The 72,089-nt window shown below is 38.8% G+C and overlaps 1 protein-coding gene across 2 annotated transcripts; it reads left to right on the top strand.

Moving 5' to 3' along the window:
* The first annotated feature begins 21,607 nt into the window (after positions 1-21,607).
* LOC124168286 (flavin-containing monooxygenase FMO GS-OX-like 2) lies at positions 21,608-61,039 on the top strand. 2 transcript variants are annotated; one of them, XM_046546436.1, is made up of 8 exons: positions 21,608-21,828; positions 30,125-30,334; positions 43,270-43,417; positions 47,075-47,214; positions 49,244-49,427; positions 54,133-54,283; positions 58,162-58,328; positions 60,604-61,039. In XM_046546436.1, the coding sequence occupies exons 2-8, from the start codon at positions 30,135-30,137 to the stop codon at positions 60,901-60,903; spliced, it is 1,290 nt and encodes a 429-aa protein (XP_046402392.1). In that variant the 5' UTR covers positions 21,608-21,828; positions 30,125-30,134; the 3' UTR covers positions 60,904-61,039. The 2 variants fall into 2 exon arrangements, with proteins under 2 accessions (XP_046402392.1, XP_046402391.1); XM_046546435.1 differs by having other exon boundaries at positions 30,112-30,334.
* The last annotated feature ends 11,050 nt before the right edge of the window (positions 61,040-72,089 follow it).

Below are 72,089 nucleotides of genomic sequence, written 5' to 3'. Positions count from 1 at the left end.
ATCAAATTCTTTTTATTTCGTTATTATAAAAAAAACATTGTAATAATCTTTCATGTCTACATGTATCGATTTAATGTAATCATTTTAATTCATAGCCCTCAAGAAGATATAAAAAATATATCAAAACGTTGGCTAAAGATTTTGCATATCATTCTTAGACCTATACTCCAACACAGTAATTAACATTGAAACTAGCAGTGTCAAGTCGTACATTCCACAGCCAAGTTGACTCTGCTGCACCTCGGTTCATTACCTTGTCGCCAATCGGTGTGGCGCTGTTGCCTGTCATATTGTTGCACCTGTATTAGGTTGTTAGATGCCTGGTGTGGAATACCCCATGCCACACACCCTGGTGGTGGCTTGCACGGTATCTTGTATATTTGCTACAGTTCAGAAATCATTGACTGCTGTTGCCTCTAAACTGTGGAACAATTTGCCGAAACAGGTAAAAGACAGTCCATCACAGGAAATATTTAAGAAAAGGATTGTCTCCCACTTACTTTCTTGTTACCCATGAACACTGATCATGTAATTTAATAATCATTTATCTGCTCATTGATGTGATTAACACCTATTGTTGTGTCAGAAGTAGTAATCTAGTTCTTGTTTCATTTGTTAAGCTAAATTTCTTTTTTTAAGGTTGTGTTATTTATTTCTTGGTATGTTTAATGCTCGTTTTTCTGTTAGAAAAAGAAATTATTCTTTTCCAGTTTTGCTATGTTAATTGCAGTTTACTCTGTCAATTGTACTGCTCACCTCTTTAACAATTTCTATGTTCCAAAGGAGTTAAAACTCCTAGAGCAATAAATGAGTTAATTATTAATTATTATTATTATATTTAGATGTACAAAATTCAAAAGTCGTATATATTAGAAGTGAAACTTTTTTGGTAAAAAAAATAACTCGTAAATATGGATTTTTCTCGGTTATACTTTAAACGTTAAACATCGGGAAATCACGAATTATTAGCATTATTTTACTTGGCGCAAAGGCTACTTAATTCGGTCGAAAGTCGCAGAGTGTGAAAATTAATTAGAACGATGAATAAGATAACACTAGCGAAAGATACGGATGTGTACTGAACTCTAGTAAATCCTCGCCCGAGGGTAAAATTCTTGTGCGCCAATCCCGTTCAACGGAAATAGCATCCTTCTAACCCAATTCCCAGAGCCGAAGGCCGCGTAATCCGTCGCGGCATGGCTTGCAAGCTAAGCGAATCATAATCTAAAATAATAAGTGATATCATGAGCAAGCAGAGGCTGAAATGAAATATTAAAATGCACATTACTAGATAAGATCGAGTAATTCTTTCCAAGAGATAATAAACTTGGCCAACACGACGTTGCGCAAGAAATTAATGCTTCGTTTTTAACATCGTACAAAAGAATGGTACACATATAAAAAGATCAGCTAAGTTTATCAAACATTGTACCGGCTAAATGTTAAAATTCCCTAGCGGAATGGTCTACGGGTGTAGATAGGGATGTCGACTTACAAAAAATATTGGGGGGGGGGGGGGCAAACCGGGGATCTTACCCTAGGGAATTTTATAAATAGTGAGTTTTAAGTTTTTTAAGCATTTTAGAAGAGTCAAATGATCAACATTAGAACCCTGATTACTCGAATCTCGATATCTGGGCACTCCGGGGAAAATCGACAAGCCTGACACTTTTTTTCCTCACACCCATCACGAATTTTTGATGGGGCTCGGGCCTCCTCAGGCCCAATTGAGTCGGCGCTACTGGGTGTAGATAGTTTTCGCAGCGCTTAAGCTGAAAATTTTCAATCACTTTTAAAGAAATCTTAAAATAAATATGAATATATAGTGTTCATTATAAAGGGTGTCAAACGAATAAGTATGAAGTGTAACACTTTGTAATATCAAAGCGTAATTATAGAATATTTTTTTTATTATGCTCTAGGCAAAACCTATGAGAGCAAAAAATAGAAAATACAGGTAATGTTCTACTCTTAATGAAAGGCATTTTGACAAAAATAAGGCATTATGGAGATTATTTCTAGGCTAACAAGTAGTAGATGTTCATACAAAAAATGTAAAATATATAATGCTAATAACACAAAAATATAAGTTTTAACTTAGACAGTATTGAACACACACATACATATACACATTTATGTAGAGATTTTTGATAACATCACAACTTTAAGATGATAACTCTAATAAGTTGAGGAGACTGAATTAAGCCCCAGACTTCAAATAGGAGTACAGCCTTCTTTTAAACGACTGAAGTGATTGTGACGTCTTTATGTTTGGCGGAAGAGAGTTCCAGAATCTAGACGGTATGTACGGGAAACGTCTCACAGAGGGTATTTAGGACATCTCGTCCCCTAAAACGTGCCAGATACGTGCAGCTGAATTATTATAAAGTTGCACTAATATCAAGATGAAATGTAATTCCTCAATAGGGATAAGGGATTAAAGTCCTTAAAATCGAAGCATTAGCGCTCACACAATAACAACCTTTCGCACCAAAGTCCACCTCGAGAATTTAAAATGCTAGATTGTATATGCTATAATTGTTTCTTAAATGGTGGAACGAAAATATGAATTAACTCTCCAACCGATTTCTCCGAACATAATTAAAAATTAAATTCACTGGATTATCAGCGCTAGGTCCATATATGTTGTGGGCTCTATGCGAACCGTAAAGATAGGGAAATCCCTACCCTCTAATTTCTCTAGCGATATATTTTCATCATTTTTTCCCTTCCATTTATGTAAAGAATTTATGCTGCGCTTGCTGGGTATGATATACGAGGTTTTATACTTTGAATTGTATACATGAAATACTTTATATACTCTGATTTTTGGGGACGTACAATGAAACTTTGTCATTCGAATACTCCCTAACTGTGCAAGAAATCACAAAATTGACGTCTAGTAAGCTGTAGGTATCAGGCACCAACTTCCCCTCTTCTGGCGGCGACTACCTGCGATACATTTGCTGAGAATATCAATTGCCAAGGAGCACCCATTCTACAGCACCACATTTTTCGATATAGTAACACTTCACAATTTACGCCAATAGCCAACACTTCATTAACTTTCAGCTCTATGTAAACGAAAGATATGACTGGTTTTTTGATATGCTTTTATGATGTCTCCGAAAAGACAATATGTGGGTGTAGGCAACCCGCATATCACCCTAGCTAACACCCCGCCCTCCCCGAAGCAAATTTCTGTCTACATACCTAGTAGGTACACTTTTTGACAGCGATTTAAATAATGCAGCTGTCATTTAAAAGTCACAGGGATTTCAACCTATAACTTTCTCATACCCATCTCAGCATTTGCAGTTGAAGCACCTAAACAAACATCATAGGTTACCAAGACAATTACAAAGACAAAAGACCCATGCAAAAAAATCTGTGCTGTGACTGCACTAAATCTGCAATGTAACTGGACTAAACTCTGCGTTTAGCACAGTCACAGTATACTTTTCTGTGCTAGACAGTAGGTACTATGGCAACTGGAATTAGAGAAAATCTGAACTGTAACAGCATTGAATCACTGTGCTGGAACTGTGCTAGAGCTATGACAACTGCACTGCGACTGTGCTATGGCAACTGCACTCAGTGGCGGCTTGCCCATAAGGACTCTCGGACGCCGCCCCTCCCAAATATTTGAAAAAGTAAAAAAAAAAAAATATCCATTAATTTATAATTATACATCTAATTAATCAGAGTGTTTTTTCAGTCGCATACATCGAAAGTGTATGAAAAATACGAAAAGAAATAGCGCGAGAAGTTCGTATTTGTAGCCGTGGGGCGCTGGCCAGAACGTCCCAATCCATCCCCATGCAGTTATATGGAGAATGGTAGTGGTGGGGGTCGCTGGTGCTATGACGCGTCTAACGTTGTGTCTTATGGAAGTCTTGGGACGTCGTCCGAAAATGCGCAGAGCGACGAGTGAGTTGACATCGCTGCGCCGCCCGGCGGGCGTATAATCTGGCGTCTACTTGGTGCTGCCACAGAAAAGGGACCTACGGAATCAGAATGGTCACTGTACTGGGTGTAGTTATACGATTTTAATTTTTAATTACTGGTAGGTATTGCTACAGAAAATAAATTATCTCATTATGCTTGCGCTTTTGGGTGTTTGAATTCCGGAACACATAAAATCCAACTAGTTAAAGGCCGTATTGACGTAGGAAAACTATTCTCGAGTACTTTCCACAGGTCTGTTATGATTACGAATTTCAAGAACCTTGGGGAAACTAATATTATAATATTTAGGCCTTAACAATGTATTCATATCTTCCCGATGATTAGAAATGCGGAACCTATTTTTCAGATAAATTTATCAAAAGACCTGCAGTATTGGGAAAAATCAGTTAACATTTCCCACTGATTTATAATTTAAGAAATAGGTGCGTGCGTGATAGGGTGAAGGATTGAACATGATTTAACCCCTTAAACGTGACTTTAAATAGAGTCATTCAATGAATGTCAAGAAGTGCCGCGTACAATGCACCATTTGTGTGTAGGTTCATCATTTTTCTAGCCGTCCTTGTTCTATTAGTTCATGTTCACCTAATTCCTCAGCGGCAGAGCGGTAGCTGTCTGACGGAAAATGTCCACTTGGGTCTGATTTAAGTGGCTTCGAAGAGTTCATAGCATGGTGCGGAGATCCTTACAGCTCCCATTTGTGGCTCAGAGTCGTCTTCTTTTACGATCTAGAATTTATTTTCTATTATATCATGGCAATGATTTCGAAGACATGGTTATTCCAAGTGCGACCCGTTGTTGGCGTTTCGTGTGTTTACCACATATATGAATCTTAGACTCAAGGAGATGGTCCGTGACGTCTTTTGTTTGCTTGAATGCCTTTGCTGACCTTAAATTCGTCCCTCAGCTGAATCAGCATTAGTGGACCACGACTTCTATCTCCCTTGAGTCGTCCTTATAGTAACGGCAAGACTCTCGGAAAGAACGGAGTGAAATGAGTTCAGACATCATTTTCGAGGAGTTAACTGTGCGTAATTGCCGATTTCTTAGTGCTGTGTGTACATTCAAGAAGACAATTTTAATTAATCAACAGTGCTCGTTTTTGTTTTAGGGAAATTAGGGAAAAATTGTCCCAATTCTGTGTCCAGGCACCTTGTTCTTTTTGGTCGTATTTTTCGTCGGCCTATTTTGTGTTGTCCCCTGTTTATTATAGACTAGTACCCTTGCCATGTGTTCAATCAGAAAGAAATTGTTGTCCGGCGCTGATTTCAACGAACGTGTAATTGATCACTTTGCTGGACAAAAGGAATGAAGGATGGACTTCTGCAATATAACTAAAGGAATGTGAGCATTTCAGATTTTGTTAAAAATGTGTGAGATATGTTTAATTATTGATTTTAAATCATATTGTATTCAAGAAGCAACGCGAACACCGCAATCAAAGTTTACATCTGCCATAGCAAAGCGCGTGCATTCTAGTAGTGTTTGTTGCCTAGTGGAAGTCAGTGACACTCCCCTCCCTCCTCAGGTGTTACAAGTGTCATTGCTACCCAAGTCATTGCAAATATTGTATAGATTTGACAAATAACGCATTATGATTGCGAAACGAACAACAGAAGTGTATTACGGGCATATCCGCACGAAGAATGTAGGCGCTAAAACCTAAAGTTACGTATTTTCGTTTGTATTTGCAAAATAACGCAGCAAATATATTTTTATTCTTCAAGATCATTGATCAGTATAATCTAGAGTCCGGACTAAGCCGATCCGTATGACCGAGAGTCTACTGCATTAAGTATTTATTAATCAAGCTTTATTAGGAAAACTAGGTATTTTTGTTGAAAAAAACGGAACATATGGCATCACAAAATTTAATTCCTTGATTGCCGTAAAAACTTAATAAAATACACGAAATATTAAAAAATTATGACCCCCCGGTGGAGTGCGCCCCCCCCCCCCAGCATTTGACTCACGAGCCGCCACTGACTGCACTACGGCTGTGCTACAATTGTACTGTGATGTTTCAATTTAAGTGCAGTCTAAGTAGAGTCACAGTACACCCTTTAGCACAGTCACAGTGCAGCTTTAGTACAGTCTCAGCACAGATTGTTTTTGTATGGGAATACACCATTACAGATTTTGGGGTAAAATAAATTATTTTAGCATCATAAATGCAAAAAGTATGGAAAATATTATCGTGAACAAAAATAAATTGCTGCAATACAAAACACTATTTATTTATCCACCTGACTGAGACAATAGCGACTGTACACAGTATGTAAAAATAATTTAAAAGAGCTAATTAAGTAACCCCACCATTAACTCTTAAGAGTTGGCTTTAAAATTGCTATCCACTAATAAAATCATAGGAGTATATGAATCGCCACCCCTTGAAATAAGGGTTGCTAGCACAAAAAAATTCTTACAAAAGTTTTCGCGACATCTTCGGCAATTCCATTTAACACTAAATAGATATTGTGCTGCAATTACAAAGGGAGTAACAATTATTGTTTCCAACCGCAAATTTTTACACCTACTTTGCCCCTCCTTGTAATAAGGGTGGTTTACACAAAAAATTATCCAATCAAAAGTTGTAGCTATTGAATGGCTTCAGGTTTTCTGAAGGGGAGAATTAGGCATTAAATTTGGGGGGTCAAGACCTGGGTCTGGGGAGTATGGAGTACCCTTTAGGAGAGAGGGGTGCTCTTCTGTGTAATTTTTTAAAATTACTATTTTTCACTCATTTCGGAGCATAACATTTCATTTTCATTCTTAACAACAGACGGCATTGAATAATTTAAAAATTTTTAAAAATTTTAACAATGGAAAAAAATATATAGCCTTAGAAACTACATAACTAAAATAAAACAAATTTTTAAAAATTTGACAAAATTTTGGGGGGTCATGACCTCTGTGGCCCCCTCCTTAACCCTTTTAGTGCCAGCCTATTTTGCCCGGTATATTTAAGAATGCCACGGATTTTATTTGCGAATTTGTTGGTTTGCGCTTAAAAATGTACATAAAAGCATATATGTATATGCATTTTCAGAAACTATTTTTTTTATTTGCTCCCAAAACATATGGGTATGTTAAAGCATGACAGATACTAAAAATAGTTACCAAAGCTGCATGAGATGCAAAAAATAAAAAGGTGTGAGTGTAAAAAAAAACCTGGCCCATGGCACTCTTTGCACATACCCCCCGGGCCGATGGATTGGCCTGCTGGCACTATAAGGATTAATCCGCCACTAGTTTTCCAGTCAGTAAGTTGGATGAAACACTCTCAGGATTCCAACAGGGCCAGATTTGGCTCTATGCCGACATTTTGACAGCTTACTCCGCTACCGCCATCAGGAAATGATTGCCTTGACAAATTTTTGTTGGTCTTACATAGGTCAGGTTGGGTTAGTTACTAAAATACCAACAGCACCGCCATCCTTCACAGAAAAGAGCTGTCATCTCTACATTGGAATACAAGGCAAAAACCATGTCCGACCCTGAGAAATTAACCCAAGAATCACTGACGAAATTTAAAAAGTTTAACATTGGAGAAAAAATATATATAAATAGCCTAAAAAACTACTAATCTAATAAAAAAATCAAAAATTGACAAAATTTTGGGGGGCCATGACCCTTGTGGCCCCCTCCTTAATTTGCCACTAGTTTTCCAGTCAGTAAGTTGGATGAGACACACTCAGGATTCCAACAGGGTCAGATTAGCAACATGGCAAAATTAGCAGTGCCGGAATGCACTCTCCTTAACTTTTTTCAGAGGAATGTGTTTTTTTTTACAAGTTATTATTTACATTTTATTATAATTTTTTTTGTTCTGACTACAAATGTATATATTAGAAATTTTTCTTCACGAAAATTGATCAAAGTGTTATTTGAATATTACTTATGTCTTTTGTTAACCAGTGCTGGAACAGCATTCCAGCACATTCCGGTACCATGACACCTCTGCCAAGACCTTCAAATACCTAAAGACGACATTCCTCCAGAATATATTTTTGAGACTATCAGTAAACCGCACTATATGCAGAGTACTGGAAGAGATGGCCCTCGATGGACAATGATAAACCAGTAGCCAGGGCATGTAACTCAGGGGCGGTATGGCCAGGTCAGCTGGTCGGCAATAGCCAAGAATCCCAAGCGTAGGGGGTTCCCCACAATGGTCATGTCTATCATGAAGCATATATGAAAGGTGTAATAAAAAAAAGACTTGGATTACTAGAACCAAAGATTTTTTGCATAAAATTCTACATTGTCATTAGTTGCTTTAATCACAACATACTCACTGTCAATTTAAAGAGATTGTAAAAATATTAAATAAAATAATGGTGTACGAATATAAAAGAGGAATTGAAGTTTTTGAAAAAGGTTTTTTTCAGATTTCAGTGCAGTTTTAAGGAACAAAATTCACATAAATAGATAATGGAACCATACAACACTTTAAAATTTCAAAAGCTGTGAAATTCCTACTTTTCATGGTATTTTTTCCCATGAAATTGCTATTTTTTAGTAACTTTTATCTGGCTTTTATGAGCCAAATGGCGTCAAAATATATTTCTGGGCACGCTATTTCCCAAAATTTTCCCCTGGGAGCGTCTTAACATACGCCTCAGCCAAGGCATTGGAGGCCTTTTTTGGAGGCACAATATTACTTATAAACATATAGAGGACTAAGGGAGGAAAATAAGGTTGGGAATCACTGATTTACAACATTATGAGTGCAAAAATATCATATAAAATGGATCAAATAAACGTGTCAGAAGAAAAAAGAAAATGTGATGATTTTTTGAAAAGGTTGCCGTAAACATAGGCTACTTTGGTCCTATGGTCCTTCTTATTTGGCCTAAAAATAAAATAAAACAAAACGTAATCCACAGCAGTATTTGTGGCAATATTTGAAATAATTCCTATTCGTGCCGCTAGGGAGTAGTATTGTTGAAGCTGCCTGATGGTACAAGAGATTCCTCTGTGAGCCCCTAATTAGTACAAGTTGGGTGACTAGTGAAACCACGGGCAATTTTATTCTCCCAAACTTCGTTGTGCACAAGACACATATCTTCTTGAAAGAGCCAGAGCCAGATTCATGTGAGTAAAATTTTTTGAACACTTTTTAATGCTTTAATGTAATTCTGTAGTTAAAACTCAGTGAAAAACAATGAGTCTTATCAGTTTTATATCTATTTAAATAAGTTCTGGTAAGCTATAAAATACAACCTACTTTGGTCCATTTATTATATTTTTATATTGATATTTTTGGGCCAGATATTGTTGGGCAAAAATAGGTCATACTTTTACAAACCCATTTCCTTTAGGCTACAGGTTTCTATAATAGATAGCAAATTCTGTATTGGGTATATTTCTATTAAATTTATTTGTTTTTAGCTTGTTCAGAATACCCTAAAACTACAAACATCTTGTTGGGAGCCGGAAATATGCTGACTACAGTAGCGAACACTTTAAAAGTTGTTTAGAAACCATAAGATTTGGTGAAATGACACAAAAGAAGGCTGCCGATAATTTCAAAAAACCCCTAAGCACTATTAAATACAGGTTGAAGAATGAATTTTCAAGTTCCCCAGGCCACCCTAAATCTTTTTTGCAGGAAGAAGAATTATTAAAGGAAGGAAATTATTAAAAGCATATACAGTGGAACCCCGATTTATCGTTCCCGCATTCATCGTTTTCCCGCATTCATCGTTCGCCGCTCCTGGTCCCAAATTAAGTTCCATAAGGACAATGTAATTTTTTCCCGCATATATCGTTCCCCGAAGTATCGTTTTCCCGCATTTATCGTTTGAAGATCGCGGTCCCGTCGTATAATTTTCCCGCATTTATCGTTTGACGAAAATGAGACGAAGTGTTTACAACGTGTTATTTATGGCTAATAACGACAGACACATAGTTTGAATCTTCCCCTGGAGATTGAAATACGATAGGGAGAAGCTGAGTGCCGTGGGGAAGCTGAGTCACGTTATCGCATTTCCCAAGATCCGGTATCCCCCTCCATTCAGCACTCGCCTCTCCCAGTCTGAAGCTTTCCTCTTCTCCGAAATAAAAAAAAAGGTCCCAGCTCGAGCAGGGATCGTATTACGAAGACCTTAGCTTCGAAAGAAAATATCAAGTTACTCGAGAACAAAAGAAACCTTTTTCACGCTTCCCCCTTTCTCGACGGCTGACTTTTTTTTAGCTGACTCGTTTCAAGGATCCCCACCTCTGGATGTCAACTGCTGCATGAATCACCTATTAGGCGAAAAGGTGTGTAAAAATGAATTTCGGCAATTGGTATTTTACTTCTATTATATTGAGATATTAGTGATGTGCACGTAATTAAAAAAAGAATGATACCAAACACGACGTATTTCTAACGTTATTTAACCATTTTATTCAAGGAAATAGTTGGTATAATAAGATGGTGATTTCTGTCGAATATCGATATCCTCGCAGCTGATAGTGAGCTTCATGGCAGTTGATGCGGATTTTTTTCGAAAACAGGGCGTCTGGTTACAATAAACGAGTTATGCTACAAGTCTCACTTGTCTGAGGTGCTAACGAAGCGATGTCTTCTCAGGATATTTTGTTTCTCCCTACTAGCAATCTGAATTCATCTGCTCATCCAGAGCTACGCTACTTATTGTTAGAAATGAGTGGGTAAGTTGCCTTCTCCATAGAATAAAAAAATTTGCGCAGCCTTACGGTCATGCTTCACCATCTGCAGTAAGCTCTGCTTACGCCGTACGCGATAGCATTAGTGCCGAACGTGCCGAACTTCACCTCGAACGAGTGGTTCCGTACTTTCCAGGATGGGTTGGCTTAAAACCGGCGAGTATTTTCCGTGTGGGTTCAATAGAGTCCGGTTTCATTTTTATTAGTTTTATTCTTATTCGTCTTCGGACCATGGCCCTTCCGAAGGCACAAGTGAGAACTTTAAAAGGCTGAAAATAATTGAAGACGAAGAAAAGAATCCGGGCTACAAATGCGTGAATATTACAGCACGCCTCGGTATGTCCGCTAGTACATGACGGCAGGGGTGGGGGTAGAGCGAGATCCCTGGTGAAAACAAGAAGTGGGATGAAGCCGAGGATCAGGTGGGCGTGCCGCTGACGATTAACGCCACATTGCCTCAATCATATTAAACATTTAATTGCAAGAAAGGAACATTTCAAATAATAAACTATTTTTGGCCTTCTTGATACATCCTATAGCCAATCACTGCGACGGCGAAATCAGTTGTTTGAGGCATAACACGCACATTTCTCTCGTAAATACGTGTACCTGAAATGGCATTTGATGGATAAGAATTTTTACGTCGAACAGAAATGCATAATAGCAGTGAAAATTCCGAGTGGAGTGAAACATTTTTTTAGCAAGGCGGCGTGTTCCTTCAGGATATTTGAAAGAGATATAATACGAATCAACAATATGACCTAAGTATTTCGATAAAGGAATAATATTCCGATAATCAGCTAAAATCTTTTTTGAATCCATTAATGAATGTCATAATTCGCAAAAATCCAGCGTTTCCTGGGGCATAGGCAACCCGGACAACCATTCCCGCATTCATCGTTTTTTTCATCCATCCCCCTGAAAAACGATAAATCGAGGTTCCACTATATAGGGTATTTTCCCATAGGCATTCGAGTTGATATAAAGGAATAAATTTAGAAAAGAAAATATGTATTGATTCAAATTGTTTTTTTCAGAGATACCATCGGAGAGATAGGAATTTTGGGGATTACGCTTGAGTTTCCAACCCTCCTATACCTACAATAAGTTTTCCATAGTCACAAAATTATTTCAATAGTGGAAAATTGAAATCTTCCATACTCTCGAATAAACATTGGTAATTTCACAGCCACACAAGAGACATATTAATCTTATTTGAAAGATAGGTATTATTTCTTGTCTCCTGTCGGGCATAAATGTGTACACCAACTTTGTATAACTTTTTAACAGTAATAAGTTATATAAAATATGTATAGGAATAGAGCAAGGGTTGTTTTCTCCTTATTAAGTAGGGCTAGTACATATTGAAGGTTATGGATTTGCAAAAGGGTGTTAACGTAACCCGGTGTTAAAGAGCATAGACTGATGGAGCACAGTGTTCAACAGCACAAACCTCAAGTTAGGGAAAAGTAGGCTGGCGGGTGGTAAAGGCTGGATAAAAACCTGGTGACTTGTTGCCTTCCCTGAAACACCTTACCCAGTAATAAACAGTATTACAGAACAAATTCAGTAGCCAAACTACTTGAACAACTGTTTACCACCCTCCACCATGCCTATTATCATTCCATGTAAGGCTAGACTCAACCACATGCTCCTTCGCTCTTCTACAGCTCAAAAGTTCAAGACTGATTCTGAATTATCAATGAAGTTGTTTGTGAACCACATGCTTTTTTTTAGTCCACTGTTCCATGGTTCATGGTTCCTAAGTCCTGTTCCCATTATTACCACTCAAAACTATGGTAATCTTTCATTTTCACATACTGTTAATTCATGACATGGAGAAGTAGTTTGAACATTAAATTGCAGTGATGTAGTCACATCTTTGCACCCCCAATAAAGCTAATTTTTTGCTCTTGGTATTCTATGATTTCACTGCATTTACTGTCATAATTATTATTCAGTACTTATTCAAAGTTTGTAAATAGTCTTAATGTGTTTTTATACCACTATATATGAATACAAGTTAAAGGAAGGCTGATGAAAAGGAAGATTTTAAGTGCCTTTCTATTCTTAATAGTAATAAGCTTTTCTTTTGCTCACTTTACAATGGTTTAAGGTGCCATTTCACAATTTCACAATCCCCTGGTTATTACTTGAAAATTATAGCCTAACCCATACCACTGGTATCACTCTCCCTGTCCCTCAATCTCCACCAAAGCATAATCCTAGTTAAGCCACTGGTGAGATCCCTTTGTGCCTGCAGTACACCAACAAACTTGAAGGTGAAAATGGGAAGAATGAACCTTGGAATCAGCAAAATGAAGTGCACTGAAGAAGGAAAATCTGGGGTGGAAGCTACAGAATGATACCCACAGGATTGATAAATAGTAATGCTGGAGTAGGAATGATGCTTAAAAGGTTGTAAGGAGCACAGAAATGAGGGTGAAAAGCTCTCTGAAGTACATATAATGAAAGGATAATTATGCTTAAAACCAAGACCAAAGCTATAGATGCTGTAGTGGTACAGGTTTACACGCCAACTTTGGACTATGAAGATGAAGAGGAAGAAGCCGCACTCAAGGATATTGCAACAATGATCAGAGAGTAAAGAGGGTTAGAAAATCTTATTACTTTTAATTTTTGGGGTAAGCCAAAGCATAAGAATAATCAGAGAACATTGATTAGGCAAACAAAATGTAATAGGAGAAAGATTATAGGAAATCTGCATGAAATACAATTGTGGTGGTGGCTAACACTTCATTTAAAAATAATGACTAAAGAAGATACATGTGGAAAATCCCAGGGTACATGAGAAGATTTGTGATAGGCTATATCATAGTGTAGCAGAAATTAAAAAATCAGGAGAAAGATTTTAAAAGCTTCCCCAAGAAAAATATTGACAGCAACCATAATTAATAGATATGGTGAAATGCCACCTAAAATTCAAATAAATGAGGAAGACAGCAAAGAATGCATGATGAGTAAGAAGAGTACTTAGCTTCAGCCAGAATTTCAAGAAGCATTAACCCTTTTATTGCCACCGGGCCGATATATCAACCCTCGCTGGTTGAGCGAAAATTGCCAGGGGGCAATTTATTGGCCCAAATTATTTCACTTTTTTTTTGTGATTGCGGCCTTTTCAATGGCTGTAATTTATGTAAACCCCCATAATCTATCTATGGTTATATGATGTGAATAATTCTTAAGAATTGGGAAAAAAATCTAGATGCATTAAATAAAATTAAGTAGCTGAAAAATTTTTAAATCTGAAATGTTGCTAATTCCAGAAAATAGCCTATTGGCAGTCTTCGTACATCCCACCTGAAATGGGCTGGCTGTAATAGGGTTAAAGAATAAAAAAAAGAGGATGTTAGCAAGGAGGATCGCAGAAAGATTGCTAGAAAGACGTAAAAAGTGGACTATAGAAGATTTCAACGAAAGTTCTTGGGATAAGAAAAATCCATGGATCGTGAATAAAGTCTTAGAACTCATTGAAGGAAGAACAAGAACAAGAATGCAAAAACTGACGGAGGACAACTCAAGTACAAGAAAAAAGGAACAAGCCAAGTCAAGAAGCAAGGAAAGCTAGAGAAATGTGGATGAAGAAGATCTGCAAAGATATGCAGAACTAATGCTGAAAAGTAGAAGCGTCCTATTGAATAGTAAGGAATCACTTTTTAGGTGCCCGTTAAGTATTAGACACATCATGTTAGATTGTGTTAAGTACCGCGAAGCACAGAGACGGAATAATTTAGGGGGAGACCTAGAAGCCCTTATAGGAGACCACCCTACCAACTTAAATCGTACATTTCGGTTCCTCAGAGAAATAAACATTTTTAATAAAGTCTAACTATGCACACTCTTTGAACGAAGACATCAGATGCAGTGGATTACTTTATACATAACTTTTGTAATAAAATCACACAGTAGTGGTGCAAAATGACCTAGCCGTCGACGCACCCTAAATCCAAACACTACTACTACTAGGAGTCACTTCAAGGATCAATGCACTAGATGCAATACTATTAAAAGCAATAACTAAGATCTTCTGATTGAAAATGAAGAAAAATTTAAGATATGGTAAGAATAACTGGAGGATTTATGTAACGAAAATGATTTCACACAGCAAATAATTGAATATGAAAATGAAACCAAAAAGGATCGTGAGGGAGCTTCTATCTTTTTTTCCTGAATTTGACCAGCAATAGTGAATCTATGGATGAAAAAAGCATCTGGAATTGACGATATTCCTACCAAGCTTGAAGATGAATGATGAAGATCAATTGGAGAGATCATGTGAGTAGTACGGAAGCTCCAAGAAAAGTAGGAGAGACATTATTTCGTAAAACTTGGGTAGAAGACAGAACAATTTAATTGGCCACATCATGAGAAATGACAGAATAGAGATAATTATCGTAGGAAAACAGGTGCAAGGGAAGAATGGCAGAGGTTGACTACAGATGAGATATATAAAGCTGTTGATGAAGGATGTAAAGCAGAAGAATTATGTAGTTGTTAACGCCATATAAAGGAATACATATACCGTATTTATCTGAATACAGTCCCCTCTTTTTTCCAAAAATTTCCATGGCAAAAGTAAAGGGGGACTAAATTTAAACACATTTTTCAATTTTTTCCCAAAACTGAAGCCTCAAAATTAGGTGGGGGGGACTATATTCGGAGAAATACTGTAACCCACGGCAGAGGGTGCCTCCTGAAATTTTCTAGCTTACTGCCAATTGAGTATTATTTCCTATCCACTCCACACAGACTTATAACGTTTTTAAACGTGTTGTATGCTGACTGTAGGAAAGCCGTTCTTCAATGTTTGACCATTGCTCGACTATCTACGTAAGTTTCCCAAAATTTTTACTGCCACCCGGGTAGAGTCCAAGCAACTTTCCCTCACTATAAGGATCGCTAATGCAGCTAAACTCTCCCCCGCCATCCTTTCACAGCAGGGGGTGTCTCCCAGTATTTCCCATCCTTAGAGGCACCGAATATTCGTGAATAAAAATAATGGGTACTGTTTATTTCAACAATATTCGTATGAAAAAGTTTTGATGAAACGTAAAATCTTTGTGTAAATCGTATTTATAACATTTCCATGTGGTCTATATCATATTCACCTGAGGATAATCGTTCAACTGAACTCGGAGATATTGCTATTCGCGAAAATTGGGTGCCTCTAGGGTCGTACTGCCCATTTCACATTGTTTCCTTTCCGCTTTACATTCTTAATGTGCCGACGACAAGCTCCAAAACGTAGGATCATCCCTCGGTACGAAAAAAGGAAGGATCACCCAGGATTAATAGGGTTCACTCCTTGCAAGACAGGCTAGAGGGAAAAATATTTTTTGGTCCTCTCCCGCACATGTTGGTGGCTAAAATCATGCGCTCCCGCAGCTAAAGGGTTGATGTGACTATGACAAGTGCCAAAATGTAGGACCATTCAGTGGCGCAGCGAGGGGGAGGTTTTGGGGGTTAAAACCCCCCCCCCCAGAGCTCAGAGAAATTTTTAAGTTTAATCTGTTTTACTTAAGCGGATTGATATTACTAACAGAATAGTGTAAGGATTAATAAAATATCCCTCAGAAAGCCGTAAAACTTACCATTTTGAATCATTTATTTTAAAATTCCGCAATTTATTGATCTTGCACCTATCGCTTATCCTGGTGGGTATTCCATACCCCCACACACCCCGGTATTAGTTGCACCTAAACCCCCCCAGCCTTAATTCCTAGCTGCGCCCCTGGGACCATCCCTTGGTAAGAAAGAAGGAAGGGTCATCTAGATTAACAGGATTTGCAGTTGGGCAGGCTAGACAGGAAAAATATTTCTTGCTTCTCTCCTGCACAGGCTGGTATCTAAATTCACAAACTCTCACAGCTAAAAGGTTAAGTGGTGAGCAGGGTGAGTGCCTGCAGTAAATAGATGAGCCTGAAGCAAAAAGAGTGGAGTTGAAGATTTTACCCTCACAGTTCCACAAGCCAATCCACTGAGACCAAATGCCTAAAAAATATTGAGTAACATTGGCAATATTGAATACTTTCCACTGCAGATGGTCTATGAGCTGGTTCAACAGGAATGGATGGTCTCTGTTTAGAATATCCTAGTGGAATGAGTATGCTGGGCTCATGAGAGTTTTACTACAAATCCCTGACATGAAATGCATTGGCAATGATAGTGACAAAATTTATTGATGATCACCTGACAATGATAAGAAATGTGTAGCATCCGGTTGTGTTAACAAACTTCTTGTAGAAAATCACCTGTTAGTTTTATTAATAGAGGGAAAGCCAGTTTAGGCAAGGCTAGAATAAGCATTTTTCCATTTGTAACAATTCTAAATCTTCATCTACATACTACCCCGCAAGCAGCCTAAATGGCGTATGTAATGGATGTTAGGACATCAGCCATTTACTCATAAAAGGAAATGCTCTAACAAAATTACAAGTTGCATTTATTTAAGTCCTTAATGGTTTGGGGGAAAATTCCCATATCTATCCATTTGACAAATATTTCTCTTAATTTATCGCTTCTTTCTGACCTGGAAATATAGTGGGGCTCTAATATTATGTTCTCTGTGTCGCTCTTAAAGATATCTATTCTCAATTATTCAAGCAATCTGAGCTTAGCGCACAGCCTCCAAGTCTCCAGTGGCTGCCAGCCTATTTGTGAAACCTAACACAGATTTGTGAAACTGTATTTGCTATTCACAGTACAAACATTACATATTTACTTATTCCTGCTTAAGGTAGTTCTTGTTTTTGAAGTACATATTACCACTTGCAGAGTGCGGATTTGGTCCCAATTCTCTGTGCTCTATCCGTAGATAGCATCTTAAGATTAGAAATTTTAATGAGCATGGTATTCAAGCTAAACATCTGAGGAAAGTGCTTTTGAGCACATTTAATTACCAAGGACCAGCTACACTCTAACCTACCAGCTTATGGTGGCAGAGAGCTCCCAAATTCCCCCTCCTGTCTCCCTTAAACACTAGAAATACCAGGGTAATATGCAGTAGCATACCCAGATTAGAGACAAGAGCCTCCTCTCAGCAGTGGGGATCCGAACTAAATTACCATTACTATCTAGAGTAAATTGGATAGGATATAGCCCCTTCTAGCCCCTCTCCAGAACCGCCACTGGATTGTAACATACCAAATTTTTTAAATAGTTGAGAGCTAATTTGTCATTCAATTTGTTAAATTAGGTAAATAGATGGGAAAATAAAACTGAATACTTTTGTGCAAAGGGGCAACCTCCAAAAATTACGACTTCATCACGTGTGTGTTTACCCAAAGGGGGAGGGAGGTAGCCCTATCGCCCTCTTAAATATGCCACTGGTCCTATATCTAGCAATTTGATCGATGGATTTTTCTTCCTCATAGAAAAATCCACTAAAATCGCTGGCACATTAATTTTGCTAATTAGTAGGGCCCTCTTTGCTTCTTTAGCGTTGGGGTGTTTTTTTCTCACGTCCCGTCCCTTCCGTCCCTTTCCCTTTCCAGAGGCGTCGACGGGCTCCTATCGCGGCGGCGCCTCTTTCCTTTTCCCTTCCTCTCCAGCCCCTCCCCGGGTGATCGGGCTTATAAGCCACGGGTTCCCGGCCCCGGTGTGTTGTACCCTCGAAGGGTTCGCCCAGAACCCTCATACTTTCAGGTCGTTTTGCTACCTAGAAGAACCATTACCAGTCATTTTGACGAGTAGTAATTATTTTAAATATTTCTTCGTTTACATAAAAATTAATTAATACATTCAACCTCTACATTCATTTATCAATATAACTGAGTAATTTTTTACAAATCATTTTACAATAAAATTTAAAAGAACAGAGCTCCTGCTTTCCCTACCCTGGCCCACCGTATGCTACTGCATACGGCAGATATGCTGCTTATTTCCATTCAAAATGTAATATGGAATGTGAAATGCATAGATGTGCTAACTAAAACAACAAAATGGCTAGACATAATATAGCATAGTGATTTCCTTCGTAAAACATGCATTCATTCACCTTTTCCATGCTAAAATGTAAAATGTTACAACTTGAACGACCATGGCTTGCCCCCCCCCCCCCCTCCCCCATCCCCACCCAATTTTTGATCCTGGGTACGCTGTTGAGCAATATTTCCATAATTTTAAAATTCTTAGCTCCCTAGTTAATTGATGTAAATTTACAAAGCTTAACCTATGAAACAAAAAATCAAATAAATTCAGACGTTCCTCAAAATTTCATGTACTGTAAGCATATCATGACCTGCATCATGCGATACATTTTACAATGCAAAAATTCCTAACTTTTAGTCCAAAAGTTGTACTTAGTTAAACATTGCAGCATTTTTAACCAATTAATCATGAAATTATATACTTCACCATAGAAAGTGAGTTTTAAAAAACTAATAAAATCGTGTTAGGATTCATCAAATATCCCTCAGAAAGCCGTAAAACTCGCCATTTTGTACCAATATTCTTCAATTTTTTTGGAGGAGGGCCCCTACACTTACCCTGGTAGGTATGCAATACCTCTACACCCGTAAGTATTAGTTGCACCTAAAAACCCCCCTAGCCTTAATTCTTAGATTCTTAGCTGCGCCGCTGGTGGCGCCATCTGGCCATTACCGTCCACCGCCGTAAGAAGGGGTCCAGCACCGGCCTGAGGGCAACGCTATAACAGTTAAGGTTTTTGGCTTAATAAAATCGAGAAAAAATGATTATTCGAAAGATGTTTCATAAAAACTTCATTTGCGATATTCGTAATTGGTGTTTGCTTAGGCAACATGTAGTCGAAATCATCTAATTTTTCTACTCGTGTTCTCTCGTGATGGGCGCAATAATAACCCCTGCGGCTCTCATCAAGATCTTTTAATCAAATTTACAAGGCTTGCGAACCAACGTAGTCGGGGAACAGTGACGGATTTTGGGGGGGGGAGGCTCATAGGGAAAAGTTGTTCATCTACTGTTACTTAGGGCCCTGACATTTAGCGTGCCTAACTTTTTTCAATGAAATTGCTCCACACTTCAGATACAAACTCAAATATTTATGTGGTCAGTCTACTTGGTCTGGTTAATAGAAAATAATGTAATCTAATATAAAACGAAAATTTTCTGGAAAACGATCTCCAGACATTGCGTCTTCAAGCAGGGGCAAACCCCACTTAACTGACCGTAATGATTTTGGAGGAAGAGAGTTGTCCCCAATAGGGTGGTTTCCTATTATTTTTTTATTGCCTAAATCGAAAGATTATTACTCCTGGAGTACGTATTTCACGCTTTTAGATTTTTAAATGACGATATCTATTTTTCGCGATTAAATGAAAAGTGAAAATTTTCAAGCGCGCGAAAACGCGACGGCTAAGTATGAATGCCGGGAAAACTCCGCATGACGTCGGTCTGGTTCCCGCTGCCGCAAGTGAGGTGACCTTGGGGCGAGGCTCTGAGCGCTGATACGACGCAGGATGCTAGCAGGTAGCAGAGTAACCTGCTAGCTGGTAGCGCTTGGCTTAAATAAGGATTAATAATACCTTATCAAACGAAGAAAACTTTCCGACCTTAGCCAGTTTTAATAAGTGATTATTAAGACATTTTTCCCTGAGCTCTGTGCCTCATGCATGCATTGGTAATCTCAGACGATGTAAAACTCCTATCTAATCGTATAGAAACTAGGTCCCTGTGACGTCACGTTGAGTAGCATCGCATGGGCGCCAATCTGGCCGTTTTCAAATGCAGTTAAAATTGACCACTAACATTCGTCTAAACAGGGATTTCTAAAACCAAATAATTTGTATATTATGAATACACTAATGGTGGGTAACGAATCGCAATCAATGCCTTTCGTTTTCTTTGGTGAAGGAAACTACCCTATTACAATATTCCTATAAAAGTATCAAGCTCTTCTAATGTCGCAGACAAATTTTCAACTCCAAGTTTCATTTGAGCTTCTGCTGAACGTTTTTTATCCCTGAAAACTGATTTCAGGTAAAGAAATAAGCACTTAACAGTACTTTTGAGGGTATACTACCTCACATTGAGGCCTTCCATTGTTAATACCTCTTATAATTTGTAATTTGGGCGTAGTGAATGGGAAATTCAAATCCAACTAAGTAATGAAATATTATTTAACTTAGAAATAAAAAAATGCATTTTCCTTATGCATCCCTCAGCAATGCTTAAATATCCCATACAGAAGACGGGCATGGGATTTTTGAATTTCTTTGAATAAACACCATGTTTCCGGAATATCTTTCAGATATGCATGGAACTATTCCAACAGAAATATTCCAGGAATATTTTTATGGTGATATCCATGGAATAATCCTATAGAAATATCGCGGGAATATTCCTAAACTATGCTGGGAATATTCTCGTAGGAATATTCCACCCTAACGCATAGAATATACCAGTAATATTCTTGGGATATTCTGATAACCCTGAAAACATTGTGAATATTCTAGGAATATTCCAATATCCCTTCGAGAATATTCTGAGCATATTCATGGTATATTCCTGTGCTGTGTGGGCACAGGATTCATGAACCCCCGCCCCAAAATGGCAGGGCTACTAAAGGAGAATATTGGAGAAGATATTTCCTACGTATGTCATTAGTGTCATTAGTGGATATTTCCTACATTAGCGGACCAAATATCTTTCCGTGATAAATTGAATAAGATAAGAATAAAAGTTGTAATTTTGCACTTAAAAAAATAAAAAGCTCCCTATTCTATGGTATGTGAAACGGGTGTTGACAAGTTACGCACAATACAAAAAAGGGAGCTGTTTAAGATACGACGCACTCATTGATGAAGGAGGCAAAAACCGCGGAAGAGGGCAATAGCGGCAATGGTGCTCCCATCTGTTGGGAAGACAAGGAGTGAAGGGGAAGCGAATCAAGTAGGAGGGGGAAAGGAGGGCAGTATTCTTCACTCCCTCCAACCTCCCCTCCCTCTTCGATTCCTCCACTTTATCTCGTCTCGTTCTTCATTCCTGCCTCCTGGTCCATAGACGGCCGAACCCAGCCTAACCGCCGTGCGTGACAGCCATTTCCGCTGAGAAAACAGTGGGACCAGAATTTGCACCGCGAAACTCCTGTGACATAGCGCTGAGAACTGTACAGACGCCGATATCTACAGCATCCACCACTGGATCTTGGAAAGGAACACGGGTATTTGCGAGAAAAAGCTATAGGTAAGGACATGTAAAAGTAGATCCAAATATTAAAGATTTAAATTTCTCCCGTCGAATTGCTGACGCATGCAGTTCTCGGGATTCCATCCGGATTAGATTCTCCATCCTTGCCGACGTTTCTATGAATGACTTATTCATCTTCATCAGGGCCGTGTGTACCTAATCAACGTCATGAGGGCCGTTCAACGCGTTTCATCGAGTGCTTTGATGAATTTCTTTGTGTTTCGATGAATGACTCATTCATCATCATTCATCGAAAGAATGACAACATCGGGTTGGTGTGGTGGCTAGAGTGTTGGCTTCCCACCCGGCGGGCTCGAGTCCAAATCCCGGCAGTGGCAGAGAATTCTCAGAGACTGCCCGATCCCTGCTTGAATGTTGTGTGGAGGACATTTCAAGCGCAACACTCCGTCCGTCGGATTGGACGTTAAGCCGTGGTCCCCTTGGCGCCTTTCGTTAAGAGCAGGCTAATGCCGACGCCGGGTTTCTCTCCACCCTTACTTCCACACCCTTCCCTCATCGCGCAAATGACCTCAGCTGTCGGTCGCCTCCTCCAAATACCATACCATGACAAGGCAGGAGATTTAGGGTCTAAACCGGACGGAAACCTGAAAACTGATTAGATTCTAATGATCTAAATACCTCTTAATTATTCTTTTTTGTTTTATTTATTGCCTCACTATCAAAAACAGCGCTACTTGGCCTCTAAATCGGGGTTTCCATAGCATTAACCAGTTGAACCAGAAAGAACAACCATGCCCTGGATATGAGCAGCTTATGAAGGCGGGGCTCGAACCCGCGACCTTTGGTCTGGCAGGGGAGGACACTACCCCTCCCCCACTGTGAAACCGTCTCGTTTAATAGGGTAGTTTCCTTCATCAAAGAAAACGAAACGCATTGATAGCGACTCCTTACCCGCCATTAGTGTATTCATAATATACAAATTATTTGGTTTTAGAAATCCCAGTTTAGACGAATGGCAATGGTCCATTTTTATCCTCATTTGAAAAAGGCCAGATTGGCGCCCATGCGATGCCACTCCACGTGACGTCACAGGGACCTAGTTTCTACACGAGTAGATAGGAGTTTTACATTGTCCGAGATTACTAATGCATGAATGAGGCACAGAGCTCAGGGAAACATGTCTTAATGATCACACATTAAAAATACCTAATTTCGGAAAGTTTCCTTCGTCTTATAGGGGAATAATAATCCTTATTTAAGCGTAACGCTACCTGCTAGAAGCCTGCGTCGTATCAGCGCTCAAGCCTCGCCCCAAGGTCACCTCACACGCCGACAGCTGGGAACAGAAATACGTCACACGGACTTTTTCCATCATTCCTACTTAGCCGTCGCGTTTTCACGCGCTTGAAATTTTTCACTTTTCGTTTAATCGCGAAAAATAGATATCGTCATTCGAAAATCTAAGAGCGTGAAATGCGCACTCCAGGAATAATCTTTCGATTTAGGCAATAAAAAAATTAATAAGAAACCACCCTATTGTTGATTATACATAGACATCCGTTTCACCAGCGTTGTAACTTGTGTCTTCAGGTCGAAGAAATTGTTGCCACGGGTTCTGCACCGGTTGTAATTCTCCGTGGCCGACGTTTGAATGCTCATCTGGGGCTCACTTAATCGGCCCTGAGGATGATGTCCGAGTCGTGCGCATGGGCGTACCAGCGGGGGGCAGGTGGGGGCAGCTGCCCCCCCTGGAAGCAAAAGTAAATGTAGTTCAAAACGAAAGTTTTGAACGGATTTTCATTAAATCCAAGAAAAGTGATATTGTAGCCCGGTCAAATTAGACCAAAAAATAGGGGTACCCTTGCATAAATTGCCAACAAGCTGAAAGTTAGCATGAACCTCAAGGATACCACTCTAATGAAATCCTGAAAAGTCCCCAACGATCCCGTGTGTGCAAAAAATTTTATTCAAGGTCAAAGGTCACAAAAATGAGGTTTTTTGCATTTTTTGGCCAAACGGTTAGTTTTATGATAAAAATTGCTCAGACCAAAATTGTAGGTCAAAAATTTATCTACAAAATTGTGATTTCACTTTTTTCTCTAAGATTTACCGTTTCTGAGAAAAAGCCATTTGAATGTAGGCTAGAGCTGTATTCTTCGTAATATGCATGACTATATTGTTGCGCTCTCCGAACATTATTGGACGCGTAACTCGCCCCTGGGATACACCACGAGTCAACTAACCTATTTGTAAGTCCTGACACTGCCACATTATTTACCACTCAGTTACCACCTATATTCCATGCGTTGATATCACCGGCTTAGGCCCCGCTTCCCATTGCCTCTTTTAGGGGTCAATCAGGACCTGTAGACTCAGCTGGATCTGAACTTCTCTGCTCGAGTAAGGCCCCCATCTACCAATGCATACCATTCTAGTCCAGTGGTGGATCCGGAGAGGGGCTAGGGGGGCTATAGACCCCCTTGGATATCCAATTTACACTATATAAAATGATAATTTTGTTCGAACCCCCACTAAAGCTGGGAGGTTACCCCCACATCCCCTACCTAGTCCCTCCTTTGTCCCTATCCTGTCTGTCTGGCGCTGCATTTTACCTCCCATTCTTCAAACCCCCACTTTTTAACTCTTGGTAGATCTCATGTCCTTGCTTCGGCATGCACAGAGCAACCTAGATATGTTGAGTCAACATTGTTGACGGCAGCTGCCGACAAGAAATGAACTCTTCGGCCCGAGGTAGGCTATTATCTTCGAGTAACCCCTATCTTGTAATAAGGTAAACCCGGAGTGCATGTAAATAGTAAACAGACATGGTGTATATAGTGTATGATGTTATGTATCTTGATTAAGTCACTTTTTCTTTGATATTTAGTAAACTTTCCCCATTTTGTTTTTCTCGAAGTTCATTCTGCTCCCGATAAGCACTATTTCGTGTTCCGGTTCTAGAGGTGTATCGAGTGGAATATATTGTTGTAATATGGAAGGTACAGTTATGTGTCCGATGAAGTACTTCGGAGTTCATTATTATTTCCTATTGTGTTCTATTTGTAAAAGCAAGCTATTTTTATTTCTTTTAAGTCCTTATTACCTTGCGGGTCCACGACAAAAACTATATTTTATTACTACTATTATTATCGTTTAATCCTCCTTTGCTTTTTATTTTGTCTCTAGACAGTCTTGTTATCCTTATGTAACTTTTTAAAATCAGCTATACGTTCTCCTACAACTCCTTCCATTCTTCCTAGAACGCAGTGATATCACCTCGTCACAACGCCGATGCTTATCAGTTGCCCGCCCGAGTTGGTCGCTTCAATGAATTATGCGGAAAAAGATATGCTCATACGACACCTGTCCCGTAGTGGCCTTCAGTCCTCAACATCGGCTGCGAGGGATTCAGTCGTTATAGACGTCATTCATTCCAACAGCATAGGGATTGCTGCGGGCTTAGTTCAAATGACTTTTTATCTCGAGCACAGTAGAGGCGTATCCTGACAAATTTTAAGTGGGAATTCGCGGAGAGCGTAAATGACTCGAAGCACATGATGTGGTGTAGAATGAATTTTTAGCTCATTTGTTTTTTTTATTGTTTACTAAATAACGCATGGATAATCGGAAAAACACTAGTCATTTTCTTTCTTTAGACTATCACAATCGATAATAAAGAAAAATTAGTGGACGAGCTTATTCTTTATCGATCGTTTATGCGGAAAATATATACAGAACCTATCGCGTTGTGGCTTCAGTCCTCCGCATCAGCTCTGACATTAACTGTTGCTTTTCAAGAGGACTTATACTTCCAGCTCAACCGGTCTTTTTTTTTGACACATTACTAACTTAAAACTCAAGCTACCATCTTCAAATTTTTACGGTATATGAAGTGAAACTTAGACAATATTTTCCTGGATCGCTTTACCTATTAATTACAGATGATTTTTTGAACATTTGAGACACAGGAAATGTTGTACCGGGTCTACTCTGCTTACGCTGCGAATTTCGAAACAACAGAAAAATTTACGCAAGTAATGCGTCATTAAAAGTGACTGCTAATGGATAGGTAAGACTTCTTCAGCGTGAAATCCGCCTTCTTCTCTGACAGCTTTCTTATTTCCTTTGAATACGGATAGAAAAACTATTAAACAATAAGATGGGTTCATCTTCATTTCTCTGTGGATTTCTTTGTGACACAAATTAAATGCTTTGTATGCGAAATTACCTTCTCCAGCACTCGGAGAATATAGTTTGACAGTCCGAGGGGACAGAAAGGCGAACCAATTCCGGACGGAAAACTCTCAGCCGCGCGTGACGAATGAAGATGCCATGCCTTCGTCATAGTCCAGAATCAGCTGTCCTCCGAGAATTGAAAGCCCCCATTGTTGCGAGTGGAATAACAGCTGAGGGAGGGGGTGCAGGGTCCGTCCCAAGGTCATTCAAGGGTGCTACTCCGCCACCACGAACATGTGATTTCTCACTATGGGCAGGCGCGCACTAGCGCGACCACGACCACGACAGACCTCTGTCGCACACCCTCCGGGCACGACCACACCTACGATAACAAAACACATTCACCGTCCAGTTGCTCAGTCGGTATGGTCGGGTCGGAGTCAGTGTGCGGCGCGCCATTAGAATGTGTGTAATTTCTGGCCGCAACGACCGCTGAGTCGGGGACGACCAAATTCAAAAAATTTGGTCGGACGACTCGGGTCCGACCAACGAGTCGCACTTGGCCTAGTGCGAGTCGCTCCATTTGTTGCAATGCTAAAACTGGTCGTGGTCGCGCTAGTGCGCGCCTGCCCTATGCTGCAACAGTGGCATAGGGAAGGGGGTAGTTTCGGCTGGTCCGGGCCCCCCGAAATATTTACGCACACTTACTTTGCATCACAAAAGAAAATCAAATATTGAAAATCATTCATTTTTAAAAGATTACTTTGAAAAATGAAGTTTTTTCGATTATAAATAGTGTTAAAATTGATTTAAAACTCTCTTCTTAGTACCCTGTTTTTCAAAAATTTCACCCCTGGTTTTGGACACCGCCCGGAAAAAAATCCTGGCCACCACTGTGCTGTAAGTCGGCCGATTGAGTCAGAGGTCTCAGTGTTAAATATAAAAACAAGCGTCCATGATAAAGTAAAAACGACATAATTTAATGTTGATGGAGGCTTCCACAGAGTTCTGTAGTAGGAGGAGCATGACTTCGTGATTGCCCTCCGCGTCCATTCATCTTACAATTAGTACGACAGTTTTGCCAGCGTTGCAGCAGGGATCTTCAGATTTGAAGGGTCGAATGCAAGTTTTTACCCTGAAGACGCCTGTGAACGCCGGCAAAACCGTCGTACGAAGATGAATCAACACTAAGGACAACCAAGAAGCCATGCTCCTACAGCATATGGTTATTTCCACACTTTAATATCTCCACTACATGGCTTCAACACTGTCATTTTTAAGCTCCTTACCTTCAATCTACATCTGCATCATACCCTGTTAGCCAGTGGCACAGCGTGGAGGGGTGTTTTGTGGATAAATCCCCCCCAGAACTCGGAAATATTTTAAAATTTAATCCATTTTACTTATTGAATAAATATTACTTATAGAATTGTGTAAGGGTTAATAAAATATTCCCTCAGAAAGCCATGAAAATCACTATTTTGAACTATTTATCTTAAAAAGTTTTTGGGGAGGGCACCCACACCTCCCGTATTCCATACCCCGAGTATTAAATTGCTCCTAAAACCTCCCCTAGCCATAATACCTTGCTGCGCGCCTGCAGCGAGCCACCTCTAGGGTGTTTGGCAGGGGGTGATCAATCATCAGTATGCAAAAAGATTCCGACATGCAAGCCACACAGTCTTAAAAATGTTACGCATACTATCAAATTATACTTCCACATTCATGCAATGGCAAAAATTGCCACTACTCATGAAGACATTCTGCCTATGAAGCTAGAACATGCAAAAATTGCACCTAGAAAATGACTTAGTGAGTCAAAACCATGGTCAGTGATGGAACTATACATTGAATTCTGGAAATTGCCATTCATTGCTTGTATGTATTTCATCATGGATGTATCACATTTCCACCATGCGAAGCCTTATACGATTTCACATAACCAAAGCCCTTATGTGGCTGTGCACTAGCCTAAAACTAAGGGCACCATTGAAACTATCAACTTAAGTATATTTGTTTTGGTGAAATCTTTGCAAGTTTTCCACTCGGTGAGTTGCTTATAGGCAGACGTTTTGATGTAGCATCATGCTCAAAAGCCCTGAAGATGTAGGCGAATTTCGGGGGATGGACAGTGGGGCACGTGTCCCCCCCCCTCCTGATGCTTAAAAAATGGACAAGATTTTTTTATACAGCTATCATTTAGTTTGTTTTACTTGTTGTATTACGGAGCCTCAATCATTTAATTTAATATTAATAACTTTCATATCAAAATTAAGAGAATATTTTGTGCAGCGATTGTTGCATTTTGTTTTTAATCTCAAATATGAGAGGACCTGTCAGACCCTTGTAAAAATATTGGATCCACCCCTGCCCGAGGACGATTGCAGAGGCAGCCATGGAAACGCCAGCCTACAAGCAACTTACTCGATGGAAAAACCAAGAAGATTAAACCAGTATCATATGTCGGGAAAGAACAAAATCGTTATACATTTGTTTTATTTATAATCCTACGATCCTGTCACAGGCCCGTTTGTGCTTGGAATCTTAGAAGGCATATCCTACGTTTAGGTTTTCCAGGGACCCTACCGGCAGAATTTTCAACACATATCCATGTCAAGAGTGGAGAAAAACTGTAAAAAAGAGAGTGGAGAGGCAGGACTCGAACCCATGACCCAAGGATTATCATGCAAGGACTTTACCCAGCCGCCAACCGGGTTAAGAGAAAATATTGTCATGGAAAATGTTAAGAATGTAAAATTCCATCAACGACCACGGGTGCCATATGGCATTCAGTGCAGTGCTGAGCCAATACTCCTGCAATGCATTTAATACGTGAATTTTAGCGTACATTTCGGTGCACGTACTTAGTAGAAAGTTTCCTTTATTACTCAGTCAGTTTGAATTATGCTCATTGTGTTAAGCTCATATGTATCATACTTTTTAAAAGTGAAATATGTGTGAATTGAAAAAACATTGGGCGCTGACGGGTTAAAGAGCAAAATTTTAAATGGATTTTATTTACAATGCATGCCCAATCTCCTCGTGTGTTAAAATTATGTGATTTTTTTACCAGTTAATATAAGCAGCATAAAAGCAATCGCTATCGTTGGGGTGGTCTACCAATAGCATTTCCGCAAAAGGAAAGATCGGAGTGGAAGCAAAGGGGGGATCTATTATTGTGTTCTCCTTTTATTCTATGTTCACCGAAAACTGAAAGCCACAATCATCAGGACTAGACCAATCCCACCCCTTCTGATGCTGACCTTCAATGGTCACATTAAATTTTAATCAATAGCCTTGACAATGGGTAACAAGATGGAGCTGGAAACTTTGGCTGCCTTAAATTTTCTTTCCCATGCACAAACCCGGGAGAAGTCTATTCATTCTATTAATCGGGAAATCGTTTAATCTTGGAATAAACATCTTAGATCTAAATGAATGAAAAAGAACAAACTTTATATTAACCCACCAATTTATTTATGCCGTACGACTAGTTTCGACGCAGCGGCGTCATCCTCAGGTACAAAGGTTACAAGCAATCAAACATCCTTATATATCATGTGGTATCTGTGGGGGAGGAAGAAGGTAGGTGGAAGGGGTGGCTAGGAAATCTGAAGTAGATGATTGGGCGGGTGGTGAGAGTTGGAGAGGGGCAGGGTGTGGAAGACCGCTGGTCGGGAGTAACGGAAGGTTGTTTGTGACTAAGGTAATGACGGAGGTGTCCGTAGGAGTGGGGGGAGGGGAAGGATTATGGGTTGTTAGTTTTTCCGTGAGGTTCAGGGAGGCTATTAGGAGGGGGGAAAGGTTTTCAAAAAGGATATCATTAAGAAGGGGACGTTTCTTGATGAGTCTTCTAATCTCCAACTCTTCTATCTTGTTCATTCTTCTGCCTTTTCCTCCCAGTGAAGAATTTTGAGCCTGTGACTATAGAGATTATCTTAGATCTAATGAATGAACCAACTTTTTATTTATATCATTATACCGAGACTTATTATACCGATATCATTATACCGAGACACAGATTAGCTTTTGAAATTGCTGTTGAAACAAGTCTGCAAATGCAGTTGGTATCTAACAACAATTGTGCATATCACCACTGAAATCTTACTGGGGAATCTACCAATTATTGCTTTCTCCTTTTACTCTGTGTCTTAAGGACTGACAAGATGCCACCTTCCACGGTTGATGGCCTCCGCATTCTGGTGATTGGAGCGGGTCCAGCTGGTCTGTGCTCGGCAAGGCACATCCTGGCATCTAGCCATGGAACACCCTTCCCCAAGTTTGCAGCGCCAGTGGTACTGGAACGATCGGGTGCAATTGGAGGAACTTGGGTCTATGGTGATACGCCACTCTACATGAGTCTTAGGTATTTACCGAATCCCATGCAAATTCCATTTAAAAACAGATGCATTCACAATATGCCATGAATTATTGTTGTTGTACAGTTATACACCGTAAAAGGGGTTAAAAACCTATATTTTTGTAGATGATTGCTTAAACAGTGAATTTTATGCAAACCAGTGGCAGATTAACCCTTTTGCACAGAATGTCGACAGTAGTCAAGGAGCATTTTCATATGCTATAGACCTCATGTCGGCTCTAGCTGGCTTGGATTATTCAATGCAAACGAACAGATGTCAACCAGAACCAAAGTGGAGGAAGTGAAAGGACCGCTAAGGTAGCAACGGTTGGAGGCATTCAAGTCCTGCATGAGACCCAGCATAGCGAGACCTTTGGGGCCACTCCTCAGCAATTAGCCCTGACCCTCCAACTCATTTATGATCCTCCTTGCTGCATAAATCAATTATAGACTGGTTACATTGTCCATGGTTTTTGCAAAGAAACTTTTGCTGCGTATTCCATTTTTTTTTATTTTGAAATGAATTCTTTCCTTTTTTATTTGCCTGAGCAATTTTTAAACTAAATTTTAGCCTTGCTATTTATTAACGGACGTCTGGATCTGGTCTTATTGTTAGTATGTACCTTGTGTTTTCTAACTTTGTGATTATCAATACTAGAAATGTGTTGAAAATTCCACAATACTTTAAAAATTTCATTTATTCTTATAGAAGTTTATGTTATTGAAAATCAAAAGCAATATTTTGTTTAAAAAATGCTGGTGACGCGATAACCCCGACGGCACAGAATCCTCCGTATCTAATTCGTATGCAGATAGTATCCATTGACTACCGCTCTGTCGCTTTTCGTCAATGGATACTATCTGCATACGAATTAGATACGGAGGATTCTGTGCCGTCTGGGAAGTGACTATGGACTCTTGCTAAGATAGGGATAGAGGGTCTTGTCCAGTTGCTTACAGTTGTATGAAAAATGACAAACCATGAGAGACTGGCGTGCGAGGCCTAGGACTGATGGGGAATTGGTGAACTGCTCGGCATGAGTTGGTGATATCATCAAGTTACCAAGAAGGAGACCATTTCTTGATAATAGGGTTGTTCAAGCCTATCAGAACGGTCTAAAAAAACGAATGTATATCACTTCTGATGTAATTTCATTTCGATTGGGATGAATGACAGATGCGTTGAAAAAGTAGTGATGGAATTATTAGCAATCAAAATTCGAACAATTTTAAACGCCGCCAAAAACGGTCGGCCATCTTGAAATAGAGGTGATGACGACACAAGCCTGTACGGCTGGCCTGTACCCTCGATCGCTCGATGCCAAGCTGAGTACTCTGCATGCCGACTGGACATTTGCCAAGGTTATTCCTTATTTTGAAATGGCCTATGTTGTGCATGAAGCTTCCGGATGGATCAAGGCGACATGAAATCCATTCTTCAAGTTAGGCAGGCAACGTATGTAGCGTTGACAGGAATTGAAAGTTTTGAATAGCTGCATTTGCTAGGAAACTACGTGCAGTGAACTTTCATTGTGCCTCTAGTGCAAGTGAACACAATTTGTGCCCTTAATGTACCCCTAAGTGAATGATTGCATATAGACGATGAAGTAAAGAGTGAAGTGAGTTGTGAATGTAACTGCTTCGACGAAATTATTTATTTCTTCCATGCTAGTTCAATCAACCCTATACATTTCGATCTAAGGTATCTAACTATTGCCTAGGGGATATGTTTCATATTTGAGCTAGTTGTGCTTTAGGGATACATCGAACGCATATTAATTTTCCATTGTTTGTTCGCTTCTAAGTTCCGTTTGATTTTATTACCTATTCATTTTGAGCATTCACGAGTGTTTACATTTCACGAATTTCGTTGCGCTGTTGTTTGTTTTTGTTTTGGTCATATTTTGGTTACGGTAAGAGTACGGGTAAGAGTAATAGTGAAATTCGAAGTTTTTTGGTGTTACAATAACCGGTTTAGCAATTTGTTTCAGCCTATTCATTTCATTGTCCTCGAAATGTCAATGTGAAATAACGTAAACTGATTCTAAAGGCCTGGTTACACGGTGCATTAACCCGTACGGGTTAATGTATGAATACGTGTCTGTTTGCATGTCTGAATTCATGGACGTTTGCGTGAACGAGGAGCATGAATGAGCGGTTACACGGTACATGCGTTCGCACAAGTTTTCACACATTTTCTCGTAACGCGAGGCGTTTAGTTTTTGTTTATTCCCTTTACAGTGCGCGAAATTTAAATGTGAAAACAGTATCATTAGGTAGGAAGCAGACGATACCTACCAGAAAATTATTACCTTTTCGTTGTTTCCTGTAGGACCAGGAAATTTCACGTACTGGTAATATATTTGCGCTGCCGTGTAAACAGTGGTTTTCATTGTAGTTGCCGAAGTTGTTTCATTTCGTGCCATTAATATTTATTTATATTTAATATTTATCGTTATCGCTCGCTTAATGCTATATCTCAATAGTACTCTATTTATTTCAAACCGTTATCAAAGTTAATACTTAGGCTGAAAATTTGTAGACGCATCTTGTTTTTAAGCCGTGTTCACTAGACATTTTTCTGTCATCTGTGTCACTGAGTGTAGATGATGTATGAGAGTAGATATTTTTAACTCGCACGCTCCGCGCGCTCGTTAAGGGGCTCCGCCCCTTAAAAACCCCGGTTCCGGCTTCGCCGTCTACATTTGTGGTCGCTCGAAGACTTTTAAAGTTAGAATAATCTCACCTCAGCTAGGGGCCGGCTTCGCCGGCCAGGGGATAGGGAGGCGCCCCACTCATTCCTCGAAACGGCTTCGCCGTTCCTCGCTGGAGGGCGGCTTCGCCGCCCAGGGGTTGTGTGTGAGTTGAGGTGGGTGGAGTCTACAGCGGCTGCGCCGCTTGAACGTCGGGGCGGCTTCGCCGCCCGAGGGTTACTGAAGCTCCCCCTCGCCTACGCCTGTCACTCCTCGGAACGGCTTCGCCGTTCCTCGTTGTGGGGCAGCTTCGCCGCCTTGGGGTCGAGGAGCCCCCCCACGGCTGCTCCGCATAGTCCTCATTAATGATCTTCTCCACCGAGAGGGGTGCCCAGGGGGATTCGGGGGTTTTAATGTGTTATGCATGCGGTCACTAATCGTCCACAGTGATCACGTAGCGATGATTGTAAAGGGTAGTGCCATGCGGAGTAATAGTGGCGACAAGTACCCATCAAAGAAGACTTAATGGCAAGTTTTTCACTTTTTGCGGGGGTTCCAACGGAATACCGGGGGTTTATACTTGTGTTAAACCAGTGGTCACAAATCGTTCTCATAAATTCCGTGCCGATACGTGCTAGGGGTCCGTCTGACGATTCTTTTATCTGGAGAGGCGATTTATTAGGTATTTTTGGGAGGTTTCACGGAGTTATCGGGGTTTTAATAAGTGGTAGGGGCACCGGTTAAATTGTGACGAGTACTATTCGGAAAGGCGACTTTAAAATTAATTTTTTTTTTCGGCGATGTTCCAGGAGGTGATCGGGGGTTTTCTGGTATTTTTCCCCGTATGGTTTACGGTGGCTCGCCCTCACCAAATATTCCGGATCTAGAGCTCAGAGGGGACGGGTAGTGCGGCGTAATGTTTGCGAGAAGTTCCCAAATAGGAGACTAAATGACACATTTTACAATTGGGGGGGGGGGAATTCAGGGGGATACCGGGGGTTTAAATGTGTGTACTCCTGGTGGTCACCATCCGTTCACATAAATTCCGCGGGGATGAGTCGTTGGGGGCGGTGGAATAGTCACGAAAAGTACCCAAAAATTAGACGTATGTGCAAAATTTTATTTTTTTGGGGGGTGTATGTGGGTTTACCGGGGGTTAATAGATTTTTACTGCCAGCGGTCATCAATCTTCCACATCAATTCCTTAGCGTTGAGTGGTAAGGATTGGAAAAGCGGCGGAATTGTGACGAAAGCACCCGAAAAGGCTAATTATATGCATATTTTAATTTTTTAGGGGGTTTCAGGGGGGTTAAAGATGACGATACTATATGGTCATATTCATTTACTGTCATATCTAAAAGAAGCATGCCCTGTGACATCCATATTTCGAGAGTAATACAATAAAAAGCAATCCAGTCCCTGAAAAAAGTGAGTAGTGCCCGCCATTTTTATTTTTTCGCGGTTTAATCCATTGAATCATTTATAAAATGTTTATGTTTTATGAAAGAAAATGCATAGTTGTATGCAACTACAAAGTTTGAAAGAAATCAGTCAGGTAAAAATTGACAAAATCTTGTGTTAATCTTTTGGAAATCGTAATTTTCGGTGATTTTCGGAATATTTTAATTTTTTTTCGAGTAACCAAGGACGACGAAATAAAATTGTTACCTTCATTTCGTAAAGGATGTTATGAACATATATAATAATCATTTTCGTTGTCCTACTCACAAAATTAGGCCAACGGCAGTGGAAAATATGAAATATTTTCCAAGAAATCGATTTTTGGACGCCATTTTGAAAGCGTTTTACTTAGAAATTAACTTCAAAAATTACATAAGTAGGTCGCGGCATTTATTGGCTTTCAATATATATGACAACGTTTCGTGTGACGGAAATGTTTCGCCTGTGTAACGATAAATAGTAAACAATATCCCGGGAGAAATTGGAAGTGTCCGCCATTTTTAATTTTTTGCTGGTTTATCGATAGCAATTTTGTAAAAATGTTCACATTTTCTGAAAGGACATGCATAGCTTTATGTATATACTAAGTCCTAACAAAATCGGTCGTGAAAAACCGGACGAAATCTTGTGATAAACTTATGGAAATTTTACTTTTTGGTGATTTTTGGCATATTTTAATTTTTTTCTCGACAACCAGTGGTCAGAAATACAAATTGTTGCTTAGGTTAAATGGAGAATTATGTAAGCATATATAATAATCATTTTTGTTATCATTCAACTGAAAATAAGTCGACGGGAGCAGAAGGAATGAAATTATTTTCAAAAAACCAATTTTTGGACGCCATTTTGGCAGTCATTTTCTTTAAAAGATACTAATAACATTGTATCATTACATGCTCACGTTTATTTTCTTTCAAAACCTGCATTAACCATTCACATAGCACGTACCGTTCGCGTGCAGTAAAATAAAAACCGAGAGACGGTCCCCGGAAATGCGCGATTTCGGCCATTTTGTCGTCCTAGCGACGACACGTGGCGGAAACTTCCGGTTTTCGGATTTTTCCTCCGGATCATTTCGGATTCCCCGCACGCGTGCCAAATTTCAGCTCTCCAGCACTTCTAGAAGTGGTCGGGAATTTGTATCCATCAGTCAGTCAGTTACCCGAAGCGCTGTATATAATAGAGATACTTTGTTCTACTTTTGTCCGGGACGGTTATAAAGTTAAGAAGATATTTGCTGTTGATGGAAAAGATGTTGGTTTAGGGGCCTGGGGCCGTATTCTGTATTTCGTCGGTGCCGCACCGGTCGGTTTCCCTTTCAAGCCCACCGACTGGACATCAAACCGTACCGACAACGGATTCCGCACCGACGACGACACTTTCAGCGATTCTGTAAGGTCGTCGGTTTCAAACCAGTCGGTACGGTTCCCCTTCCTTCCCAAACAGGGAAAATCCGAATATATCCGAAGTTTCACGTGTCTCCACCAATGAAAGAAGGGTAAAAACAAGTGAAGACTCATCCCAGATAGCATGCAAGCTTGCAGCAAACTTTTCATAGGCTTGTCCTTGGCTTGTCACGACAAGCCTTGTCGTGGCAAGTTTGCAGCAAACTTGCTGTGACAAACCTATTCTGGCATGAAAGCTATGTACAAGCTTGAATAAAGCTTACAAGTTATGTGAACACATACAAGCCGTAGACTTGTACATCACACCTGCAGAATACATGCCATATTGCACCCATAGCAGATTTGTCATATCATTCCTGCTGCGAACTTGCCATATCACACCTGCAGCAAACTTGCCATATCAAACCTACAGCAAACTTGCCATATCACACTTGCAGCAAACTTGCCATATCAAACCTGCTACTACCCACACATAGCATGTTAGCTAACGTGAAGCTTGACTTTTCCTTGCCATCTCAAGGTTGAATTTTTCATGCCTCTTTCCAGCCTATTTGGCTTGGTTGTAAGATTTTAATAATATGTACTTAATTAGAATTATAGTAATATAACAATATAATGTTATTTGATATAATTATCTTCATACTCATAAAAAAATTCAAGTAAAAAACTTTTCCCATTATATTACGAACTTATTTTAATATTTTGGATTAAAAATCGTATTTTGAACTCGCGCCAAAACGCCCGGCGGCAGTCTTTTGTACCACGTGACCTAACGGTTGCCGTTATTTTGTGCTTGTGACTTTGTGATTGTGAATTTAACTGTGAAGTAAAATCCTGTTTTACAAGCAAATTTACGTTGAAGTATGCTATGGAAGAAGAAAATAATCCGTGTTTCGTAGTGAATACTGGCAAAAGGGGATTGGAAGATTACTGAATTCTCGGAAACAGTGGCTTTTAGCGGCACGAAGAGATTTAAGAAGTTGCCTCTGTCAGCATCTACTCATCTCTGCTGTGCTGACCATGCGTAAATGTGAGTAAATGGAAAATTTTTTTCTATTCGATACTATGTATGATTAATGAACCGCCAATTACTATCCATGTAAGATTATTCATTATTTTATTCTCAGTGTAATTACAATTTAGCATGATCTTTGCTTTCGCTGGCATAGTGAAAAGACTCCATTCAGATGGTTTAAGTTGAACTATCAGGGTTCTCGCAGTAGAATCCACTTTGTTAGCAGTTCTTTATGACGTTAAAGTATTTGTCTCAACCTCAGTAAACTCGTTTATGAAGGATTTTTCTTGAAAATGAATAACTATAGGGAATATGTCGAAGAATAATAGCAGTTAATTAGCTGTTCTAAACATAGCCATCAGTTGAACTCTCTCTGATCATTATAATTTTGGCATTGATTTGTGCTTTAGTTCATTTTTTTTTACAAATGCCCATGTATATATCGTACATTCTGCCAGTACATTCTTAACAGGCATGTTGCACCCAAGGGCATAAGTAACACATTTCTAAGCTGTTTCTGTGCAATAAGATTGCAATCCTTAAAATTTTTGTGGTGTAAAGTAATCAATTACTCGTGTTTGTTGACAGAAAAATTAGTGGTGTATTAAAATCTATGGTTAGCACCTGTTCGATAAGCATCTAGGCAGGATTTATGATGATTAAGTACCAAGTGTGCTAAGGTAGTATAATATAAGCAAATCAATTGGTATTATTTTATTTATAACAATTTTATATTTACAGGCTGCAGTAAATTAAAACTACAGAATGGCCAGCTCCTCATGTGGATGGGAGAAATGGCACCTGGGTTTTTCCACTTGGAGAGGAAAGTAGATGCTTTATTGGCATGTGACCCAACGCGAAAGGATGCTTCTGTGGAGGAGATGAATTTCAGCCGATTGCCATTGACAGCAGATGAGGCTTTCATCAAACTCTGCCGTAGGATAAGTGAAGATCCCTCATTTGAGCCAAAGTTGGTAAGTGAATAATGATAATTTGTGTGCTGCCATCCTGATTCAAACAATGTATGATTTTTTTAATGAAAGAAAAATTAAGTTTTTGTAAGAAAGTTTCAAAATCGATGTAAATCTGGAGCCCGCCAGACACTCGGTGTTTGGAATTCAAAGTGCTATAAAAATACTCAAGTACAACATAATTTTGAAGTGCGTATGGATTATTGTCCAATGAAATATTAAACAGTTTTGGTATGATTGGATTTTTGTGATTTCATATGCACTTGTGCACACATACTACATGTGCATACTAACCATGACAATTGTGTTTATTTTTTTGGTGAATTTTTCTTCTGGCTATAAACATGATTTTTGTTATTCTTGTATAAGCTGTTAACTCTTAATTGATCTGATCTTTTTTATCTCTAGATGCAATGTTTGGTAGCAGTTGGTAGAAGAAATGAATGAACACTTCTACAAAATATGTTGCGTCGTCTTAGAATGACTATGAAGCAGAGCTGTATTCCCTTACGGGCAAACTTCAGAAGAATTCGGTTAAGAAATCATTTTATAGCACTTCAGTGTGTCCTGTTATTTTTCGTGAGTGCATCCAATAAGATATTCTAAGATTATTATAATAATTGATCGTTGAAATTAACTTTTAACGTACAACATTAAGTATGTTTTTTATAATTTTATAGGTGTATGCAGAAGGGTCTACCCTGATGCATCAGATGTGGTGCTGAAAGGGTGTCTGAGTAATTGGCTCAACCAGGCTAAAGTCAGGAAAATAAGAACGTAAGTAGTCGCTTCTCATTTCCCTGCCACATTAATTCGATCATCCCAGACATTTTCTTCATATTTTCCATTCCCTCTTACAACAGGTATACACTATAATGTTCCATGGAAGTTGAATCATTAACCGCCATTATGAGAATGTGGGGGTACAATATGGACATCTTATTTATTGAATCTGATTGCTTATTCTTTTTGGAATATTAGTTAATAATTTCTCAATTTACCTCCCTGATTTAAGCAAATGATACATGATATATCATTTCACATGGAGTAATTACTATTTTCTCTTCAGGGATTGGCAGGATAAACAGACCGAGGATCAGGCTGATGAAGACAATAATTTTGCTTAATAAGTTCATCAGTAACGATCTATAAGTATGTAACCATGTAAGTTCCATGCACAACCTTGTACTCCCATAACTAAACAACAATTCAAAAGAATGAAGTTTTAATTTTAAATCCTCAAAGCCAATCAGCATACTTGTGAATGTTTTGATAAAATTCGAGCAATATGTTTTTACCTTTTGAAGATTTCTGTAATTTAGTTATTACCATGTGTGGCCTAGGGGGTCATAAATTTTTTAAAGTGTTTCTGTCTTAGATGTTTCCTATTCAGTTTGTAAGTACTTCACTCACTTCATTAATAATGATTAACTATCGATGACTAGATATCTATCTTAATGGTATGTCCACCACTGCCTCAACATGTACATAATTAATGAGAAAAATAAACTCTTCGGCATTTATTTGTTGCACATTTTATTAAATAAATTTAGCAGCCAAATTCTGTGCATGTGAAATGACTAACAATTGATAGAGTGGAAAATTTTCAATTTTGTTGTTGTAAATTGATCATTATTTAGGAGAGCATTTTATTTAACAGAAATTTTAAGGCAGTTTTTCCTCAGCAAGTGTCACTACAGAAATGGTAGGTGTGGAACTAGTTTTCCTAGTATGTAGCAGGTGTGACACTACACGTTTTCAGCAGGTGTGATGTGACAAGTTTGCTGCAGGTTTGATGCGACAAGTTTGCCGCAGGTTTGTTGCGACAAGTTTGCTGCAAGTTTGAAAAAGCGTAACTAGGAGGTTTGATTCAAGCTTGCCGCAAGCTTGCAGGCTTGTCATGACAAGTTTGCTGCAGGTTTGTTACGACAAGTTTGCTGCAGGTTTGATGCGACAAGTTTGCCGCAGGTTTGTTGCGACAAGTTTGCTGCAAGTTTGAAAAAGCGTAACTAGGAGGTTTGATTCAAGCTTGCCGCAAGCTTGCAGGCTTGTCATGACAAGCTTGCTGCAAACTTGCAACTTTGTCATGACAAGCTTGCAGCAAGCTTGCTGCAAGTTTAGCATGCTATCTGGGATTGGCACAGTTTGTTGTCGTCATTCTCAATCTTTTTATTTGCGGAAATTACGACTTATTGCTAGATTAAGATAAACGATATTGGATAAGTTGTTGACAATGCTTATATAATGTGTGGTAGTAATGCTGTACCTACAGAATCGAAGGAAACAATATTACAACATCACAATAAAGTTTGTATGTGATGGAGATTGTTGTTGCTGGAATGAATTATTGAAACTATCCTTGAGATCGTAGTTTCTTTTTTTAAATATTGGTTCCGTATAATGCTATTTATTCATGATTTGGTAATATAGTTGTCATTAAGTAAGTTCCGTATAAATGTTATCAACGGAAGGTTATGCCATTGGCACCGTAGCAGACGAAAATAGCATACCATGGAACGTGAACGTAGGATTCAAATGCAAATGTAATATCAGAGGTGGTAATATTAGAGGAACAAGTTAGGAAATTGTTATAAAAATATGGAGCTGGTTGCAATTAAAAGAAGTGTAATGACGAGGATGTAAATAAATTGTGATTGGGTGAAATACATATGTATAAGTTGCGCATTCCAAGTGAGAGAAAATGATAATATTGCGGTAAACCTCATACTTATTAACAAATATCTTCTTTTATCGTCAAGGGAATCAATGGCTGACGATGAAATGAAATATAGTTGCCCGTTACAAATGAAAGAAACTGATACCGTTGTGGCAAACTTCATACTTAAATAAAAAGATCTTATTTCTATGCCGAGAGAAACGCCAAATTGATGATTGAGTGAAATAACAGTCGCCTATTCAGAGTGATATAAAGTGATAACATTGCGGCAAAACTCATATATAATCAAACATATCTTTTTTATGTCAAAGGAGCAAATAAATGATGATAGAGAGAAATAAAGCCTATTACAAGCGAGTGAAAGTGCGGTAACATAAATGAGAGAGTCATTATATGTTAGCAAACCTCATTTTTATTAACCATTATCTTATATTTCTGTCAAGGTAATTAATATAGATGATGACAGTGAATTATAGAGGCGTATTCGAAGGGGCAGAAAAAGATAACATTGGAGAAAACCTCATTATTTACTCGGTGATGAGGTAAAAACAAAATAAAACGTACAATGCGCACCGGGGAATTCATGAAACCCACTAGTCGGTGGCCGTACCGACACCTCTTTGCTGTCGGTACGGCTACCGACGATCTCCCGTCCTCTCGTCGGTGCCGCACCGACCGGGTTCGTACAGAATCGCACGACTTCTTACCGGGAGTTGGTGTGACGTCGCACCCGACGAATCGGTGCCGCACCGATCGGTTTGGAGTTACAGAATACGGCCCCTGGTCGATTTATGAACTTGCGTAATGTGAGTCGTATTTTTGTGGTGGGCCAGCGCATTCCCACCTCGGACGTATAAAAGGTAGAATTGTCGTTAATTCGTAAGATATTAATTAAGTTTAAATGTGTTCTATAAGTCGTATGATAGCCGTTGTATTTCAAAAATGTCGTGTTGAAAACTCTGTGACAACCTCATCGATTGTTTTGTTCCGGCATAATACAACCAATAAGATACCATAGGCATAAACTTGGTATGTCCGGCATACATACAGGGATATTCTAAACGAATATTAGTGTAGATGCAAATGGTGAGTTTGTGGTAGGATTCAAGCACTTACGATACAGTACAAATGAAAAAATACGCGTAAAGAGTTACTGAATAGCCAAGACGGCCGTGGAATAGCACAGCAGATGACAACTAAATGTGTCGTTTCCCACCAGGTGGCTCTGTTATCAACTTGTGCGAATGCATGAACGAAATTAGAGCAGGTTCTATTTTCCGTTCACGCGTTCATGCATTTGTACATTTTGGGGTGGTTACACGGTGAATTTTTCCGTTCATTCTCGCGTTCATGCATTTAGACATTAACCCGTACGGGTTAATGCACCGTGTAACCAGGCCTTAAGTCGTTAGTGATGAGTGAGAAGTGAGGTGTGGAGAATCTTTCGAACTTCAAGGAGTGCAAATTCTTTTAGCGTGTGCAGAGTGATTGGAAAACCGATTATCATGTTTTATTAGTGTTTTATATTTATTGTGAGTCAAGTTTTTCATTGAATCAGTTGATTCGGAATATACTGATTATACGTATCAAAAAGACAGCTCGTGAAATATGTGCGTTGTAGTGCTATTTGTGATTTGATGAGCAATAAATATGTACAAGTAAGGGTAATTTTGCTTATTATTACTCTTATTAAAGGATAAATTTGGATTTTCTTTAAACACTGATCTGGCGGCAGACGCTGGAGATCTTGAAAAAAAGTGGAATAACCCTGCTGAGCCACTTCTACAACACTGCAGTAGGGCATCTACAGGCTTGTGACGTCACACATCAATTCAAGATGGAAGTAGGGCTTTTTGGCGTAACGTAAAATTTGTCACTGTTTAAAGCCTTCTCTAAACATGTACAATGAAGAAAATAGCATAATATTATTGTCATTGCTCCTTCTGAAGCACGATCTTTCGATTTCTTAAGTAAAAAAAATATGGTGAACAACCCTATTGATTTCATCAATTTTTCAGCAGTAATAGATGTAGTTGACAGATCAAAAAACAGAAAACTATATGGGTCTTTATTATCTTAGCTCTATCATAATTGCCAAATTAAAAAGAATCACTAGGTGTTTAATAATTCAAGAGGTGTTTCAGAAAGAATTTGAAAGTGATGGTGTAGGAGAAGGAGGAATATTGAAGACTAAAGATTTACACCACCCCAGTATCTGGGCCAAAATTAGGCCAATGTTAGACCAAGATGGTAATGTTGGATTTCATTGGCCATGGACTGCCAATCAAAGTCCAATATTGGCTGGCTCAAAATAAGCTATCCCATCTAGTTACCTCATGAAACTCAATATTGGCTGCGCCATGATATTTCTTATACATAGTTGATCATAGAGTTCACTAATATTTTATCCCTAAGCAGGTAAATTTACATAATAAATTTCCCGATCACATATTCAAGGCCCACCTATGTGTGTGTAGATGCACGAATGCTTTCATACGTCTATTTACTATATTAATTATCCAGAGTCACAGAAGGGCATTGCCCCCTCCCCCAAAGGACGAATGTGGCTATTATGGATATTCATTGGTTCTCATCTTTATGCCAACATATAGCCAAAATAATGAATAGCCAATATTGGATGGCTACTGGGATAGGAGTGAGTCCACATTTTATTTTTAATCTGTGGCTAAGGTAAAAAATTGTATTTTAACCTTGCAGAACCAACCTACCAGTGGAGATTATGTCTTTCCTTGACTACCCCTTCCCTAGAAATGGTCCTGATGATGAATCATATGTCCACCACTCTGAGGTTTTGACATACCTCAAGCAATATGTGGAGCATCATGACATTCTGAAATACGTAAAGGTAAGTGTGAAATAAGAGAGTGGATATCAATTTTCTGTTAGTTCCTACTGGATTTTTCTTTATAAGGATTGCTCATCTATAAAAGCTGTTAACCCGAAAAGATTGTTAACCACTTTCAATAGCTAAATTAACCTATTGACCTATATTATTGAAGCATAATGAACAATCAAATTATGAATAAAAGATTGTGAGGATATATACCTCCACAGACTAGTGAGCAGTACACCTTAGAGGAGTTGCAAACAGGGATACTCAAAAGAGTGAAAATTCCCCCACAAAAATATTTTCATCGAAGACAAATGGTTTTTAGGCAGTCAACTTTTAGGACAGGATCAAATTTAGGTAAATGATTATTCTACATAAACTTGTACCTATGTCAGGTGAATTTGGTGCGATCTCCTGTAAAGGATTTTGCATGTATGTGTAGGGTTTGAAAGTAGCATAGCATTAGCCTTCCGTTGGGTGCAATGGATCTGACAGGCACACCACAATTTTTTTTTCATTTCTCCGCACCACTATAAAATAGACCCTTGAGGCTTATTCTAGCTTTATGTTTTGACATACTCTATGCAGCCTTTCACTTTTCCCATTTATGCCGACATATCAGATGTGGATTATTCAGGATAATTGAGCAAAATAATGGCACAATAAAGAAAAATGCTAGCTTTAAAAAGGTAAATAAGATAGAAAAGTTAAAAAACTGATCTTATAGAATTCAAATGCTAAAATACAGTCTACATATTAATCAGGGGCACAGCTAGGAATTAAGACTAGGGAAGTTTTAGGGTAACTAATACCTACAGGTGTGGGGGTATTGCATACCCACCAGGGTAAGCAGGAGTTGCAGGGGGGCCTTCCTCCAGAAAAAAAATTAAGAATAATGGTTCAAAATGGTGAGATTTATGGCTTTCTAAGAGATATTTGATAAATCCTGACACTAATCTGTAAGTAATACTGATCCAAATAAGTAAAATGGATTAAACTTAAAAAAATTTCTCTGAGCTCTGGGGGGGTTTTATCCCCCAAAACCTTTTGCTGCGCCACTGCATATAATAATACTTACTAGCCTAAAGAGCACGTTTAATTGCACCTTACTGGATCGGTCTGGGGCCGTATGATGGCATGTGAAGGGGTCTATGCATGGCATGAATCAGTGGCGTAACTACGGGGGGGATGAGGGGATAGATCCCCCCCAAAGCATCAGAGAAATAAAAAAGTTATTTAAAAATATTGCCTAGTTTTGAAATAAAATACACCCATGTCTCGTATAGCGCAAGGGATGCGTTCCTTGGGGTCTTTGCGCTATACGAATTTGCGTTATACGAGAGCGTTTTAACATTGGGAAGATAGGGATGCGTTCCTGGTAGCATAGGTCTTGGGTATTTAATTTCCTCTAAAACATATATATTCCCATAAATAGCCTTAGAAAACATTATTTATACAAATGTTTATAGTTTAAAACATCTTAAAAGATAGTATGCACGCATAAAAAGACTTTTATTCACGTTAAAAAAATTCTTACGTGCTTTTAAAATTCCCTTCTGTCGTGCGGGTAGGCTAACATCTGATATCTCTGGGGATCGTAATGCGTTGCCGGCAGTTGACGATTTTTCAAACTAGTCTAAAAACAACTATTGTGTCACTCAGGCCCTTTTGTCGTTCATCGAAATGACAGGAAAATGCTACTTTGAATGCCATTTCATAGCTAGCGGAGTTTATGAATGATAAATCATTTTAATTTGAAGTCCTCCGAGTCATTGGCAGCTACGTGAAACAGCTTTTCAATGCCTTGAAACCTGACCCAGGTTTTCCTCCCCTGAAAATGAATGAACGAGATTGCATTCTTTTCCAAAACAATATCGTCTCGTCAACACTAAAAACTGGTTGAGGGGGAAAGGAGCCACTTTCAATCACAGCTTGGAGTTCATCAGAAATTGTTGCGGTGACTGCGCTATCAACACTTGCAGATTCACCTGATATTGCCGCACTGAAAATACCTGCTTGCCGTTTAAATTCTGGAACCAACCGGAGCTTTCACTAAATGTCTCGGAGCGATTACCACTCTCGTCTTTTTGTACTGATTCACTATGAACTTTCCGTATGAGTAGACCGCTTGGTTGAAGTTGGTGCGGCTGAGGTCACTGATGTTTTAACTTCGTCTTTAGTCAGAATAAGGCATCGTGCGTTTAAACTTCCGCGCAATATCGCTTTGACGTTCTCCATTTTCAAAGCAATTGACCTCTTTCAATTCCTCTTTTAGGTTTATAGATTTTCGTGATAAATTCTTGATTTTTCTACACGCATTCCTATTTTTTGCCATATTCTCTTGGTTTTTACTCTGTATGGCTCTATCTAAATCACCTTCCACTGCTGAACTGTATTCCTGAGACGCAGAAGGCCTACGACTGCGGGGAGAGAACGAAGCCATTGTGTTTGAGACTCTATAGCGGACCCTTTTATGTGTTGATGCTATTCATGCGCAACTCGGCCACCGCTCCATTTCTCCCCCGTGAATACCGATGACCTTGAAGCCTTTAGCGTAGACCCTCTACCTGGAAGTCAATCGCCCAATAACCTATGACGGCAAAAATACGTCTCAAACCGTGTTGCTGAAAAAAAATTATTTCCACCAGCCCCACGCTTAATTAACGATCTAAATTATTTATTATCATTCTGTTAAGGAGACGAGATAAATTTTCTTCGGTAGGCCGGCTATCTGGACCCAATTATGAGTAACACTTTTGGCCATTGCACAGCAATGGATTTCGATTAATTTATAATCAAAAAAGAAGATTTGAGGCAAGCAATAATATTAATATGCGTAAAATGATAGAAATTTCGTGTGTACTTAGCGAAAGTTCACGTTTTATCACGAGAGCGTTTAAGATTTTTGATTAGGCTACACTGCGTTGCAATGTTTCCCCGAGGAACGAATTTGCGCTATATCGAAATTGCGCTAATCGAAATTGCGCTATACGAGATATGGGTGTAACTGCATCTGCTTGCATTTCAATTTTTAGTGCCAAAATGATGTAAAATGTAAATTCAGGCATGTCATTTTTTAAAAATTTTCCAGCCCTAGGCCATCCCATACCCCATTCCTCCCCCCAAAGCATATTCCTAGTTATGCCACTGGCATGAAACACATCATGTAAGTGTTCTACTACATTATTATTGGTGATTTAAACTTTATAGGTATACCAGTGAGCCATGCTTAGAGCTTATACATAATGTTTTTCATATCTGTGCCTGAACTCAGCAGTGCATTGTGCAACTGTGCATAATTGTGCCTGAACTCAGCAGTTCCAACATTGCACCTGACAAAAGGTTAGGGATGAAAACATGAAGCCATCATTCGGCTTTGGTATCAAAATAAACTTATCAACATATTCACAAAACATGGAGTCCTATCAAAGATAACCTATGGGAAATTATAAGTTCCTCTGTTATTATCAACGTCCTATCTAAACCTAGGAAAAAACTTCTCAGTTATTAAGCTCATTTATTCATCTCCTCATTTTGAGTTATTTTCCAGTCATTAAGTACACACATATTTATTTAAAATTTCAGTTAAATGGTAAATCCTTAGTATGTAAAATGATAGATATGAACATAATTTTCAGGCTAATAGTGACTCAAATTTGTGTATACTGCCAGTTTCGTCAGGAAGTACAGTTAGTGGAGCGAGTGACTACAGGAGGGGATTCGGGTGGCACAAAGTGGAAAGTTAAATGGTGTGACCTTGACACTAATGAATGCCATGAGGACATATTTGATGCTGTGATGGTTTGCAATGGGTGAGTTCTGATGAACAAAGAGATAGTCTAGCCTAATAATAATTTGTGATCCAAAAGAGAATTGTGTGTCTTATTGGTAAAGAACACTATAGGGCTCACTTTCGCCCAATATTCAAAAGACTTGGTATACTTCCTCTTCCATGTATGTATGTATTAGCCATAGTTACCTGTGTAAAATGCAATTATTTCACCTTTGTTAAAAACTCAAATATTCATAATCATGGCACTAGAGGCACGGACAATTTCCATACACCACACGCTAGAACCAAAGGGGTTTCCTTGGGTCCGGAATATATGGGTATAAAATTGTACAACAGATTGCCCTCTGGATTGAAGGAAATTCAAATTATCGGTGTTTTTAGAAGAAAACTAAGGGATTTTCTACTTAAAAACCTATTTTATTCCGTAAATGAGTACTTGGGAGTCGAATGAGTGAATTATCTCATTGTATTTATAATTAAGGTATTTTTATATTATGTAATTATTGGACATGTGCAGTTTTCTTGGCGTGCCTTATATCAATGCACATTGATGTAATTGATCTCTTGGCAAATAAAATGAATGAATGAAATGAATGAATGAATAAGTAGTAAATTCCAGTTATTTAGGTCATCAAATATTCAGGGCAGCCACATATTTCGTTTGCTATGCAAATCAAAATTATATCCCCCTGAGTATTCTCCAGTTAGTTGGGAGAAAAAGCTGAAAATGGGACTCAGGCGAACAGTTTGATTTTTAGTTTTCCCCTCAAACACTATTCTGTAGCTTTCTGCTTGAAAGTACCAATCGAAATCTACTAGGTAACATATTCTCTCGGGTCAAAGCATCAGCAACATGATCCAGCTGAGGCTACCAGTTGCTAATTGGTATTCATTATCTCTTATAAAGCTGCTTCCATACCCCCTGCAAAGCTATTATAGTATTCTCAAGAAGTGTGCCCCCAAGACTGGCCTCTTCAACTATCTATACCATCTAAATACTTATGAAGTCCTGTGAACTGCTGTGAATCTATATGCATTGTCTTTTGTTCTGACCTGTGTGTATTTTGTTTGGCTGGCAAGCAATTTGTGGACTAATTTTGCTGTTCTTCAGAAAATATGTTTTTGGAAATGGTTAAATGTAAATTATGCATTTGTAGGGTGAAGTATTGAGAAAAACCCAACAAAATTCAAAGAATTTATGATTAAATCTGATTTAAAAAAATACAAAACATTTTAAAAATGTCTTCGTCCATTAATCACAAAGGTAAATAAGTTGTATAAGTAATCTTGATGAGACCACCGGTAAATGGAAGGAAAATGGCACAGCATTTTAATTCGACTTTAGCATCAACATTTAGCCCCTCCATATTTATCAATGCCCACCTCTCGCCAATTCCATGTCATTTTCACAACTACATACTAACATAAACTTATCGGAAAATACTAAATCCCCAATTGGAAATAATTCCACTTTGAATACATCATCATAAACGAGAATCGATTGTGAATTTTTTCACTCTTCAATTTAATGTTGTTAGTAGCAGCTTATCTAATTAGTGCAGAGAACACGAGTATTTCGAAAAAACTTGACATTAACTTCACAAAAAATCTTTGACAATTCCTGGTGAATCATACATAAAAGTAGGCTCTTAACACTGCAGGCTTCGTGTTGGGGGTCGCCTGCCAAACAACCAGTTTAAGGGAGTAAAGCAGGGCGGCCTTTCAATCCTCTCATGAAACTGCCCATCTCAATCCCAGGTTTGAATCGTAGGCCATAAAGGTTAAAAATGTTTTGAGGACGACCACTTGTGAAAAGTGATGGAAATATCTAAAATATAACTTCTACATACATGACTCTCATCCTTGAAGAAACTGGCTATTTCACTCACGGATTTTCAAAGAAAGATGTATTTCTGATTGTAAAAGAGTGCTTTCACTCCTAACCTAATCAGGCCAGACGTATTTACTGTTTACATGATAAAAAGAGTGCAGAATCATACCATCTTGCTTCCTGGGAAATATAATGTATCAAATTTGTCAATTTTCAGAAATTATTCAAAGCCTTTCATCCCAGAGATCCCTGGCATAGAGTGCTTTCAAGGTGATATCCTCCACAGCAAGGACTACAGGGTACCAGAGATAGAGGTATTTACCGGCAAGGAAGTGGTCATTCTTGGGTCATCATTTTCAGCCATTGACATCTCTCAAGATATTGCTCCAGTTGCCAAAAGGGTGAGATACCTGACAAAATAATTTGAATAAAAAACAACTGAATAATTCTTCATTAAAACTTTCGCGGGTGCTCGTCATTATGATTAAAAACTTTTGGGTTATGTCGCCGCGTCAATTTTTGGGTGGCCCCAATGTTTCCCGACCAATGATGGTCGCTTTTTCAAGGGATTATGAAGAGTTGGGAATTTAAAATCTTTTATATACGTATCTGCGTCAGGTGGTGGGGGGAGGGGAGCCGAAGGTTGGGAGAGTGGGTTGCCGCTTGTTTTTTCTTATTACTGGTTGCCAAGTACGGCTAATTTTTATGCCGGTGTCTCTGTTGAAATTATTGTTATCTTCTTTGAATATGTCAATGGCTTCTCTGACGAGTCTCTGTTTAAAACCTTTAACTTTGGCGAGGATTTTGACTTCCTCGAGGTTGATGATGTGGCCAAGCGCTGCGTGTTCGGTTACCGTGGATAGCACGCGAGAGCGACTCGACTGGGGCAATCAACAAAGTCCACGGTAGCTGAACACGCAGCGCTTGGCCACATCATCGACCTCGAGGAAGTCAAAATCCTCGCCAAAGTTAAAGGTTTTAAACAGAGACTCGTAAATTCCCAACTCTTCATAATCCCTTGAAAAAGCGACCATCATCGGTCGGGAAACGTTGGGGCCACCCAAAAATTGACGCGGCGACATAGCCCAAAAGTTTTTAATCATAACTGAATAATTGACAATGCTCCCATTTATGGAAATCATATAACACACTATTGATGCACAAAATTGTTGAGGCCTTGACATTGTACAATTCCACTTTAAGTTAGGAAAAGTTACAACTTTGCTATCGATAACTTAACCTTTAACCCTTTCCTGCCAGCGACTACAGTCGGAAAACATTTTCGTGCTAGGAGTAGCATAAGAATATTTTAAACCTCTCTCTACGGAGCTCTTTTTTGGGGGTGAGTTGCCTGGGTATTTTCGTCTCTCAGATTTAGGGCCCAGCTTAATGGGGTGCCCGTCCCTTGCCCCGGCCACTGGTCAAGACCCTCTAACCCTAACATGACTCAAATCCACGGTCAACTTAATGGGTAACCAGTGTTTTTTTCAACCATACTTTGTATTTGATTTTAAAAATTTACCTTTCTAAAAGAATTACTAACGTTTTTTTAAGCATTGAGGAATTTTAAACGGGTTTCAAGCGTTAATAGCAAAAAAGTTAGAAATTATAAGGTAATAAGACTATAAGTACGGAACTATAAGTCAATGAGACTATAAGTCTGTTACTTTTAATGCTAAAATTCCGTTTAAAAATTGCTTGGGTACAGAACAAAACGAAGAATTCATTTCAAAGTATAAAAACATAGTGGTATGCAATGAAATATATCACTGAAAAAACTAATGACACTATAATCACTTTGCAATGGATTCCTGTGGTGAGGATGGTCATAAATGAGTGGGACGTTCGGGCGTAATTGCCGAGGAGTGCCCGTATAAGGACTCGCTAAGCTGGGTCTCAGGTCGGGCCTGAATACATCCGACAATTGCTACCTCAACGGTCATTTCGCTTCCCTCGTATTGGCCAGAGCATTCATCCAGTCGTCTGCGTTGAGAAATCCACGACAGCTATACCCGACATCAGTTCTTATGCGTATAAAAATGCCCGTCGGCTCCACCCGACGTCCGGTGCGAAAGGGTTAATCACCGCCTAGTTTCAATGTCCCAGTAGTGTATACCTACTTGAGGAATTAAATGAGATCTTGATGTTACTTTTCATTTAAATTTTTGGAAAAAATAAAATTCTGTACTTAAGTTAGATGACGGAGGTACAACTTAGTCAAAATCATTTGTTCTGCATCACATGCTTGGCTAGGGCCAAATATAATTTTTTTCATTTTACGGTTAGACCTGGCATTCAGAGGGATCATGGCATTCCAAACCCCCAACAAATCCTTGGGATGCATACACTTGACCCCATCAGTTGAGTGAGACTCATGGGTGTCTACATATTACATATTTAAAATGATAGTACAGAGGTGGAAAAATTAACGCACAGCTCATTGGCATCTGAAAGCCGCCAGTTCAGGAATTACTTGTCCACCAAAATTTTGGCCCTGTAATGCTCTCATATAACCGGAAATTTTAAAAGAATTATGCCTCTTATACCAGGGAAATAATCATATTGATTGCATTATGACAACACGCAAAAGATATACGTAGCAGCAAATTCTTCCCCATATTCTCCAAAGCATGCTTTGCCCAGGACTAACCTAGAATGGAGGTTATCCTCATTGGGACATCTTTAAATACAGCCAACATATTGGGCATTCAGACTACATTAGGAAACAATCGTTCCGGTGGTGTAGTGGGTAACGTATCATGCAACAAATCAGAGGTTCCTCCGATCAAGTCCCAGTGACGAATGATTTGATGCTTCTCACACACTGTGGATATTTTTCACTAAAACTTTGCAAAACCTATCTTGAGGTTCAAGGATGTTGCATGGCTACAGAATTCTTACGCGTTTATTTATTTGTTGAAATTCAACTCCTGTCTTGCAGAACCATAAGGGCAGTTGACTGTTGGGGTGAATTTTGACTACCTTTTCCATGTTGTTCAGCCCCGCTTCAAGGCTCCTAACATTAGCTGCATGATGTACAATGTGTCACAGGCTACTCTTCCTCCCTCATTTCAAGGTAAAATTCCTCGGAAGTTCTTCAGAGCTGAAGGCAGAATATCGAGCCACCTAAACTCAGAAGTTTACATTCAGGAAATTTTTGGCAACCGCGTATGTATTTAATCAGAAACATTAAGCAAATGATTGAGGTAATAAAATGTTAGGCTTGCCCTTAAATTTTGCAACAAAATGTGCATCATGCATACGTTCATTTTTTAATATTTCATCATTGTCATGGAACTAATGTTATTGTGAAGTCTTAGAAATATTTGACTGTTGGCATTTTCTACTGTTTATTTAGTCCCTACTTTCAGTTATGTTCAGTAATGACTTTTGAAGGAGCAAAATGTTCATTTATTGCTACTCAAAACTGTGAATTGTGATTGATTTTTTGAAAATGTTGATAGGAAGTGGCTTTGCTAGCTCATTAAAGTTACCTTTATGCATAGGATAGTAGTCAATTTTCAAAACCCAGTAATTGGCCAGCATTGTGTGAGAATTATGTAGGCTCTAGCAATTACATCATCAATAAATGAATGAATAGCCGAATCCTATATGCATAGTATTCATCCATTGCCAATCTTCTGTCTCCTAAGGTTTCCCTTCATAGTGTGAGTAGGGCAGCCCTAGTCAAGGGTGAACATTGATTTTTATGATTTTTTTTGGTTTAAACTAATTTTGAAAAATTAGAGCCTGCCTAGTTAGGAATTGGGACAAGTTATTTTATCCTAGTCTTAGAATGATCCAAATGAAATTCATACTCATGTGCTATTATTAGGTAACTTAAAAAAAAAAAGAGGAACCTGAGCCCCAAGGCACCTAATAGGGTGGTTTACTAATATTTTATACTGCATAAAACGAAAGATAATCACTCCATATTTCATGCTTTAAGATTTTTAAATTTTTCGCCATGAAATGAAAAGTGAAAATTTTCAAGTGTGAGAAAATGCGACGGCTAAGGATGAATCCTGGGAAAAGTCGTATGACGTCATTGTGGTTCCCGCTGCTGCCGTAAGAGGTGACCTTGGGGCAAGGATATGTGTGCCGCTACGATACAGGCTGCTAGCAGGTTGCAGTGTACCCTCTAGCAGGTAGCGCTTGGCTTAAATAAGGATTATTAATACCTTATCAAACGAAGGAAACTTTCCGACCATAGGAAATTTTAAAAGGTGATTATTAAGAGATGTTTCTCTGAGCTCTGTGATTCATGCATGCATTGGTAATCTCAGACGATGTAAAACTCCTATCTAATCGTATAGAAACTAGGTCCCTGTGACGTCACGTGGAGTGGCATCATATGGGCACCAATCTGGCCTTTTTCAAATGAGGATAAAATTGACCCTTGCCATTCGCCTGAACCGGTTTTTCTAAAACCAAATATGTAATTTGTATATTATGAATACACAAATGTTGGGTAACGAATCGCAATCAATGCCTTTCATTTTCTTTGATGAAGGAAACTACCCTATTACTAAGAACCCAAGACTGAATTTTTTTAGAATTGAAATAACTCCATCTCATTGAAAAACAAGAGGAAAGGGATTGAAAGGGAGTATCTAGTGGGGAAGTATCTAGGCTGTACTTCAGTGGTGCCGCTGTACAGGGTAGCACTCTGAGGGGTGGAATGGATTGCAGGGGACTAAATTTATGCATATACATATATATCTTAGACATATGTCAAAACAAACAAAATTTTGGCCTACATAATCTTTACTATGCCGCTTTTCAATGCTATTGAGTCTTGACAGCACTAAAAAAACAATTTTCGGTCCTTAGTACTTTGGGGCCTTGGTGCATGTGTTCCTATTTTTTTGAAGTAATCAAATTTTGGCATATAGATATTAACTAAATTTAGAGACTACATGAACATAACTTATCCATATTCTGAAAAATAAGGTCTTCAACATAATGTACATATAATTTTAGCCAATTAAAACTAGAAACCCATAAACTAGAACCTTGGGATATTGTTAAGGATTTCATACTTCCATTCTGTCTCAGAATAAAATTGTGTCCCGTATGTTATGAGAGCATCTGGTATTTCTAAAGGTGACCATCTGCGACAGATCATGCAGAAAGATCCTGAAAGAATTTCCTGATAACGTCAGCCTGTCAGGGAACATCAACCGAGCTGAGGAGCATGGATTCATTCTGGAGGATGGAACTCACTGCCCAGCTGATACGTTGATCTACTGCACAGGTGGGATGTGCTCAATTTATGTAAATACCAGGGGCCAGTGGCGCAGCGAAGTTTTGGGGAATAAAACCCCCCCTAGAGCTCACCAAAATTTTTAAGTGAAATCTATTTTACCTAATTGAATTAATATTGCTTATAGATTAGTGTGAGGTTTAATATAATATCCCTCAGAAGGCCGTAAAAATCACCATTTTGAACCATTTATCTAAATTGTTTCCAGCGGAAGGCCTCCGCAACTCCTGCTAACCCTGGAGGGTATGCAATACCCCAAACACCCCAGTATTAGTTGAAATCTGAAACCCCCCTCCTCCTAGCCTTAATGCCTAGCTGCACCACTGCCAGGGGCAGTCTGGCCATGTTGTTTGGCCGGCGATCGCCGAGGGCCCTGAGCTTAGGAGGCCCCAACAACACTCGCGTCCATTGTGGAGCATATATAAAAGGTACGAGGGCTATTTTTTTTCAAGCTCCTATTGGGTCATGGACAGAAGATGAAGAGAAGGATTAAAAATTATTTCATAGACACTTACGGTGTACTTTTGACATAATTACCTCGGCAATTGAGAAATTGGTAGTGCCTAGTACAAGCTTTACTATACCTTCTTCATAGGATGTTCCAGCCAATGACTTCCAATGTATATTGCCTTTGTTCTGAAGCTCATCGCTTGCTTGAAAACACATGCCATCTAGCCACATCTTCATTTCAGCACACAGATGGAAGTCATACAGCACCAGGGGCGCAGCTGGGAATTAAGGCTGGGGGGTTTAGTGCAACTAATACATACCAGTATATATACTAATATGGTATATTATGGTACTAATACGGTACTAATATGGTATACCCACCAGGATAAGAGGTAGGTGCGAGATTAATAAATTGCGGAAGTTTAAGATAAATGGTTCAAAATGGTGAGTTTTTACGGCTTTCTGAGGGATATTTTATTAATCCTTACATTATTCTATTAGTAATATCAATTCATTCAAGTAAAATGGATTAAACTTAAAAACTTCTCTGAGCCCTGGGGGGGGGGGGGGTTTATCCCTCAAAACCCCCCCTTTGCTGCGCCACTGTACAGCACTAGGTTGGCATCGCACAGAGGGTGATTGAAAATGCGCATTAAAATTGCTCAAGGGGCAGTTGGGCTGCATCAGCGCTGAGATGGCAGACGTTGTCATGGATCAAAACACTTCTAGAAGGCAGCATGTCTCTTCTTTTGTTTTGAATGGGAATGGAGGTAAAGCTTTACATTGAGCAGCTGCATTAACGTAAAAATCCTTTTTTATTGGCATAAATGTGAAGACATGTCAATGCTGGAGCCATTCGGCAAGTTTTCCTGGCTGTCATTATACAGAGCACACTTGGCAGGAGAATCAATTGAGACAGTGTAGTTAATGAGATTCCTGCTAACCTTAAACTAACAACTTACAGTCACATATGTACCCACCTGTCCCTTGTATAGTTTTTTTGCTGAGCGATCAGAGGTTGAAAAAAAATGCCCTTGTATAATAAAAAAGACTCAGATGACTTGGGCCAAATTATTTTGCAATTATAAAATCCTACGTTTTCATTCACGTTGCATTACATACAACATGCGTACTCAGTGTAAAAAGATTATATTATAATAAAAAAATAAAGGTGTTAGAGGATGAAAGAGAACCTGATGCTTTTTTGGAAGGGTCATTCAAAAAGGTTTATTTTAGAGGTGTTTTTTAGATTTCAGTGCAGTTTCAAGGAGAAAATTCACTAAATATATGATAGACCCATTAAATATTAATAAATTTAATAAGCTATGGAATTCTCACTTCGCATAGTATTTTTTCTTACAAAATTGCATTTATTAACTTAATTATCTAGTTTTTTAGCGTCAAAATCCATTTCCGGGCATGCAATTTCCCAAAAGTTTCCGGGGGAGGACCCCCAAATCCAATCATTAGATGAGCCAGCTGTGTCCCAGCCAAGGGTCCCCAATCACCCCAGACTGTCCCTGGTAATAACCCTGATATTCCTCCATTTGGCAAACAGCTAAGAAAGTTGGGCTGTGATATCATTTCCTTCATCAGTCACGTCTCATTTTGGAATGCTATTTGCCATATGGCATCTCACAGAAACCATTTTGGAATCGTTAACCAAAATGTATGAAAGTGGAAATAATTGTTTTAACTGCAATAAATCATTCACTGACAGTGAATACCTAATTTCATGAATGGACAACAAATTTATGCATAATAATGATTGAGATTTTTATTGCTAAAAGACTGAGTACATACTACTTTTTTTGATGTTTCTTACAGTTTTCCTTTCATTGAAATTATATCAAGATGTTTAATTTGGGCGGTAATTGCAAACACATTTTCAACAGTTTCACAGTAGGGATTTTGCTAATAACCTAACAAATAATTTTGACGACAGGGGGAATTAATGATTTTGGAGACATTTTACATTAATAATACGTTCAGTTGAACTTGAACCAAAATATCTCCTATCAGATTAGAAAGTTATTATTCAACGCAACCAAAAAATTATGTGTATGTTTACAGTTAATGTTATACATCTACATCAAAGTAAAAAGCCACCAAAAACCTTTATAGCAGAGAGGAAAGCGGTGTATTATATGCCAAAGTTCACTCAAATTATGTGAGAACCATTGTAAATTCTTTGCTATAGTAGTTTTATTCTGGTGTTGAATTTATTACAATAAAATATTTATAGCAATAAGATACATAACCAAGACTAGTTTAAGCTTAAGCTTTGCTCACTAAAAAAAAACTAAAAAGCCATATGCTTTAAATAGTTGTTAGTTTAAATTAAAACGTATTTAAAAACTATGCGATGAATATCACAAAGTTTATTATGTAGCATGTTACCTGTTGTAACTTAAGTTGTCACAGGGGGTATACCGACTCAAAAAAAAACCAAAATATCAAAATGTATTCATTATATGTGACAAAACATATACATAATCATATTGGTGACTATTTCTGAATCATAAAATAATATGATACAAGGAATATGAGTTTCCTAACTATGAAAATATCATGTGGGCTAATAAAAGAAAATGGTTTGCCCTACTGATAAATGCCACGGCACAATAGATAGTTAATGTAGAATGGATGATTGAATGTGGTGCAAGTTGCATAGTGTATGAGTACTTTTTACTAATTGACAGAATTTACAGTATTTTGGTGGAGTGGTTACAACACCCAAATACCTAGGTATGTTGAAACTCAATATGACCTTTCAGCCAGTAATCATCCATCCCTCTAATCCTCCATCTCTGCATATCGTCCAATTTTCTCTATGCATTTTCTTCCTTATTCTATATTAGTAAAGTATGTATTGCATAGTTTCATCACAGGTGATGCAAAAAAGGTAATTTTCCAAAACAAAAATGTTGAGGCTACATTTATACAGGAAGCATAAAAGCAGAGAGAGAGAAACAAAGATGTCAAAAGCTACTTGTATGGTGACAGTGGGTTTTGGACTGTTCTTAGCATAGCATATGAATTTATTCACTTTGTACAATGGATTAATGAAGAGGATAATGCTTGGAAGTTTCATTTGGAACAATTATCACCCTATGGGATGGTTCATGACTATCAGCAATGCCTTCGTGGCATATAACATCTCCCATCTATAATAAGTATGAGGGTCTCTGGTATGTATGGACATGTGTTTTTTTTTAAACATTCATAAATTATTTTTGCACAGTATTTTTCAACTGGAGAAAGAAAAAATTTCATTTGAAAGCCATCTTACAATTACAATTTTTTCAAATTTTCAATAGATTACACAATCTGCCACTGGCCCTATCCATGGCTATTTTCACATGGATTATGAGTCAGAATGATGGCTATGAAAAGTTTAAAAATTTGCATCTCCGCAGGCTACCTGTACGACATCCCTTTCCTGGGCCAGAATTGCAAGATAGAAGTGCTGAATGGGGACTTTGTGAGACCTTTGTACAAGCACATAGTAAACATAGAACACCCTACAATGGGCTTCATTGGAGTTCCACGTCTGGCCATTCCATTTGTTCTCTTTGATCATCAGGTATGGCTTTCATTCTAGTTTTTATATAGTTAAGGTTAATCTATAATCATATTAATAAATACACATTATCCAATGCTTGGTCATATTGTCAATGGTCAAAACTGTGAATGACAAAGAAAAAAAGAGAAACTCAAAATTTTTAACCAATACTGAAAAACAAGGTATGATATTTTGTGATGGTCAAGAATTAAATCTTTCATCTTGCAGCAAAAATTATAATGATAGGATAATCCATCTCTTTTTATTATCAGTTTGAGTTTTCTCCCGTATTGAGAAGGATGACGTCAACTGAGGTAACTTTGGCCTTTTCCAGATAACTTTGGCCCAGAGATGTAAAAAGATTCATAGCTCTGTATTATACCATTTGCATTCAGTTGCATATCAACTTGCATCAGTCGACAGTTAGCATTACTGGTTTCACTCCTGAATCAAGGTCCATTAAAGGGCCCAAATAAAATAAATTTACAGGTAATCAAGGAACCCTCAAGAACAGTATACTAAGAGATATTTTGTGGTTTACAACAAGATTTGTATGTTTATTTGATTGTGCTAAAGTTACTCCAATTCATGGTAACTCTGGCCAGAATATTTGAAAGAGAAATCCTGGATGTTAAAATACTTAAATCCTGGATGTTAAATATAAAACTGAAGGTTCAGAAACAGCCTTAAATTTGAAGGTACATGAATAGTTAATAATTTTAACCACTTTATATGCATTGTTTATTAACTTTAAATCTACAGGGGGCGGTAGAAGCAACTAAGCAGTTTTAAGGAGCTATAAAAAATTAATCTGGTTCTTTAGAGAAATAATGTTTCATATTCTAAATTAGGACACTATACCTATGAACATTCATTTAATTTTGAAAATAATGTCCTCAAGCAGTGCCACAATACATTGTTGTAGGCAATCCCTGAAGTTTCGAGCAGCTCTTGCCCACATATTAGGTGGTATGGCAAACACCTCTTCAATAATTTGCTCTTTTAACTCTGGAAGGGTGTGAGGGTGGGTTTTGAAAACCTTTTCTTTTAGATATCTGCATTTGGAGGGATCTGAGCAAGCATTGCTCTCACAGATTTTGATGGTTGGCATAGCGTGCTGGGCATAATTCTTGATCAATCATTATGTTGAAACTGTGGAAACTCAAATTGAGATGCAGAATCCTTCTCAAACAGCCATCTGAAATCCCCAATGCAATAGCATCTCTTCGAGCAGAACATTGTGGAGATTATTGAACTGCAGTTCTCACCCGCTGCACATTTTCTGGTATCCTGATGGATCTGCGTCAGCCATGTCTGTCTATTCTCAGTATGCTATCAGATTCCTCCTACTGCCAAACCCATGGCAGAATTGTGTTTGCATTAGGTACAGCATTGTTGCTTGGAATGTTGAGCTGTCACCAAAAAGCTCGTTGTGTAGCGATCACAGATCTGTTATTTAAGTTTACTGGGACTAGCCACAGTGATAACTATTACGGAATCTCCCGCAATGCACAAATTGTGTGAAAAATCCACGGAGGAAAAATCATTCGCCTTGACCGGGATCTGGGTTCGAATCCCGGTGAAGGCGAATGATTTTTCCTCTGTGGATTTTTCGTACAATTTGTGCATTGCGGGTGACTCTGTAATAGTTATCACCGTGGCTAGTCCCGGTATGCTTAAATAAGTCTAGAGCAAACACCTCTTCGTGTTCAAATCTAGGGCTTTGCTCTCCGGATGTGGCGCCGTGCGCACGACCTGGACTGCTAGTCGCATAATATACTCAGCAGTCCATACCACCTTGTCCGGTATAGTCCACAAATATCCACAGGGGAGATTGACGCCTCAGTAGCTTAACTGGCTAAAGCACTCAGCCAGTAATCGAGGGATCCGGGTTCGAATCCCGGTCAAGGCAGATGATTTATCCTGTGTGGATTTTTAGCACACAGATCTGTTGTTTTCATAATGAGTATTAATGGAAAAACCTCGATATGCACTGGTCCAGATAATGTTGGCTACTGAAATGGGGTCAATGACTACTCAAAGGCAGACCACGTGCAACTACCTACCCTCACCTCAGCCCCAGCTGTAATTGATAGCAACTGCTTAGTCGGTTCTGCCACACCCTGTGGATAAGCTTGTTTTTTTCTAAGAAATCATGATAGACTGGGACAAAGTTACCTCAGTTTACAGTAATCAAAACCCAACTGCACAAGTAACAGGCATATAATCTTTAGTATGAAGCGATTTAAATGATGTAGTCCATGAAGATTACTATGTCTATTCACTTGAATTGTAGGCCCAGTATTATCTCAAGACCTTGACAGGAGAGATAGAACTTCCATCCCAAGAGGATATGTGGAGGGAAAGCAGCCAGAGTACTCCAGGGAAAGGACACATTTTGCTGCATGATGCTGAGTGGGACTACTACAAAGATTTGGCAAAATCTGCAGGGTTGCCAACTTTGCCACCAGTCATCAAGAGGATCAAGAATGATTCAATGTGTTCTCTGAGGCGTGAAATCTCACCATTCAAACTGTTCAAATATGAGGTTCTGGATGGAGAAAATTTTAAAAAGACTGCGATAAAAACTATCTAAATGAAAATTTATCAAAAATCATCATTACTCGATATGCAACTATTGTAATGTGGTCCTCATGGCTAGGTGAAACTCAAGCTCAGACCTTTTCACATGACTAGTAAATAAAGTACACCATTACATATTTGTGAAGGAAGTGGAATTGACATGTGTCTGTCACCAATGGCATATCAAACGGAATTCCAGTGGTTCTTCTAGCTCATAGGCACTTACATAAAAATTACTTACTCAAGGAGATAAGTATGCATATTAAAATGTGTGTGATTAGAAACTTATGCCTCTGTTCAAGGGCATACCCAGGATCATCACTGGGGGGGGGGGGGGGGGGCAAACCATGGTCTAGAGGGGGGTAAGCCATGGGATTTATGAGATTATTTCCTTGAAAAAATATTTTTATTTCAGTTACATATCTTATACTAATATATATCATTTTTCATGGCCAAAAAGAAAATTTGTTGAATAGGTACTATCGTTTCAATCCAGTACTGATTTTGCTTAAAGGCTTTTGCGATTTTTACTTCTAGGGGGGCAGCTGCCCTCCCCCCTGCCCCTCGCTGGGTACGCCCACGTCTCTATTATCAGTTTGCTATAAGCAATTTTTTTTCATGAGTCTAGAATCAGCCTTATTTCATTTCTCCACCAAATTTTGCCCTCTCAAGATCAATTGTATAGACATAGCCAGGGAATATGGCTGGAAGTGTGTCATGAGACCACCCCAGGACCACCTATCCTCTGAGGGGCCTGAAGAGTGTCTCCACTGCAAGATGGGGAATTTTTCACTGGAAAATTTTATTTAACCTTCTCAGACGTTAATTTAATCTTAATTTCTGATACCGTATTTACTCGTGTGTGCTGCAACCTCATGTATCCCGTGCACCCCTATTTTTGAGCAGGCTTGTGAGGAAAAAAAACCTCCTGATGCTTTTTGGGTGCGGTCTAATAAAGGAACTTGCAATTCGTAGCTAAATCGATAAATTTACGTTTCCATGATTGAAAAGGTCAGTGGCACAGCGAGGGGGGGCTTTGGGGGATAAAACCCCCCCCAGAGCTCAGAGAAATTTTTAAGTTTAATCCATTTTATTTAATTGATTGATATTAATAATAGAATAGTGCAAAAATTCTTAAATATCCGTCAGAAAGCCGTAAAACTCACCCTTTTGAACAATTTATCTTAAAATTCCACAATTTATTAATCTCGCACCTACCACTTATCCTGGTGGGTATTCCATACCCCCACACACCCCGGTATTAGTTGCACCTAAACCCCCCCAGCCTTAAATCCTAGCTGTGCCCCTGGATAAGGTTAGATAATGTTAGAAATGTAATTCCTGCGAAGGTTTCCTAGTATCAATGCTAAACTCTGGAGGAATAAATGATGAGAATTTGAGGGAAAATGGAACAAAGCCTACATTAAAATTTGGAGGATTTGTGTAAGCCCCGAACCCCCACTTTTTCACTGGCATTTCCGGAAAAAAGGTATGTGGCTTCTTTGGGTAAATATGGCAACATGGTAAATGAAGCAAAATTTCTACATTTCACTCAACTTTATACATTCCTGGACCGATGCAATTGTTTTGAGGGTACTGGAAAAATATTAAATGTACTAAAAGTAAAAATGTTCCCCCCCCCTATACTAAACACTACCTCCCTGTTTGCTAGAGCGGTAGGTAGGAAACATCGGCTTGGTAGCAAACAAGCGCTTGAAATTGGGCAACATGATTTTACGCTAAAAACATGGGTACTTTTTTTATAAAAAATTAAGTACAGGAAATATTATGGCGCAGAAATTTTCAAAAGTTAATTATCCAACATGAAAATAAATTCTCTCTCGTATGCTTCTTGTTGCATTGATATTGATTGCCTCATTTAGACGATAGAGCTACTCAAACTATGGTGTCTTGCATTTTTTACAGAGAGTAGGCACCTAACCAGTGGCGTAACAAGGGGTATACTTAGGGGGGGTAGAAGGGATGGCCTGGGATGGCAACCTCCCCTCCCAGGGAAAATTTTCGCGAAATGTCGTGCCTGGAAATACATTTTACATGAGACTACGTAGGTTTCCGCGGTGTTCAGGTTCCAACTTCTCCATGTTTCCGGTGCAACCGCATGGGTTTGTTGGTGATGACAACAGTTTCAAGCAAGAGCACCGAAGGGCAACGAAAAACAGGCAATTCCAGCTGTCTGCCATATCGGAGCACGCCTGGACCCCGGGACATGACATTAAGTTTGACGACGCCAAGATAATAGTGAAAGAAGGCAGATATTTTCCCAGACTCATCCGCGAATCCATTGAGATAGCCCGGACGGACAATTTTAACAGAGACGACGGCTACCATCTGGATGCCTATTGGACTCACCCCCTATATAAGGAGGACAAAAATGGCATCATATTCGACCTGAAGATGCTGGCAGCAGTGCCAGCAAAACTGTTGTCATCCCCAACAAACCCACGCTGTTGCACTGGATACATTTGACATGATTTTGACACTAAAAATGTAGCTCTAAGCAGATGCAGTTATTATTTGTCAAAACTAGACGACAGTTTTAATTTTTTATTTTTCTGAGCATTTGGGGGGAATCTCCATCCTCACCCCCCCCCCCTCCCCCCCCAGTAGGTTTGAAAATCCCTGGAACTAATCCTCCCTTCCTTTAATACATCCTAATTTCTTTTCTGGGACGATCACCAAGTTTCTGTGAATTTTGAGTCATTACGTTGATTTTTAAAAATATCAACATGACTTATAAACCTGGAATGCCCTGAAAATAACCCCTTCTCTAATGCCTATGACTAGTAAGGAAAAAGCAATCAAAAAGTTTTTGTGAATTTTGAGTCATTATGTTAATTTTTTTGAAACAAGAACATCAGATTCCTTTCTTCAACCATTTTCACGGAATTAATTATTTTGTAATTTACTAGCACCTGGCGTTGCTCAGGAAGATTAGTACCCAGTGAAATGAGAACCTTGAAACTTTGATTGCATGATGATATAGGAATTTTAGGTTTTGTTTATGATCGTGTGTCAAGAGGTGTGCCTACCCGTCAGGATGTCCAACTGCAGAGGTTGTATGATGCGACGTAAGAAACGGTAATGAGAAAAGGGCGCATCGGACGCAATTAAAGGTAGTACTACGGCGTTTGAGAGCATGAGATGCACCTATGCACTAACACAAATTGCGATCCGTGCTGCGGTATGGAAACGCATAGTGGACAAACAGACAGCCTCTTTTATATGTGTGTGTGTACATATAGTGTAGGGATTTCTCTATAGTTTTGTATTAGCACTCCCTAAAATGCATTCTCAGGACCCCCTACCGCAAAATCTTAATGACTCATTCTGCCCCTTGGCACACTCCCCATCTTGCACTCCCCTCTATGGGAACCACTAGAGTCAGTTGACGAAGGGGCTGGGGAAGAATGGAATTTGGATGAGAGGGGTGGATTGAAAATCCGAACTAAGCAATTTTTTTCCGACCAAAAGAGGTCTCCGAAGTGTCAGTGACAGCAAAACGGGGGGGGGAGTCACGCCCCACGCTGGTTCCCCTGCCCCCATAATAGTTATGGAGTCATTCACGGAGAACCTGCATTGGAATCATTAACTCAGACCCGAAAACGTGATTTATTAAAAAGATTCGGTATAACAAGAAATGCAAACCAGTGGAAATTTCTCCCCGCCTTAATGTCGCCGTGAACAAAATCGACCGTTAGATGGCAGAGCCGGCACTCATCCATTGCCAGCACTCAACTATGAATCACATCTAGAGGTGGAAATTTCGAGTCATTCAATCCTGCGATTCAATTCAGTTCTTGTGCATTATTCGTTCAAAAAGAATCGCTTGAACTAAAAGAATCCTGCGAATCAAAAGTGATTCCTGCTAAACCTTATGAATTATAAGACCCAAATGAATATTGTGAATCAAATGACTCATACGAACCAAACGAATCCTGCGAACAAAATTGAATATCACGAGCCAAATGAATACCATGAACTAAATGAACTATGCAAACAACATGATAATCGCGAATCAAAGAAATTTGAAAATCGCTCAGAAAACTATACACTTTGATTCGCAAGGTTTTATCGATGGCGAATCGAAATGCTAATGAGTAATGGCGTAACTATGGGGGGGAAACGAGGAGGGAGAGGTCCCTCCCCAAAGAATCAGATAAATAAAAAAAATTCTTAAAACCATTGCCTTTAATTTTTGACACATAATAACAACATCTGTTTAAAGTTAAATTTTAAGCGCCAATATGATGTAAAATGTAAATTCCAAGCATGTCGTTTTTTAAAAAAAATTCCTGGGGGGTTGCGCCATAGATCTTCCCTATCCCCTCCAAAACATATTCCTAGTTACGCCACTGATAATGAAAATGACGCAGATCGAACGCAAACTCGCCAATTACTTTCGAAAGCATGAATCGTGTCATGCAAACACAAATTTATTCGTCTCACGACGTGCAACTATGGGCGAGAATTTTTTTTTATTCAATGCCATCGGACCCAGTGGCGGCTTGCTTATAACGACTCTCGGACGCCGCCCCTCCCAAAGATTTGAAAAAGAAAAAAAATCAAATACCCATTCAATTATAATGATACATCTAATTAAACAAAGTATTTTTTCAATCGCATGCATCGAAAATGTAGGGAAAACACACAAAAATAGCGCGAGAAGTTCTCATTTGTAGCCGCACTGGCCAGAACGTCCCAATCCATGCCCATGCAGTTATATGAACAGTGGTAGTGGCGGGGGCTGCTGGTGCTATGACGCGTCTAAGCTTGTTTTGCTCAAGCTATTTCTCGCTTGTCGTCCCTTCTAGCTGCTTTCTTCACGGAACACTTTTGTTTACATGTGACGTGGGCGTTTCCCTTTCTTACCTGGCAATCTTGCCCCCTACCCCTTCTAGCCGTCAACGGACAACTCTCAGCGGTCGGACTTGTAGAATGGAACACGAAAACCGCGACACAAGTCGACTTGTGTCAACGTGTGTCGATGAATGGAAAGCGCCCGTCGTTCCAACCCGATTGCCAGTTTATTTATTTTAAACATAATAATTTGCATGACAACACTGCGAAACGACAAATATAAAATACGAACACGATAAAACCAGGGCCGGATCAAAGGGGGCCCGGGCCCTGGGCCACCCACCATCCCAGGGCCCCCCAACGAGCATGAACCTCCCGCCAATATGGAGGTTAATCTAAAAAAAAATCGGAAAAAGAGGAAAAAAAACATCATTTATGAGGGCATTAAACGTGAAGCTGGATTATTTTTTTGGTAAACATGTAGTCGTCAAAATTTGCGTTATTTGAACACCTTGAAACAATGGTCCTTTGACCAAATTGGTCCTCGAGCAATTCACATCCTAAATCTGACCCAGGATAAATCTATAAAATAATAAAATCAAAATGATAAAAACAAAACCATATAATAATGAAATAGTACGCCATATTCATCACTTAATTTGTTGTAATCGCACCATCACTTCATAAAGGTCATTCAATCATTCGGTTTCCCGATTGATTGCACGCAAAGGAGTTCTGAAAGATAAGTTTTGGCGACAAGAAAGACTTCAACCACTATCCTCATTGGATAAACTCACACAGAGTTGGAATTAGTGCAAGGAGAAAAAAGAGATCGAAAATAAAAAAACGTGTTCTTCCACCCCTAGGCACGTTGGGCGACCATTTTTTATTTCATTTATATTTCCGTCACTTTTTTATTTTTTCCTTCCGTAAGGTTTGTCGGTCGTCTTCCGAAAAACGTCCACGCCCTACATGTCTTCAGGAGGAGAGAAACCCTTCGGGTCCTTTTCCCCGTTCATTTGTTTTTTTTTCCGTCATTTTTTTCCTCACAACTCTCGAACGGAACGATGCGGGGGGTTTGGTTTTTTTTCCTTTAGCCCAGTGGGAAGATTGGAACGTCCGAAAAATCTCGTGACGTTTCCCAGTAGGATCCAGTGGATGGATAAGTAAAAAAATGCAAAAAAAAAGTTTTAAAAAAGAATCCGAGGCGGTAGGAAAAATTACTCTTAGGCGCGCGGCGCTGGAAGGAAAAGTTCGAGAACGAAAATTATGTCAGATGGACTTTTATGTATGTAAGCACACACTGGGACTTAGGGCTTGAAAGGATGAGGGTCCGAGAGTGAGAAAACGGAACAAAAGAGTTATCGTCACGCGTTACGTGCATTCAACCGGGAAAACAAATGGTTCAATGACCTATATGAAGTGATGGCCCGTTTAGTGATGAACAGTGCTGGTGATCGAGGAAAAGTAATCGGATTACTCGTAACGATTACTGTTGCAGTACATTTTATTTTTAACGATTACTTTTTGCGAAATTTAATTTTTACTTGAAATTAACTCTTTACGGTGAAAGAAGAACCGTTACTTTCGTTGTAATCATTACTTGCTCGTAACCAACGATTACTTTACTGATTTCACTGATAATTAGGCCTACAGATAACATCGAGTCCATATGTACCATAATTTTATTTATTTTTTGGCTCAACCAATCTTATGTTGTAGCGTACTTATGATGGGTATAGATAATGACACCCCTTGAGTTGTTCATCATCATTAGTCAACAATCCTAAGATTGGTTTGACGCAGCTCTCCATTGCTCTCTCCTATCCGCTAGCCTTTTCATGGCTACGTATTTCATCTCTTTTGCATCCTTTACAACACCAGCGTTGTTACACCATATGTAAATGTATCGATACCTCCAATGGAAAAACGCTCAGCAATCGCTCACCGAATCAAATCCGCTCATCTGGTACTATGAGGGCTACTAGATGAGCGGATTTTATTCCGTGGGCAATTGTTGAGCGTTTGTGCAGTGAAGGTATCGGTATCCATCGCTGGTGAAATTGCAATTAGCAAATCTATGACTCAATTATTCCCCATTTTTACTGTAACATTAGACTGTTGCCACGTGATCTCTAGAATTGACAATCTAACAAGAATTAATTAACCTTTCACTGACCGAATTAACTTATCAACTGATATTTTTTACATATTCTCCTTATTTTACAACTTATTATGAGAAATTATGAGATGATTATGATACTGAGAAAGAAAACCCGAACAAAAATCTTTAAAGCGTTTTCGAGCATGTTCCCAAATTGGAACACGCCACAATATTTTGCTATTGCTTAAATAATAAATATACATTTGACCAAAAAACTAAGTTTAACGATGTAATATATATTTATCTTTTGAGTAAATGAGCATTTGTTTCTGGAGATCGAGTGTAGGGGAAAATATAGAATAAACTGCATACTCACAACAGAGGTGATGAAAATAACAAATTTTGAAAAGTTATAATTAACGACCAATGTATACACAAGTCATGCAATTCACTTTTAAAAATACTACCATACTTTATTTCCATAACAAAAGCTATAAAAGTAGTAGTCGCAGATACGAAATAATATTTTCATGAGTGTATGTAAATCTGTTCCCAAATTGGAGGATTGGACTGTAAACAGTTAATATTGTAACTGTAATTTTACCGATTAATTTTTGAAAATCAGAAATATTTACTCGCAATACATTATTTTTTTACTATGTAACTGTAATTAAGAGCCCAAGTACTTTTTCTAAGTACTTTTACGAGCACTGGTGTGGAATATCCTTTTTTTGGGGATATGTTTGAAGCGAATACATTTCTAATTTCAATAAACCTCTTCCTCCTCCATGATCAAAGTAGTTATCATTATTGGACAAAGTGGTGAAAGAATTTGTAAGTTCGTTTTGTAGACCAGCAGATGTCCATAAAATTTTAACGAAATCATCTCAAAAATATTTCTCCGCAGCGGGTGATGAAGGTCAAATTGACGGTTACGGTTAAAAGACTTCATTGGGAAATTGAGACCAAATGGAGAAAATTCCAGATTTTACGGTGGAATATTTAACAGTATATTTCGTAAGAGAAATTTAACATTGTTATTTATTTAAATGCGTACATTTTAATTATGCTTTATGACTAAGCAAGGCTATTGTACAAAGTAGTGAAAAAAATTATTTGTAAGTCCGGTTTTTTAACCCAGCGGTATATAAACAGGAAAAAGAGTGGAGTGGACTAAAGCTGTGTCGTTCATGATTGATTCGTTCACTATGAACGATACATAATAATGAGCAATATGCATTGAAAATCGTGAATCGTTTTACATGGGATAGTGAATCGAATCGTGTGGGCAGTGGCACTCGGAGGATCAGAAGGTTACACAATTGGAAATGTTGATTAAGAAAGTCTAGAAGCTTTCGCGGCGCAGTTATGGCGGCGCAATATGGGCTGATATCTTAAAGAGTTGGCCGAACTGATTTTTTTTTACTTTTTACTTCGAAAAACATGATGATATTTTCTAATTTGATAACAATTATTGTACAGAGTAGGGAAAGATTTTCATTTATAAGTTCGTTTATTAAAACGACAAATTTCCACTAAGTTTTAATGAAATTATTTCTAACTTATCATGCCATTTTATTTGCGTTATTGATTTAGCGTTTCTGTCGTTATTTACGAGTGAGAAACGTTTTTAGACCTTAATACAAATTGAAAAACTTAAAAAACAATTAAATCACTAAAATCAAGGAGCTCCATTCATTTCGATCTTTCGCCTGAAAATATGACCACAATATATACTGGTTAACGGTGCAGCAGCCGGTGAGTATATATACCAAATCTTCAGTAGTTCTGATTATCCTTTAAATGCGCGCTAAGGGAACAAATGAAATAGGAAGCTCAAGGGATCAGTATTATTTTTCCAGTTTAAGTGAAGGAGAAAATGAAAATCAGGCTGCTAGTGAGCGCGTGCAAAGCACGCGAAATCTAATAAGAACTAAAACTAACCGACAACTGACATCGGAAAAATATTAAAAACGAACAGATCTTCCTCTAATAATATAGAACACCGAAAATATGATAAAATGGGATCACAAGAGAAATCAAGAAAAATAACCAATAAAATTGATCGAAAAAGCTTGTTATAAAATTTTAATTGCGCACTTAAAATTTTAAATTTATTTAATTTTATGAGTCATTTAAGGATCATCATTTTTCAATATCTTGGTTTTTTCCAAGGAGATGCTACAAAGTTAGGTAAAACCTTCAATTACCCCTCAAACGAGTCACGTGATCACTATTGGTCGGAATATAATTATTTTCAATGATATACATGGTGGTACCAATGTGGTTTCAGTCAGCTCGGGGGCCTATTTCACCATCTTATCCTTCTTGTGACTACGCAGTTCCCTGTGAACCTCCTTGCTTTCGACACATCTCGTGGCGAGAAGAATTTTGAGCGCGGTCCAGGAGCATGGAGTCTTTAAATTTTCATTTTTTTATTTTTTGTTCTATAGTTTTCTTTTGGTTTTGTGTTAATTTGGTAATTTTATACGATTTGGATGAATGATTCATCCGCATGAGCCGAATCATATGACTCGAATCACTGGAATGAATCGGAAAGCCCACCTTCCTGGGAGTAGAGTTTGGAAGGGGTGACAAACGACGAACGGAACTGGATTTTCCACACACGACTGCCTCCGGGCCCTGATTTTTCCTCCCCGGCACAGAGCTATGGCTTCCAACAAGGGGTGCGGACATATATATATATTTTTTTTTTCTCCTTTTCATAGGCTTCACTCCGGTCCGATGATGGTTGAGTGGGTTTGCTGACCAGTTCTTCCCCCCTTTCGATGTCGTTAGCAGTTCCCGTCGCAAACGGTGAAGGACCCCTGCGCGTTGGAATCGGTACCTGCATGCATGGATGCTCATTATTGCGTAACGAGACAAGACTTGCCTGGACCGCGCTCAAAATTCTTCTCGCCACGAGATGTGTCGAAAGCAAGGAGGTTCACAGGGAACTGCGTAGTGACAAGAAGGATAAGATGGTGCAATAGGCCTCCAAGCTGACTGAAACCACATCGGTACCACCATGTATATCATTAAAAATAATAATTTTCCGACCAGTAGTGATCACGTGACTCGTTTGAGGGGTAATTGAAGGTTTTACCTCATTTTGTAGTATCTCCTTGGAGAAAACCAAGAAAAGTAATGATCCTTAAATGGCTCATAAAATTAAATAAATTTAGAATTTTAAGTGCGTAATTGAAATTTTACAACAAGCTTTTTCGAATAATTTTATTGGTTATGTTTCTTGATTTCCCTTGTGATCCCATTTTATCATATTTTCGGTATTCTATAATATTTGAGGAAGATCTGTTCGTTTTTAATTGATTTATGGCGTCATTAAATTGGCTATGCATTGGGTAGAATGTTTGTAATGTATTTAAAGCATATTGAGTATAGGAATGGGATAATGTACATAAAAATGGAAAATTATGCTAAAAATATATAAAAATTTAAATGATGTCACCTGCTGACAAGTCCTTAACTATATAGCGGTGAACTACAGATTCCTTTTATTTTGGGTGCATGAGTGTGTTGTATTTTTATGCTAATAAAGACATATCATTATTATTTTTTTTTAATTCTCACCACAAAGAATTCATTGAGGACTTAACAATGAGGAGAATTATCTCACGTGCCAGACATTGGGTCATTTCTGGACAATTTTAACCTCATGACGCTTTACTCAACAGTTGTCTGGGAAAAAGTAGGTAGGTATATATTCACAGGCGAGAGAAGAGGGAAGAGAATCAATTATAGAGCACTAAATGAAATTGCTTTGGGGGACGAAAAACCAATTAGATACAGCAGAAATGTTGCTTGCTGATCAACTAGTTAGTATCAAAGGGATTTAGTGAGAAATAATCTCGTTGGACAATGAGTATTTTAATTGGTAGCTGGGGGGTAGTCACACCATTTCTTATACAAAGGGCATACACGAGAGAATCAAATAGATATGAAAGAAACGATTTAACTTATTTACAGCCTTCGGGGTTTTAATATAATCACCAATAAGCCTCAAGTTAATTTATTCTTTAACCTGTATTTAATCTAAAAAAAAAGCAATGGGAGGAAAACGACTGCTCTCTCCAGAGGCGTTTTAATTCAGAGCTTCAGAATATTCCATCGTCACAACGTGAATCAAGGCAAATACTTCATTCCATCTTTTTTACAGATAAAATTAAATATACTGCTTTAGCGTGTGAAATCGTTTCATTAGTTATTAGATACAAAATTCGAGTATATTAAGCCAATACAGACTAATTGCTAAATAG

This window comes from Ischnura elegans, chromosome 11 (genome assembly GCF_921293095.1).
Source record: "Ischnura elegans chromosome 11, ioIscEleg1.1, whole genome shotgun sequence".
NCBI classification, from domain to species: domain Eukaryota; kingdom Metazoa; phylum Arthropoda; class Insecta; order Odonata; family Coenagrionidae; genus Ischnura; species Ischnura elegans.
This window is presented reverse-complemented; position numbering and strand designations above follow the sequence as displayed.

What these genes read in the sequence shown, in the direction of transcription:
- LOC124168286 (XM_046546436.1), top strand. Translation starts at nt 30,135, where the DNA reads ATGCCACCTTCCACGGTTGATGGCCTCCGCATTCTGGTGATTGGAGCG. An exon ending in TACGTTGATCTACTGCACAG is followed by an intron (nt 54,284 to 58,161) that starts GTGGGATGTGCT and finishes GCATCTCCGCAG; the next exon opens with GCTACCTGTACGACATCCCT. An exon ending in TTGTTCTCTTTGATCATCAG is followed by an intron (nt 58,329 to 60,603) that starts GTATGGCTTTCA and finishes CTTGAATTGTAG; the next exon opens with GCCCAGTATTATCTCAAGAC.